We start from the raw sequence: 72089 nt of genomic DNA on the forward strand, positions 1-72089 counted from the left end.
CTAGAGTGGCACCCCTTGGGGGGTAAGACTCACAGCAAAGAGTCCAGGTGCTAGGTTCAAGGTGGTTAGAATATTTTCTGTCCCTGAAGCTCTGATCAGGAGGCCAGCTAACTAGCCCTTGGAGTCACTCTGGTGGTCCTGGGCTCAAGATGCAGTTGCAGTCCTTTTCACTCAGGCAGTAGGGCAGCAGAATAGCAGTCCTTCTTGCAGAGCAGCACAGCAGTTCTTCTGAGTTTTCTACAGGTCCAGAGGTGTACTGAAAAGCTTAGTCTAAGGACCCATTATTTATGACAGGTCCCCACTTGGAATGCGAGATGGCTTTGGAGGTTTCCACCCCCCTACGGTGCTTGACATTTTCCTCCTACCTGGCCTCGCTCCAGCTTGTCCGGGGTCACAAAAGACTAGTGTCAAACCCTTTGTGAGGGTATGCAGGCATAGCCTTTGTGATTTGCAATTGTGGTAGGTTACAGCTCCTCCCCCTCATCAAGTCAGAGATGATGGCCTACTAACACAAATCTCCTTTGTCTCAAAACCAACTGCCAGCTTCTCCTAGTCATGTGACCCACGATACAGCCTGCAGGTACCCATGGTTAGCAAAAAAAAGAACACTTTTTAAAAGAGGCATTTTCAGAGTTGTGACTTCAAATCAAATTTTACCATTAAAGAGAGTTTTAAATCACAATACTTTACACTCCAAATGCGACATTACCACTTATTAAATGTAATAAGGAAAACCAACGATATCCTTTGGGAGAGGTAGGCCCTGCAGTAGTGAAAAATAATTTTAGAGGTTTTCCCTACCAGGTCATGTAAAAGTTAAAAGGAGATGGACAACTTTTAAATGCACTGCTCCCTGCTCTACGGGTTAATTAGGGTCTATCCTAGGAGTGACATATATATTAAAGAGGAAAGTTATGGCCTGGCAAAAGGGTTAATTTGCCAGGAAGAAATGGCAGTTTAAAACTGCTTATACAGGCTTAAATGGCAGGCCTGAAACATGTTTTAAAAAGGCTACTTACATGGGTGGCACAACATGTGCTCCAGGACCACTAGTAGCATTTAATTTACTGTTCCTAGGTACATGTAGTACCACTGTGCTAGGGACTTACAAGTAAATTGAATGTGCCAATTTGGTCTAAGCAAATTTCACCATATTTAAAGGAGAGACCACAAGCAGTTTAGCACTGGTTTTCAGCAATAAAGTGTGCATAGTTCTAAAAGCCAAGAAAAACGGAATCAGAAAACAGGTGTGTAAAGTCAAAAAGTTTGAGGATGACCTTGGAGAAAAAGCTAAATCCCCAACACCCAGTGAGTCCGGTTTGCAGAGGTGAACATAGTTCCTGTTCAGCAGATAAGATAGTGCAGCAGACATAACATCTCATTTCAAAACATTTGATATGTGCAATACTTGAATGGATCAATATGGTATTACTGAGATCACTCCTGCCGAGGTCCCTAATATTGGCACCACTAATTTAGGAAACCAGTGCTGTCAGTGCCCAGGGAGGGCGTGGTGCACTATACAGGTGCATTTATTAATTCATACATTTAAAAAAATAATACATATTCAACAATTCACCAACGTTGATGAAGCTCCTGGCCAATGTTCTGTAACTATTTTGTTACTCTTTCTCCCACACCTTAAATGAAAAATAAATGCAACTTTGATTTATTTTTGGGAAATACTATTTGCTGGAAGCATAGCTTGGTTGGTTAATGCAATCACCTCAGATTAAGTTGGGTGTACCCGGACAGTCACTGATTTTAATCCAGGTCAGCACCTAAGTAAGTGATTCGTTTATAACATTCATTACACACAGTATAAGGAGTGCCACTGTAAGTATTTAATTCTGCATCCATGGAATCTTCAGCATAATTATGGATTTGCAGCATTTGCCACACAATTGATCTTCTGTTGTATAATCTGTAGACATTTACAAGTATACATTTTCTAGCTCAAACAGATCAAACGTTACTGAAATTGTGGCAGTCCATATTACCCTGCAGTGGAAGGCCCTACACAAGCGTTGCCTGGTCATCTCTCCATTGTGTATTATTGTATTTGGATGGTACACTGGTACTAGAGAGGTGCAACCTGTGCCTTTACTTTGTTAACATGTGAAATATTAACGCAATTATGAATTAATAGTGTCAAAAAAGAGATGAATTAGGACACATAATTTGTCTTTTCTTCCTGCATAATTTAGTCAACTTTGCCGCATAATTTGGTCCTCCCCTGCATCAAAAGTCCAAGGACCCTGATTATAATGTATGTTGGTTTCACAAAGGCGGTCGTAAAATGTGAAAAAATATTTGTAAAATGTTTTCAGTGCTTTCAAATTATTTTTTTATTTAATACTTAGAAAGTATCTAGATCAACCCTTTTTATAGGTTTCCTTTAAATGGACAAACGCCAGATTCTATCACTTAAAGCCAATACCGACTCCTAAGTAGCCTTTAGATTTGCAGATTGATTACTTGTACACATTTACATTTCTTTCGGGTAGCAGGCACCTTGTTTTTTCTTCAGTTGTGCATCCCTTCCATCACTTCATGATAAAGGAATCCCTTCTTCTCTTGCGGCCACGAGAACTGCTCTGATTAAAGGAATACAGTTTGGGAAGGTTATTGCCCCGCCCACCTGCCCACTTCGAACTCCGGGGAAAATAGGGCTGCTTAGTGCACCATCACACTTGGGCCCTCTGTGCAACATGTAGCGCAGCCAGACGATGACAAGCCTGCTCTGTATGTGCCATACACTCAGGGCTTTAAGTGGGCCAGGTCTTGCCAGTGCTCAGGACGGGTAGTTTTAAAAATGTGCTTCAGGACCACTAATATCATTTAATTTACTGTTCCTAGGTACATGTAGTACCACTGTGCTAGGGACTTACAAGTAAATTAAATTTGCCAATTTGGTCTAAGCAGTCTGTGTCTGTGGGAGTCACAGGTCTGCACCTTGGCGACATATATAGTCCAAAGACATACTTTCCTTTGCCTACTTATGTTTCCCTCACAGATTTTGTGATATGTTAAGCTTTACTCTTGCATTTTCAGTGCAATTAACCAGATCTTCCTCTGTCATGCTTTTTTCATTAACTGGCATTTTAAACAATTTGATTAAATCAGTTTTGTGCATTCATCAACCCTTCTGTGAAGAAGCAGGAGGTTTGCAGCATTTCTGGCTGTAGGTAGCTTTGTATACTCCTATCTTCTGTTGAAGGACAGAACAAGTTGTTTTTCTCCGAAGACGTTTTGAGTCACTGGATGGCATAGGATCACTCCAGCACTGATTTGTTAATATAGTTTATGAGTTAATTAAACCATAAACATGTACAAAGTGTGTATCTAACATGCTTATAAGATTAACAAGCATTGGCATAGCCAATAGGTCTCACCTTTGGAACATTATAAGTGTTTAGCCATGCAACAGTTGATGTTGCACCAAGGATATTGTGCTGAATAACTAAACACTTATAAGGTACCAAAAGTGAGACCTATTGGCTATGGCAATGCTTGTTTCAACTGATCCCACTTAAATCCCTGCATACACTGCATCATAAACACAACAAAACGAGGAAATAGAATAAGTATAACAAGAAATATAGCAGACAATGCACATTAAATCGATGACTTAGGCACAACCTCACTCCTGCAGATGTAGAAATGTTCATGGGCCCTTTGACATTGAGCAGCAGGCGGGAAGGGATTGGAAGAGCCACAGCCATAGACTCTTAATGGAGCAGCCAGTTTAACTTTGAGCAAGGGGGCTGAGGAGAGAGAACTTGGTAGTGGCGGTCATGGAACAGGAAGGGTTTAGTTTTTGTTGTGTACTCCTTTAGTATCAGGGTTTGCAGGGAGATCCTTCAGCAGGCCAGTCTAGCAGCGATTGGCCCCCGGCTGTTCTCTGAAGTCTATGTCCACAGCGGCGTAGCTAGGTGGAGGGGCATCCGCCCCAGGTGGCAATATTTTGGGGGCGGCCGTGCGGCACCTGTGGCCAGTTGCGGCGGCCTTTATAATTTATTTGGGGACACTCACTGACACTATTGTCAGTCAAGTAGTGTCAGTGTCTCCAAATAAATTATAAAGGCCGCCGCAACCAGTGTTGCCAGATTGGGCTATTTCCCGCACAAATGGGCCACATTATTCTCATTTGTGCTGGAAAAAAACCAAATTGCGGGCGGCTACTCTTTGGGTATTATTGGCCCGTTGTGCGCATTGTTATTGTTACAAGCTGGGGTGGTGCCTCAGCAGTATTGGAATCAACACAACACTAAATCTTCATTGGCAGCCAGCCTGAGTAGTGATTGGACAGAAAGTGATCTGCGCTGTGCAGCATAACTACGCTTTGATTGGTCAGTGTGTGTAAATGCTACTGTATTGCATGCACCACCTGAGCTTATTTTAAAAGTGTACTGTACCTTCATGTTTGGTTGTACCTCAGGCATCTGGCTGGGGCAGGTCGTGTGAGAGTAATACTTTTACTTTTGATTCCCCTTGTGGTGCGTGCAGATCGTTGGGAGATTCAAGCAACAGCAAGTACGTTTTTCCTCTAGTTTATTCACTGTTTTTTGGAGGTGATAAAATGCGCGTCATTCTGGGGGTATGGTTAGGGAAATGAGGACACCGCACCGAATAAATGTGCTTTCTGTGTCATGTGTGTAGAGAGAGAGAGAGTGTGTTGCAGGGACACGGGGACAAACCTTCACAGTAACAGGGGAAGTGTTTCAAATGGGCCTGCACATGTAAATATTCTTCTCTTCGGTAATGGAACATTATTTTGTAGTTCGTCACTCAGCTGGTTCTTGGAATCCCTGTGAACAGATTGTGAGCATACCACAGATACCACAGACTCCATGTGAGGGAGACCTGATGCGGGCTGTAGACAGTTGGTGAGTGTAAAGTGCACCTGGGTGTGTGGGCTCCCTTTCATAAAAGGCAACATTCGTAGGAGCATGGACAGACACTGGACACCGTGTACGGTTACGTGCAGTCCACCACGAGCCTTGGTTGCACCTTTATTACCTCTGGACCGAGCCTGGCCCAGAGGCTGTAAAATGCAACAAAGTGTTCTAGTGGTGGGTGGCTCACTACAGTGAGAGTGTCAGGGCCAGCGAGGGACGTCTCGAGGACTTCGTCCAGCACGTCTGGGGTGGCCGAGAACGTTCCCTGTGGCTTGGGTCAGGCGAGTGCGTATATCTGCTGCAGATGCACTGGATTCTAAAGAGAGGTGGAAAGGACCGGTACGCAATCAGCTGGCTGACTATGTCATGCCTTATTTATCTAAACTTCACAAGCAGTGCGGTATGCAAAACTGAAGAATTTTAAGCAAGCACCTTAGCAACCATTCCCAGCATCCCATTCACGCACACTCTTCACAGCACCCCCACACACCCTTCATAGCATCCCCTTCAAGGCACCCCTTCACAACATCCCCTTCACAGCATCCTCTGCACAGAATTCCTTTCACAGCATCCCCTTCACAGCATCCCCTTAGAAGCACCCCCTTCACAACATCCTCCTCACAGCATCCACTTCACAGTACCCCATTCACAGCATCCCGTTCACAGCACACCCTTAGTTGTGCTTAAAGTAGTAAAAAGTTCCTTATATATTGAGCAGTTTTGGGCAACAAGTCAAGTTAACTCTGGTGAATAATTTACCTGCTGGAGAAAGATGGAAGTTTCGTCTAGTGGCAGTTTTCACTTGTGTAAGGTAGCCCAAAAGGTTAATATCGTAGCTGCCACGTATTCGCATTGCTGATGTGACATTCCATGTTTGCAGTGACTTATGAGTGACATTCCACAGGAAATGTACTGTGTTAAAATAATGAATTGTATATTCATTGTGCTCTAAGTCATAAGCTTGGACATTGTAGCACTATAAATACAGAAGCCATTAACCACCACTCCTTACCTCCCTGTCAGCCAAAAATATGTTCCTTTACTGTCTGGTTACATTCATCTGCAGCCACAGAATGAATCTATAAGAGTTCATAATGCAAACGAATGCATTTCCTACTGATTACTTTAACTCGGATTTTTCTTTAAACATACAGTGTGCCTTCATTTTGAATGCTGTTACCTGAAGGTGAAGACAATCAAAAACTAGTGACTGAATAAACCTATGTTGTCCTCCAACCCTCTTCCCCCCGTCCGGCTTGCTACTGCCCGAGCTGCAGCACTCAAGTTAGTCTAGTGATCAGGTGCGCTGGACTCACCTGTATTATCCTGAAGATGCTGCTGGACAAAGCCTGCAGAGTGTGTGGTGAAACCCAGTGTGGTGGACTGGTCTACAGACATTGCTGAGGTTATCTACAGGCCTACGGCCTGCCCGGCAAGGCTACTTTTTGACCTTCTTAGTCAATGTCTCTTGCTGTTACACTAGGTGCTCCTGAATACTAGTTAGCAGTGCCTCCTTTAAACTGTGCCCACCACCGCCCACCCTGACGGTCTACAGGGACCCCTTCATGATTGAAGGCCAGGTACTGGTGATGGCTAAGTTGCTTGCTTTCTTTAGGCAAACTGTCCATAGGGCTGAATTGGGGATGTTCACAACAGAAAAATCCCCCCACACTCTTCCAGTGCCAGCTGCCTGCCAGCAGCAGGACCATAGAGAGCATGCTGTGAAAGTCTCACAATGCTGTTTGCGTGGTGAGCATGGTAACAGGAAAACAAACCAAAATTCATCCACTGGCTGGGATTATCGTTGCAAGCTTTCTTTTGATGGTACAGAAGTGCTGGATCCTGGCTGTGTTTATGTTCTGCAGTGACACCAGACAACCAGGTGGAGGACAGGGCCTGGTGCAAATGTATTTAAGCTGCAGGGCAGAAGTATAAGTGTGTTTTTAGAGAGGTTTTGACACTATAGGTCACAACGGTACTCCCTAACAGCCAAAGTGTAGTCAGTTGTAAGCTCCTGATTGCTGCTCTGGACAACCAGTAGCGCAGCAGGTGCTGGCAGTGGCTGCTTTTATCATAATATGAAGCGACGTTTTGTGAATCTTTCAGGAGCTAGAGTATGCATGACTAACAAATTTTAGTGCGGTGATGCGGACATTAGTACTAAAAAGCCTTAGTCCATCCCCTGATGCGTGGTACTTGGCAAGATTGTAATACGCCTGCTGCAAAAGACCGGTGCCATGCAAATCAAAGAATAATATTTTATGGGCACAGCTTAGTGGGTTACTGCCTTTGTTACAGAGATTCTGTTGTTACTGTGTCGTTCAGAAGATACACTCGTAATCTAGAACAGTGAGCTATGAACTGCTATCTAAGAGATGCATGGTACATGTTAGAAAGTGATGCGTTTTTCCCAGTCTTTCTATTTTGTTGTTGCTAAGAAAGATTTGTTTGGGTAGAAATAAATTTTTCTTAAAGTCAATCCTAAACACTGTGTTATGTTCTGAGTCTGTCTTTCTCTAGACCAAGCACTCTTAAAAAGTGCCTGCCAGCATGGGTGGCATATGAATCTTACACCTTTTGGTCTTCTTTGCCTTATGTAACATTTTCTATGCACTAATAGTATGATTCATTGTGTCTGGATGTGTGATTTTGAAAATGTGGAAAGGTTTTGCTTTAGGAGCAGGGATTAATTTTTAAATGTGGACTGTAACATTTGCAGTTGTAAAACAAGAATTCAAGCTTTTAGGCATTCTGGTTGTTAGATAATATGTTTGTTACTGATGAGGTATGTTTCACACAAGATTCTCAATTAGGCACACTATGTCATACCACCTTCAATTCTGATCTGCTTTTGAAGCACCATGTTTGTTGAGACTAAGTGTGGTGGGGCAGCACATGCAAATAAGGTGGGACTGTGTCTGACAAAGGGTAGGGTGTTGAAAATATACTGAAGAAAGTTAATTGTCATGCATTTCCAATGAATGCATGATGATGCATAAAGCACAATATTGTATGAGATTCCGAACACACTAGATGGCACCCCTGCTGTGAGAGAACCCGTGTAGAGATGTGCACCATATGCTGTGCACACACACACATGACCCCTATGATGTCCCACTATTTTTCCATCTTCTTTGTCACAGGGGAGTAGTAGTTAGGGATGTCTCTCAGCCTTGCCATTATCATTATTCCATACATACTAGATGGCACCTCTACCTTGACACACTTATTTAGAGGCATACTCCGATTCTGTGTGAACCTTCTTTCTCCAACGGCAGCAGCAGGCAGGAGTGTCTCAGAGCCTAGCCAGTAGCATTTTCCCATACACACTAAATGGTACCCTTGTTTTGAGAGATCTCATGTAGAACATGCTCCATAAGTAGCATGCACACAAGGTACTCTCTAGTGCTGACCCCAGTCTGTTTGCCCTGTCTTTCACCCAGTACAGTAGCAGGAAGTGAGCTTATCCAGTAGTATTCTTCCACATATACACAATAGAGATCACATGTAAAATATGCACCATAGGCAGTATGCAATGTTATACTTCCCAGTGCTGCCCCTATTCTGTTTCCGTGTGAACATGACATGGAGAACCCTATATGCCAACTAGAAGCAGGGTCCTGAGGGACTTATTTATGTTCTTATTATTATTAAATCTTTATTTCGACATGTATGTCATAAAAGCAACACGTTAAAAACAACATTAGAAATGATAGAACACTGATTACAGAATAGGGTCATTTAAAAAAGGAGGGGCTAAAATTGCAGATCAGTTAGTCCTTGGGCGCTATGCAACTAAAACCAGATCATTATTCCACTTTTTTCCTTCTTAGATTCCACATTGCCGCCAGGAATTTAGTAACCCCAAACACAATCCATGGCGACAGGTCAGTTTTTAGTATTCGGAACGAATCGAGGTGCTGCCTGATGCCCAAATTTCTGCAAATAGGGACAATCCAATTCTTCCTGGGAATCTTGTATAGAGGACAGAAAAAGACCATATGTATCTCGGACTCTAGATCAGCATTGCACCCAGGGCAGTTTGCAGGCATATCCTGCTTCCATCGTGCTGATAGGGCTCTGAGCGGTAAAGAGTTATATCTCCACTGAAGGTACAGCTTTCTGTGACTACTAGGATTGATGGCATCCAAGGCGGGCTCAGGTTTATAAATGTCCTTATGCTCCAAGAATGACAGTGTTAGCGACCCTATTTTGGGGTTAGATAGGTGTTCGGCCAGGTTTTTTTGGTAGTATGTTCTCACCAGTTCCTGCCGGGATATCCCACAGCATGCTTCTTCAGGGTTCCTCCATACTTGGGTCAGGCCCAGTCTGTCAAACTCCTGCCTGATGTATTTTAACCAAGGAATGTCCCAACTATTAGGTAGGTGTAAAAGTTCTGATAATTCATTCCTATAGCTAGACAATTCCGGAGTAGCCCGGAGTCGTCTCCAAAAAGTAAGAGGTTTCAGACCTAATTCCTCCTTAATAGGTCTCAGGCCCAAGTCCAGTCTAATAGGAAAAAGGGGCGAACTCGGCGGTAAAGATAAGAGCTGTCTGATGAACATATTTTCCAAGGTACTGAAATTTGATTGACAACTATGCGCCCATAACTCACCCCCGTAAAAGACTGCCCCCCGTGCCTGCAGCTTATAAATTTCAAGGGGAGGCGAGACAGGTTTGTAGATAGTCTGTTTTAACAATTTAAAAATCCCCCCAATTTTTTGTGAAAGCTTCAGTTGGGATTTGGTCTGGTGATGTGCCCAGGTCATGTCCTCGGTCAATGTTAGGCCCAGATAGTCAAAAGTTGACACTCTCTCTAGGGAAACACCCTCTATGGTAGGGTTGGGGCGAGACAGTCTGGGTGGATTGAATACCATATACTTAGTTTTGGATTTATTTATTTCCAGGCCCCTATCATTGCAGAAGGTAACAAAGGCATCCAGAACTCTCTGTATACCCATGGGTGACTTTGCGAGCAGCAAGGTATCATCCGCGAACATGATCGCGGAGATGCCGGTTCCCGCCAGCCTTGGGGCATCCCGGTTGGGGACCCCGTTAAGATGGTCAATCACCCCGTTTACAAAGAGGCAAAACAGGGTCGGTGCAAGCACACAACCCTGTCTTACCCCTCTGCAAACGGGGAAACTCGCCGACAGGATCCCATGTCTGCCGCATCTCACCCTCGCATAGTTCTGGGCGTGGAGACGGATGAGGATGTTTAGTAGGGGCAGGGGAATTCCTAGATCCCTCAATACTTTCCAGAGTTTGGCTCGTGGGACTAAATCAAAAGCCGCACGAAGGTCAACAAAAACAGTGTACAGCGAGCCCCCCTTAATTTTGACCGTTTTCCAGAATATCATACTCAATCTGAAGATTTGGTCCACTGTGGATACCTTCTTTCTGAACCCAGCCTGGTAGACACTCAGGATTTCCGACTCCTCCACCCAATCCAGAAGATGGTCCAGAATCAGCCTTGAAAAGAGTTTCTGTGAAACATCTATAAGGCTGATTGGCCTATAATTAAGCGGAAGAAGGGGGGAGCCCTTCTTGAATATGGGCACCAGCTCTGCCCCCAGCCAGGTGTTCGGAGGAGACATACCACCTAAGATTGCGTTAAAGATTTTTTGAAGGTAGGGGGCCCAGATCTCAGGTTCCTGTTTGTATACATCACCTGGTACTTGATCCAGGCCTGGCGCCTTGCCCAGTGGAAGATTTGCTATAGCTGTCCTTACTTCCATCAGGGTAAAGGTAAGCTCAAATCCATCCGAGTCCGTATTGTTTACGGTCGACGCGATGGGGTCAAGCAGGTCAATGGGTCCTTCCTTATAAAGGCTGCTGAAATGCTGTTCCCAGGCCTCAGGTGCTATATTGGGCATCACAGCTTGCTCATGGTCCGCCGAGCCTGTGCCTACAAGCTGCCAGAACTTGCGGGCGTCTTTGACCCCCAGGGTTGTAGTCATGTTGGCCCATTTTTCAACCTCCCATTCCTCCCTGGCGTAGCGTGTGAGATCCCTATATATCTGTCGCTTCATTTTTATTAAAGGCCTACTGGTATTTTGTTTGAGCGCCTCTAGGAGGTCTCTTTTTGCTTGCCTACATGCCTTATTGTACCAAGACGGCTTCCTTATTTGGCTAGGCTTTTTTCCGCCATTGGGGTTTAGGGTTCCTTTAATGGCAGTGACTAACGAGATATGTAGTTTGCCGAGCTGGTGGTGATAATCGCCTTGAGTGTGTTCTAGTGCAGCAACGCCCTCAAGTAGCGGTATTAGTAGGGTATACAGTTTGGCCAACTCTGTCGGATTTTTGGCCAGCTTGTCCCATCTTATCTTGCGTCTGTTACTAGACAAGGTACCGGCGTTAAAGTTGTCCTGCTCGGACAACCGGGCCTCTCTCGTACCCGGAATCCTGAGCCATATCGTCAAAGGGTCGTGGTCGCTCTCCCCCCTTTGTGTGATCTTGAAATCCACGATTATTTTCCATTCCCTGCATTCAATAAATACATAGTCCAAGCGTGCCCTCCTTCCTGCCTGGGAGAAGGTATAGGCGGGGGGCGTGTCTGACTTTGCTCGCCCGTTACATGCCCTAATCGAGTGAGTTAATGTCAGGGTGGTGATCTGCAGGGCCAGTAGAGACCAGACTCTTGCAGTGGGTCCGGCGACTGGGGGAATTTCCCAGACATCGTCCTCTTCCTGATCCGCTGCATCTAGCAAGCCAGCAAGGGGTTCGAACTGACAATTGAAGTCACCTCCCACCACGAACATGGCTTCCTCAGGGAAGTAAGTTAAGAAGGAGGATAGTTCCTCAATGGTTCTGGAAGTAGCTGAGACACTAACTGGCCTGGAATAGACATTTATAATGCCCAGACTGAACCCATTCGACCACTCTAACAGCAGACACTGAACATCTTCCGAGCTGGTGTCCAGAGTTTTTACACTACAACCCAGATGAGTTGCCACCCAGATAGTTAGCCCTCCCGATGGCCGACCCTTTCCAGCCCACTTAGCGGGAACTGAGTAAGAGGCAAAACCCAAATGGTTTTGTACCTCCCGGGCCCAGGTTTCCTGGAACATACATACGTCAGCGCAGTCAATATATGCTCCCCAATCTGGACAAGCTAATTTATTACAAAGACCCGCTATGTTCCAGGAAACAATATTTAGAACCCTGGAGTCATCTGGCGCTCCGCTCGGAGATAAAGGGCCTTGCTGCGGGGTACTAATCTTCTGGATACCAGGAGAGGGAATTGCTGGGTCGGGTTTAGTATGTTTTGCCAGTGCGGGTTCCAAGCTTAATGTGAAGTGGTCAGCCCCGGGGCCCCTCTCTTTGCCAGACTCTTGGTTCAGTCAGTCCACCTCTTCAAGACAGCTATACCTATTGTGATGCATGAAGTCCATTTGGGCAGGTAAGTGATGTCTAGGAGGCCTGTACCTTGACCCATCGATAGCAAATCCCCCCTTGGTCCATCCTTCTTCGCCCCCCGGGTTCCTATTGATTTTAACTCTGGGCGGATAGAAGAAGGAGAGTGGGAGCAGTTGTATGCTGGTAGTTCCCGAACCCCCCAACCAGTTAGTAATGAGTTGTACTATCTGGCAGTTTCTAAAGGTAACCAGTATACAATCCCCTTTAATCACCTTACTGATGTGTCCCACCCAGGAAACACGCCTAACCATTAGAATGTCCCCCCTCAGATTTGATGGTAGTTATGTTCTACTTCAATCTTATTTTAAAACAAATGTGTGTAGACTCAATTCTATTAGTCAGAAGAAACGTACAGGATGCCTTCTTATTTGAATAGAAGTTAATTTGTTGTCTAGGAACGACATAGCTCATGAATCGAAAAATAGAAAAGACACTCATGTAATGAAAGATGTAATGAAGATGAACTGTAAACATCTGCTTTGTTGACACGGTGTTCTGTGCTGTATATAGGAACTGCACTGCTGACATGGATTATCTTTATAGTTTTTTATGATCATTATTGAGAAAGGTGTATATATTTTCGTACACACTTTGAGCATTATTGAGATATTGATCCATGCTTTTGCCTTGAAATTTAAGGAGCTGATTATAGAGCGCTAGTGATCCAATGCAAAGTCTGTTTTAGGAGCTGCTTTGCTTAACCCTTTCCATGCTCATGACGAGCTCAGCTCGTCATGAGGCACAGTGGAGCTGTGCTGATGACGAGCTGAGCTCGTCATGAACAATGGGAATGCAGAATCTGAAGCACAGGGCAAAAATCCCTGCAGCAGCCATGTGGTTAAAGCCATGAGTGGCTGATAGGTTTAAAGGAGTTGCACAGACTGAGATTTCACTGATCAATGCTGATATGAGAGCCCAACAGTGTGTATGATGAAGAACTATAAGCGGTGATACTACGTGTCTCTCAGACCTCTTTCAAGTGCTCGCCGTCCTTTTTCTCTGAGGGATAGCCCTGGGCGCCACAAGCTCTAGCTACACCTCTGCATGTTCAGCCTATGCTGCTACGCTCCAAGCCCAGGCTGAGAGGGTGCTGCAACTGCAGCTGAACTGTGCCCCAGAATGGATCAGTGCCCGCTCTGAAGCGTGCAGCCAGTAGGGCCCTGGGCCTTCTTCGAGCCTGAAAAGTAGCCCACGAGCACATAATGTTGGTGACAAATGTTAGGCACATGTATGAATTTAAGGGTTATTTTCTCCAAAGGTCTATGAGATTCATAAAAAAGACCACCCCTCATGCCGAATCTGGCTGAAATTAACGCTAAAAATGTCCCTAAATAGATGACCCTAATTGCATAGCATCTCTACTTAGATTTTGAAAATCGCCCCTGCTCTTTCTGGAATAGTGCACATTTTAATAATTATAATAACAATGAAAAGGAGGAATTCCTCCCAGGCTAACGCCTTATTTCATGGATAATATCCTTGCACTATTCCTTTTTTCTGTTCAGATGGTCTCTGAAAAATCGAACTGCCCACACCAGCATTTCTCACCTTAAAAGACTCCCTCGGGCATTGCCCCCGAGGATGGTGCATCTGCAGAGCTGCATCCACCACAGCCAGGATGCAGGAGTGCAGCTGGTGATCCACAATTCAGCACTAGCTAGAGGGAAAGAACAGAGGCTCCCAGACGAGGGGCATGCCTGGCTCCCATGGGCGGATGGCCTGACAGAAAAGCATCGGGTAGCCAGGACCTAAGGTGGGGGGATGGCTGACCATGTAGAGACAAGTGGCCAGCGGAGGAAGCTGGGAGGAAGCATAATGGGCATGCAGGCTGGATAATAAGCCTTGTTTACTTATATTTTCTTATTACAACACCACATGCAGCAAAATGTGCACCAATATGTTGTTCTTGAAGAACTCCGGAGGGAGTCTTTGCCCCAACCAAGGCTCTGTTGACAGAACATCTATGTGTCTTTCTGTTGTTAATTGTTGGTGTGGAACAGTGGCCAGAGCTGCCGACTTGGGAGCTAGGGATCCGGGTTTGAGCCTGGCATAGGTGCAACATCCTCTGATTCTGTAATTCCCTTGCGGGTGATAGGCTGCTGCTATCTAAATCTACTAACTAATTGAAACACATTTGCTTTGCCACAGAGAAAGTTTGATATAATCATATTAGGGAATTGTTTTAACATAGTGGGTTTATATGTTTCAGAGGCTGAACTGTGAGTTGCCAATAAAAATATACATTTGCTCATCCGATGTTGATTGTGCAGTTCTTTTTTTCTTCCTATGGTGAAACTCATTATAAAGACCCTTGTTTTAGGGGGTGAGCCAGATCTTTTTGTATCTCTATTAGGGATGCTGCAAAAATCTCGGTCAATTTACTGCTTATGTTAGGTTTAAATTGTTTTCCCATTTTGCTCATTACTGCATCTATTTTTATTACTGGCGGCATTTATTGCAATTGATTTACTGTATTTTATGATCGATTTATTAAACTGAGCTATATTTTTGCAGTCTCTATTGTACCATAATATTTTAATAAATCTACAGGATTTTCCTAAATTTACTGATCTGGAACTCCCTTTCGGAGGCAGTCCTTCTTTTCTTATTGACTGCATTTTTGCAATGCTGTTTTGAATCTTATGTTTAAGATCATAGTGCCTCGTCTATTCTTGGAGTCAACGCCGTCCTCCACTTTTCAACTGGGTGCCACTATCATGTTGATTATGTAAGTGATGACGCCAGCATGCTCCCAATTGGTAGTTTACATACTACCAACATGGGGTTCAATCTTTATAAAGGTATAACGATTAGAGTGGCTAATGACAAATAGAGCCACATTCATCTGATTATTGGGTAGGAATAAATCCATAATATCAGGGTTTTCCATAACATGACCATTGACTATGACGTTTGAGACAGTGGGTCATAAGACATAATAAATATATTTGGACCAAGTTGACTTTTCAGTACATTCCTACTAGTGATATTACACTTAACAGTGTTGATATAGAAGGACATTTTGATTTCATCAGGTGCCTTACTAACCCATACCAATATGGGGGAATACGCCTCTCTCGACTAAGGAAACATTGTGTTTACACCCACACTAGTAAGGCACTTCTCACTGCTCCCCATAATTGGTTAAATGACCATTATGGTTTATGTAGTATCTTCACTATACGTTGTAACTTGATCTCGTGTAAAGCACACTCTCAATCTCTGAATCTAATCTGTCCTATAGAAAACTGCTAATAAATAAAGAATTGTTGTGCCTAGTCTCTGCCACATACACATATGTGCACTCACAAGCTGGATAAATCAATGATGCGCCCAGTCAAGGACCCAAGAAAGAGGTGCAATCATGCAGGTGGGTGACAGGAGATTTTGGTGCATGATTATTGCCTTTCCTTTGAGAAGTGCACAACACAAATATAGCTGCTCCCAATTTAATGGAAAGAGAGGTAGGCGTGCAAAGATTGAGAAAGTCCTTTTTTGTCTAAGCAGGCAATGCCATGTAAAGACATGGGCAAAGTCGGCAATAAACCCAGTGCCAAGGGGTCCCTTGGAAAAGTGGTCAGGACAATCAGAAAATTTACTCTCTCCTCTTACTTTTATTCCAACCTCTCTCTCTCTCTCTCTCTCTCGCGCTCTCTCTCTCTCATTGTCTACCTGCAACTCGTGTACTGCCTCTCTACCACTGTATCACCCTACCCTCTTTCTCTACCACAAATCCGTCTAAATATTTCACCTCTTTTCTCCTTATACTGCACCTCTCCTTCTACCCTGCAACTCCCTCTCTCTAACTTTTTCGTTGCCTCACTACTCTTTACCTAACTTGTTTTCCATACCTCTCTTATCAATTTGCCCCCTCTCTACTAACTGCTTTTTTGCGACCTTGCTTCTCTCTCATAACCGGAGGGGTAGATGATATTGACCGCAGGGATCAGAATTTATTAGGTGGGATGAATATTGTCTATTACAAATGTTCAACCTTGAAAAATAGGGCATGTGTTAATTTTGGTGCTTTCTGCACCATGAACTATATGTTTTGGTATTTACCACACCCTCTCCTGTTAAATTTTAGGAGGTTTCTCCTGCCAATGTTTAGTGGGCTGTAAAAGGCAAAGGTGTAGACTTCATTGCACCTAGCATTAGCCACCGCTGCATAAGCAGGTATTTGCAGTGGAACCATAAATTACTGAGACACTCTTGAACAAGGTCCAATGTATAGGGATGAGTCACACAAACGTCACTGGTCAGGCTGATCTAGGTAGCACCTGAGGCAGGATGATGGAGCAAGTTCCCATCAGAGTATTACTCATTTTGAGTTTCCCGTAAATACACTCAAGTTGCAAGGTGCCAAGGATGACTGATCACATGCAGATTTGTTCCAGTGTGCTGACCCTGGACAAGAAATATTCCCCATTGCAGCGTGTCTTCCACACATTTTATACTTTTCTCTGCAAATTATTAGTAGGAAACTGCTGAATTCTTGTAGGTACTTTTCTGTATTAGAAGTTCCATGCTTAGAAGAAATTATTGCAACTTTGGTCTGCAAATAACATCCTTGTTCAGAAAACTAGTGGCCTAGCACCAATGTCAATGTAGTATACTTCCTATTTTCGGGTTGCTGCATCACTTCAGACTGGCAAGCCAAGGCAGGGAGATCCATGTTTGTAAAGGTCACACTTCACTTCTAGGGAGTTGATACTTTTTAGTGGTTTACATCTATTCCTATTCTCCATCTCCCCTCCCTTCCTACAAGTAACATTTTGGGGATCAGTTGGGAAAGGGTATCTCTCTGTCCTGTGGAAAACTCATCAGAAGAATTCAAGAGAGAGTCATGGTCAGTTGTATAGTCTACCCTGACCAACTGGCTACAGAAATAAGTTCCACACTTGACGCTCTGTCAGTGGATAATCATCAATCAGATATATCAAGCCAATAATGGAGGAAAAGAGAGTATTTCAGGTGTGTTTGATTACCAGATTCGTCTCTGGAATTCGGTGCCTTTTCTTGGTCTCCAAAGTGAAAATCGACACTAGACCCGTGAATTTGTGGTAAAGGAACTTTCCAGATGATTCTATCAGCTTCCTTGAAGACAGGCAAATTTACGAACTACCTCCCTAAAAGTAACGCCTTGTGAAAAATGTGCTGAGGGTTGGGGAGCTGTAAGCACAATCCATGAACATCCATGTGCCATTTCTCCCCATGTTCTCTCTTAACAAGGACATACACAAGTAGAAAACAAGAGTGACCATTAAAGAGAAGGGAAGACTTAAGCGTATACAGTATAGAAGTGCAATGTTCATCTGGTAACAATGATTCACAAGAAATAATGTACAATCTGCACTCACTATCTCCATCTGTAGTAAAACCTTATTTACCTAGAATCTATCTCAGAAGCTCGTGACTGTTATGCTTGTCGCATAAGAATGAATGGCTGGCATAGCATCACATTGCGTTTACAGCCTCAAAAAAATTCTAAAATGTGAATAATGAGGGGAGATGACAGAGAGCTGTATAAGTTACTTCAGTTGGAAGTAATGTCCTCATATTTCTTACAGAAGTGGTGCCACACTTCAACGTCTGGCACAGGATCAAGATCATAGGCACAAATATGGTGACAATCACATAGAGATGCTGCAACATGCACCTCCAGACAACAAATGGCATCAGATTTCACGCAAAACATACAGACCAGGTCAGCCTTGGATTACTGCAATTTTTGTTCAATGTTCATTCATGCCTAATGCAATGTAAATTTTTTTGAAGCTCTACATAAGTTCTGTGTGATGTGCCCTCACACCCTCTTGGGTGCAGGTGCACTGTATAGAAAGAACTGTTACATAAATATTCGCACAGAGGTGCGTTTGATTGGTTGCCTCAGAAGGATGATGTACTCCAATGAATGAGGGCCAGAGTAGGTATTTAAACGGAGATCAGTATGCCATCATGAGGAATATGAGAGCTCTACTGATAATAAAGTGCTCCAAGGGGAGAGGGCTGAAGTAATTCTCCAAAGAGATACTGTGTTTTTAGCATCACTTGGCCTGAGAAGGTACAACAACTTGAATGATAGGTCAAATCTGGCTCTACTGATGATCTTAGTCCATTTTACATATTCCATGGGATTTATTCTTTGTTGTGCAACAGAGTGGTAAATTAATGAGTACCACTATTACACCTAGCAAACTTCTGTAAGAATGGAAACAAGTCTACATGGTTCCTCTGACAAAAAAAGTCTTCTTTTGGACTCTTTTGTATCCAGCAACTTTGGCCCAATCTTACTGCTACAGTTTTGTGTCACGATCGATGAAAGGTTTATTAATATGTACCTTTCAGAGCGCATTGTCATCAACTCCTTGTTGATTCATGTTGAATCTGGTTTCTGTCTTTTTTCTGTTAGGAAAGTCACACTTATTGCAGATCAACATGAGCTGCAAAGGGTCTTGGACCATGGAGGTGTGTTAGCTCTTATTCTTGATTTATCTGCCACTTTTAGTAGCATTGTCATCCTATTCAGAGAGACAGGTTAGCAACAGCTGACGTGAGAATGTTGGATTTTGACCGACTCTGTTCCTTCTTGTCAGGGTGGAGCCAGTCAGTCATCATGAATCCTTCTTGAGCTCTTCATCCAAGTTTTTATAGTCTACTATCACACAAGGATCATTTCTTAACTCCACTCTGTTCAACCTTCATGTGCCTCTCCTAGCAACATTAATTCAGGACCTTCATTAGTCCTACATGTGCTAAGCAGCCAACGCAAAGATTATTCTTAGATTGGAAGGTCGGAATGACATGGTCCGAGTCAACTTCTTAATGGGCTGGTGAAAGGCTGTGGCTGATTGGATGGCATCCAAATGCATGAAACTTAACTCCCTATTTGGTTAATGGTCTCTCTTCCTGGCACTCGCTGACTAGAACTCTTTGCTCATTATCAGCCATACTCTTTCAAATATCTAAAATAAAGGAAATCTGGCAGCGAGGCAAATCTTTTTGTTTCAATCTGCTGTCTCTTGGAACATTCTATATTTGCGTCTAAGACAGCAAACTTATGTTGTGAGTTTCAGGAAACTTCTTAAAATGTGGTTCTCTTTACAAAACTAGGTATTTGGTACAGTTGATAGCTCTCTGCTTGCTAGTGTTTTAATTCCAGTAGGACTCTGGGCATTCACACACTTTAGAAAATAAACTAGCAGCCCGTCCCGACGTTGTCCGGTTATGAATTGCGGCCGGCCAGTAGTATATTGTTTTGTAGGATTTAGTTTAGATAGCATTTCTCATCTGTGACAGGCCTGTGAAACGCTCCGATTCACAGTGCACTGCTGATGCACTTAAGAGTGCGCGTTCAGTGGTGTGTGAACTCGAGTTTCCCTACTTTATTTTTCCTTGCAATATTATATAGCGCGAACTCGACAACATAGCACGAGCACAATTTACATTACAGAGGAACACATTCATTTGTGGTAGGCACTGAGAGACAAAGCGATATCTTGGAATCACAGGATGGTGAGCTGATGCCGAGATTCGAACGTAGCTCCCCAGCTCTAAAGTTCGAAATTCTAGAACTTGTGGCGGGAGGTGTGTCTAAAAGTGTATGTCGGTGCTGGCCATCAATGAGAGAGACCTGTGCATTTTTTAAATGGGTGGTGAAAAAATTTGAGTATGTTGCTGGAGATGTGGGCCGCCGTGCCACCATTGTACTTACCGGGGGAAGGTAAACACCCATTATTCCGTAACTTTCTTTCTGCATACCATCACTCCGCATACTTTCATTACGAAAGTACCATGACTCCGCAATGCCATTATAACGCATGGCATTACATTTTATATGCTTTTACCACGCAAACATTTACAACGAAATTCGTTGTAAATGCATGAATGGTAAAAGCAAGGATTTTTTTTAATGTTTGGATAAGGTAAGTATGGATATAGGGGTATATGTTTTAAGGTACTGAGGTATATGTTTTGGGGTATTTTAAGGGTTCAGATATAGTTTTGGGTTATGGGGTACAGGGGTAGTTTTAGGGTTTAGGGATAGGTATGGGTTTTGGGGTACAGGGGTATTTTTAGGGTTCAGGGCTAGGTTTGGGTTTTGGGGTATAGGGGTATTTTTAGGGTTCAGGGTTAGGTTTGGGTTTTTGGGGCACAGGGGTATTTTAAGGGTTCCGGGCTAGGTTTGGGTTTTGGGGGACAGGGATATTTTTAGGGTTCAGTGTTAGGTTTTGGTTTTGGGGTACAGGGGTATTTTAGGGTTCAGGGGTAGGTTTGGATTTTGGGGTACAGGGTTATTTTTAGGGTTCAGGGCTAGGTTTGGGTTTTGGGGTACTGGGGTATTTTTAGGGTTTAGGCATAGGTTTGGGTTTTGGGGTACAGGATATATTTATAGGGTTAAGATGGGTTAGTGTTTAAGGGTGTTGGTGTATTTTAAGGAGTAAGGGTGGGTTATGATTATGGGGTGCAGGGGTATTTAAAGGGAGCAGGGTGGGATTAGCACACGATATGAGACATGGCATGAAGGGCAGAACGTACCACACGCCCCCAGCGTTTGGCACGAACCCAGCACACGCCCACAGCACAACGCAGACACGCCCACAAGGGACTACTTTGCTGGCACGTTTCTTTTACCTTTTAAATGTATATGGTGGGCGTCTGCATAGCCTATGTCCTTCTCGTGCAACTGCCCTTTCCAACGCTGTATTGGGTGTTGTGATTGGTGCTGTGGTTCCTGAGATTACCCGCCTCAAAGGTTGGGCTCTCTCTTTATTATATTAGTATGGATTAGTAAATACTTTCTCTACTCCCAGAGCAAGCCTTGGCCCGTCCTAATGGGCTGAGGGGCCATGCATACTCACCTTTTGGCTACTATAAAGAATGTCTGTCAGGCTGAGCAAAAGTCAGCATCACAGACACTATTTATTTTCAGGTCAGGCAGCCAGGAGCCAGACATGCGCTAAATGCACAGGCTCCTGGATACCTAAGCTGAACTTTGCAGGTGAAAAAGCACTAAGCCATTACTTCCAATTTAACTCTGGTCAATATACCTTTGTAGTAGTTAGAAGGGGGGAAAGGGGTTAACAACAATTTAAATCTTAAGGTACAGTGTGATCATTAGGATCATACAATATAAGTCTGAGTCAGTAACTTAAAGTTAAAAGGTTTATCACAAATTCAAAGCCAAACTATATCAATCTCAAGAACATAGTATAAAAGTACAAGATTACCAAAGTTTAAAGTGCAACAAAATGTTGCCCCATAACAGCAAAGAGCATAAAATAATTTCTGTAGCAGCATACAAAAAGTAAGGAAAAGTATTTGATAACAAAACGAATTATTTCAATCCTTGTCCCCATACGTGCAAAAGGTTTACAACATCTACTAACCCTACAATGAACTAAGGGTGGGGAAAACCCTATTAAATAAAGGAAGCAAGAAAGGTGACAGCATCTGAACCTCTATAGATGGTATGCAGGTAGGAATTTAAGTAGTGAATGAAGCCACACAATCAGAGATGGAAAGAGAGGTCTGTACCTCTTCAAGTCTAAAGGAAGTCTGACTAACCCCAATGTGGGCTCACTAATTACAATGCACTAAGAACATTTAGGAGATATGACCTCGTACACATCACAGTACTTTCCTATTTTTCAGAAAAAAACTTTGAGGCTTAAACACTACTCCCGTATTTACAGTCTTCACTTCCAAAGCATCCTTGGATTCCTCCCTTCGTCTGATAATATCAACTGGTAACACTCCTTTGTTATTTAACCTTGCCAGTTCTTCCTTGCCTCACTAACTCATAAATACAATGTGCTTTTCAAGAACTAATGAATGCCTTTGTCTTCACTAGCAAAGGAAAAAACATGCAGAAAATAACTTTTTCATTAAGATCAATGTCTTAACCGTAAGTTTAAGGCCCACAATCACGCTAACTTAAGAGTTTTCTTTAAATACATATTAAATATACAACCTACATATCATCCACTAAATGAAATCTTTAATAAAGGAGTCAAACTTTATTATACTGCACTCTTATATGAGGCACAATAAACTAACACCAGTAGTAAACAAAATCTACTGGTCATAATTCATAAAGAAAACATTGAACACACATATGATCCATTCTCACTAATACCTGGCGAATGCACTGAATTAAATACACTTTAGCGTACCACCATACAATCTGAACCTATAGAAGATTAATATCAGCAATCCAAATGTTTCTGAAAAGGAAAAACATTAATATGCACACACACATACATGTCAAAAACAACACACAATGAATGCACCTTTTATATCTTTGGTGCACCATATATCATTAGGTTTATTGCATCACACAACTACACAGGAAAAACTGTAACTATATGTGTGGTCTAACCAAATGTAAAAGGATGGAGCCAAAATGATGCTGCTCCACAGGGCTGATGAAGTCACAGCTGCTGTGGGTGTGACATCTTCAGACTGTTAAACCACCTCAAGGCCCTATCCCCTGTGATGAGGGGGAGGGTCACTGATTGCCCCGAAACTGGACACTTTAATCTTAAGTCATGAAGTGCCCTGGGCTGTGTGCCAATCTCTGATACCTCATCATACAGTGGGCTGGGATCAGCTGTCTCGCGACGACTGAGAGATTCTGCGGTCGGATGTTTATTCTTTGCCGGCACTTGCTGCCTAGCGGCGATTTGCTCCGGTGCTCGTCCCTTTCCGACCGCGCGTCCTGCTTCTGGGACTCTGCGTGGTCGAATGTTTGTTCATTACCGGCGTTTGCTGCCTAGCAGTGAGTTACTACGGTACACGCCCTTTTCCGACAGCGCGTCCTGCTTCTGGGTCTCTGCGCGGTCGGGTGTTTGTTCTCTTGCCGGTGCTCGGTCTCTTACCTGGGTTATTGTATCTAGGCAGGGACGGTGTGTGGAGATTCCTTGATGGGGTTTTTTCCGGTCTGGAGCCTCATTAGCCGTGGCTGGCGATTCTTCCTGTTTTTTGTACTTCCTTAGGGGGCGTGTCTATGGGCGTGTCTTTGGTTGCTTGGCGACCTGCTGGCTATTTTAGGGGATCAGGTGTTTTCTATCCCTTGCTATCAGTTCTTTGTTCGTGGCTGGTATCACGGAAGGTGGTTCTTCTGATTTGTCTGTTCCTGACTCCTTGGAGGCTTCTGGTTCTGGGATGTCTGTTCCTTCTATGGATTTGTTGCATAAAATGATAAATTCTGCGGTTGCTGCTGCATTACATGACAGGGTTCCTGTTCCTCCTGACAAAAGAGCGCGAGTTGATGATGTTCCAGCTGTTGACTCTGATGCTGAGGAGGAGGTTAATGTCAAAGGTCGTTTTGTGCAGGGTGCCGGCCTTTACGAAGGTCCTATGTCACATACGCAAGAACTTGGTTTTCCCTGAATCTGTGGTTCCTATGGAGGATGAATTATTTTCGCAGTATCAGCGTCCTGAGTCTGATTCGTTGCCCCTTCATTCTTCAGTGTTGAAGGTGTTGGAAACTGAATGGAAGGATGTGGACAAGGATTCCTTTCCTCGTTTCCTGAATAAACGGTATCCTCTGCAAGACTTTTTGGTCAAGTTTCCTTCCTCTGTCAAGGCGGATTCCTTGATGGCCAGTATGACGTGCCATGGGTCTTTGGTCTCTGAAGATTCCTCCCCTGCTGACCCTGTGGATCGGAAGGTGGATGGTGCGGTGAAGCGCACTTTTGCGGCTGCTAACTTTTCCATTAGAGCGGCGGCCTATTCTTCTTTTGCCATCCAGTCCTTGCTGAAGGATTTTCAGTCGCTGTCGGAATTGTTGGACCAGGGGGAGGATGTTTCTTCTACCATGGCGATGATGGAGCACCAGGTTCGCCGGCTTTCGGATGTTTCCTTTGATTATTTGGGGGCGGCAGCTTCTGCGGCTGGGTCTTCTGTGGCTGCGAGGCGTCAATTGTGGCTTTTTTTTTCCTGGAAGGCTGATGCTACGCAGAAGGGTCTGCTGATGCTACGCAGAAGGTTCTCCTGATGAAGATTCCCTTTTCTGGAGCTAAACTTTTTGGTTCACCTTTGGATGAGATGGTGAAAAGACGGCTGAGGACCGTAAACTCCTTGCTCCTCAGCGGGCTGGTCGCTTCCGTACCTTTGGATCTCACAGGGCCTTTGGTCCTTCTAGGAGGGGTCGGGCTGGTTAGCTCCTTCCTTTGATAAATCCCGGTTCTCCGGTGCTTCGGCCTCCTCCACTCCTGCTTCCAAATCGTGACTGGATCGCTCCTGGTGCAGGTCCGGTTGGGGGTCGCCTCAATTGCTTCCTGGACTCTTGGCGAGAGACTGTGTCAGACCAGTGGGTGCTTCAGGTGGTTTCAGAGGGTTTGCATCTTGGATTTACCCAGATCCCCCAGACTGTTTCAAGGCCACTCATTGTCCCTCTTGACGAGAGACTGTGTCAGACCAGTGGGCGCTTCAGGTGGTTTCAGAGGGTTTGCATCTTGGGTTTACCCAGACTCCCCCAGACTGTTTCAAGGCCACTCCTTGTCCCTTTTAAGACGGTTGGCACTTTTGGAAGGCATCGATTCCTTTGTGGTCAAGAATGCTGTGATTCTTGTGCCCAGCAATCAGTTGGGGTTGGGGATGTATTCCATCCTCTTCCTGGTATCCAAGCGCACCGGGGATCTTCGGCCTGTGATGGACCTGAAGTGGGTCAATACTTTCATCCCTCACCAACGGTTCAAAATGGTTTCATTTCAGTTGATCCTTCCTCTGGTGTCTCAGGGCGATTTCCGTGCGTCAATAGACTTGAGGGATGCTTATCTGCATGTTCCTATTCATCCAGACTCTCAGAAGTTTCTCCGGTTTTGCGTGCTGGATCGTCATTACCAGTTCCAGGTATTACCTTTTGGGCTCTGCTCTGCTCCCAGGGTCTTTACTAAGATTCTGGCTCCTCTTGTTGGACATTTGCATGGGGAGGGCAATAGTGTTTTTCCTTATCTGGACGACATTTTAATTCTGCTTCTTCTCTTCCTAAGGCGGAGTTGCATGTCCAGAGGGTTTGCCATGTCCTGGAGCCTCACAGGTTCCTAGTGTATGTGCCGAAGTCCACCCTGGTTCCTGCGCAGGAATTGACTTTCATTGGGGCTCTATTCAAGACTCGGTTGGGGATGGTGTTCCTGACCCCTCCCCGGATTCTGTCCCTGATGTCTGCAGTTTGTGCCCTGTTGTTGGGGCCTTCTCATCCTGTGAGCCTATGGTTGAGGGTTCAGGGTCTGATGTCGGCATCCTTGTTGACGGTGCCGTGGGCTCGCCTCCAAATGTACCCTGTGGTGTCACACATTTTGTTGCATTGGGACCCCTGTTCTCTCGATATGAATGTTTTGGTTCCTATGTCGGTGGATGTTCGGGTAGTCCTGGGTAGGTGGTTGGACGAGGGTCATCTGTCCAAGGGCCGCCCCTTTCTGGTTGTCCCCACCCGGGTGGTCACTACCGATGCCAGCCTGCTAGGGAGGGGTGCTACTCTGGGGGATTCGACGACTCAGGGGGTTTGGCCTCAGTCGGTGTTGTCTTGTTCCTCCAACTACAAGGAGCTGAAGGCCATCCTTCTGGGTCTGTTGGATTTCTCGGATCTTATTCGGGATCACCATGTGCAAGTCCGGACGGACAATCAGGTGGGGATGTCTTATGTGAACCATCAAGGGGGATGCAGGGTTCGTTCCCTCAGTTGCCTCAACCGTCGGATTTGTGGTTGGGCGGAGGTGAACCTAGCGTCCCTATCTGCCATTTACCTGCCTGGTGCGGAGAACGCAGTGGGTGATTGTCTGAGCCGGGTGTTTCCTTCCATAGGGTCCCTGTCCCTCACACGGTTGATGTTCAGGAGGTTGAAGGAGATGTTTGGCTATCCGATTGTTGACCTGTTTGCCTCCCAGTACAATGCCCAGATCCAATGCTTTTGCACGATTATGCCTTGCCGGGATACATGGAAGGTGGCGCTCTTTCGTTCCTTTAGCCGGAGGGTCTATTGTATGCGTTTCCCCCGGTTCCCCTGATTCCGGCTTCTTTCAGAAAATCAAGAGGGAAGGATCCTTTGTACTTCTGATTGCTCCATGTTGGAAGCGTCGCCCTTGGTATCCCCTGCTGTTGGAATTGGCTGTGTCTCCGGGATGGGCCTTGCCATTCGGGCCTTATCCTCTGGTGGGTCCTCTTCTTCCTCTACCTGTGTTCCGTTCCCTGGGTCTACGGGCCTGGCTCTTGAGAGGGATTCTTTGATGCAGGAAGGTTGTTCTGTGACTGTGGCTGGGGTCATTCAGCAGTCTCGTCGACCTTCTACTCTGAAGTCCTACGCAAAGCACTGGGATAATTTTGCTTCTTGGTGTGTGGGTAGCGACCTGTCGGTGGCTTCTTTGGACCTGGCTCGCGTTCTGGATTTTTTTAATGATGGATTTGGGTTGGGCTTGGCCATTTCGACTCTTCGAGCTCAGTGGGCCGCCATTCGGGCAATTCATGTCCTCCCTTTGGTTTCGATTTCACCATTTGTTGCTAGACTTTTTAAGTCTCTTTCCAACGCCCCCATCCTATCATGTGTCCTCCTCCTTGGGGCCTTCCTTTGGTTTTGCGTTCCTTACAGTTGTCTCAATTCGAGCCGTTGGAGTCGGTGGACTTGAAGTATTTAACGCTCAAGGTGGTGTTTCTTGTGGAGATTCCTTCTGCCAGGCGTATGGGTGAGTTGGGTGCTTTCCTTCGTTCTGCCCCATTTTTGTTGGTTTTGTCGGACCATGTGGTCTTACGCCCTCATCCTACTTTTATACCTAAGGTGGTGTAACGACTGGATTTTCGGACCAGATAGGATTAGCTCACCAAGACACCACCAACCCGGCCGAAACGTAACCACCTCCCTCCTCAGGACCTACTTACCTTGGTACCTAGATACCTTCCCTGGGGATGGGGAATTAGCAATATACAAGCTTATACTATTAACAACACCCCTGAATCCATAGGGATTACTAGAATCAATCACTAATGGCTACGGAATTCCAAATTCTACATCACACTCATACCTTATAGTCTTGCTGCAACTCAGGCCCAGACTATGCTACCTTCCTCCTCATAGTGAAGGGGGCAGTTCTGATCACTTACCATTACACACCGACCTCAATCAGTGCTTATGCAAGCCGCAATCCTGCGGGTATATACATCGTTTCCTCCTGATGCTCTCATTATTGCCACAATCAGGTGGCGTTAAACACCGTATCCTCCCGGTGCTCGCGCTGCTGCCACAATCATGTGACGATAAACACTGTATCCCTCCGGTGCTCTCACTAACGCCGCTACACAACGGCGATCACTGTCCTATTGATACCTTCAACTTTCTCTCTCTCTCTGTTGGGAAGTTTCTCTATATATCTAATATCTACTGGGGATGTCTCATACACAATATTATCCCTTATGTGGCAGATAGGCAGTCCAATCCTCTCACACAAGAATGGCCAAATTACAACAAGCAAAGGTTATTCTCTGATTTAGGCGCTCCTTCTTCCCTTTATTTGGTTACCACTTACCCAGACGGGAAACGCATCCGTCCTTATAGCAGCATCCGGCTAGAAGAAAGGTTAGTCTTATCATGAAAAACAACACCTCCACAGTGGTTCACTAAGAACTGGGGTCCCTTTATTACAATGACAAAATGACAAGGATCTAAATGACTAATGCTCTATATAGCGCAATGATAGAATTCAATCATCAACACATATACATTTATATAAAGAACTGAAAAGTAAAGATGGTTAATCATGGCATACAAATAGATAGCTGAAATAAAAGTGATTAATTGTGAACAGATATAATAGAAACATTTTAAGAACACCTCACCCTATTAAGAAGGGTCCAACTCTCTGTCCCTCTCTGGTGGAATTAGGACTCTCTCCATCACCATGGCACCACCACCAACTGACCAACATCTGCTGTCTGTTCCTTTCTCTCTGGTGGAATCAGGACTCTCTCTCTCCTGCACCATCACCAACATGCTAACTTCCCTCCACTGGTTCAACTGCTCCAAAAGCTCCAGCTGACAGTTCCAACTCCAAAGATCATCTCTGACTGCTTCAGCTCCAAAGACCAACTGACTGCTCTCTTCAGCTCAAAAAAACATCTGACTTCTACCATTCCAAGATCCATCTGACAGCTCTGCCTCTCTGCACTTCGATAATATAGAGTACTCTCTACTCATGGATATTTCCAACAGAAACTACCTCCCACTGAATTCCTGTGCCAGCTCCAAGGCTCTCCGCGCAACCGCAGTGGCCATCTGCATGTTACGTCTAGACCCCCAAGAGACAAACACATTTCTTCGATAAGAACCAGTCTTCGCTGGATTTTCTCTAGCGCAGGCTTAACTATAAACATTACCTTTACCCTGCAAGCTCCTCAGTCAGCAGAGGCAAGACAAAGATGGCTGCTCTCCAGTTTAGGCCTCTAGGCCCGAAAAGAGGGAAAGAAGGCACAGAATCATGCCAAGGCCAATAGGCAAACCCTACAAATTGGCTGAAATAAAGGACTCATAGCAATATACTGAGATGGCAGTGGACTACTAGTCATCACTAATCCAAATAGGGCAAATTATCCTGTCGCTACAGGTGGATTCTTATTTTCACCGGTCTGCTGAAGTGGTTCTTCCGGTTCTTTGTCCTGTTCCTTCTTCGGCTGAGGAATCTGTTTTGCACCTCTTGGATGTTCGTCGTGCCTTATTGATTTATTTGTCACGCACGGCTTCCTTTTGAAAGGTGGACAACTTGTTTGTCAATTTTGGTTTGTCGCGTCAGGGCCTGAAACCCTCCCTCTCCACGATCAGTCATTGGATTAAGGAGGCCATTATGTTGGCATATGCTTCGGTTTCTGAGGTCCCCTCCCTTCCTGTTCAGGGTTGTTCCACCCGTTCTGTTGCTGTGTCGTGGGCTTCCTTCAAAGGGGTGTCCATGGAGGATGTTTGCAGGGCTGCTACTTGGTCTTCCCCTCATACCTTAATGTGCCATTACCGCCTTCAGGTTGGGGGTGGGGGTTCTGTTTCTTTTGCCTCTTCTGTTCTTTCTGCAGGAGTTCCTTGAGAGGTTGTCTTTTTGATTTCTTTGCCTCTGTATATTAAAATATGTTTTTCGCTGTACTGTTAGTGTGGTCTATTTCCTTACATGAAGCGGCTTACTTTGGTATCGGCTCATATGTGATTACTGTGGCGAGGAAGACGGACGAGGAGGTAATGTCCTGGTTACTTACCGGTAATCTTCATTACTCCGAGTCCTTGTCTTCCTCGCCACAGTATGGTTTCCCTTCCCTCCCGGCCCTGTTGGTGGCTTCATACTTGGTTTTCAGGTTGTGTTGCTGTCTGTGTATCCCTTTATGGGATTGGATGGAGCCAATGGGGGGCATCTTGGAGGAAGGAGGGGAGACTAGAGCGCTGTTTTTTATGCTTAGAGTTCTGTGTGGAGCCGGAGGCTCATATGTGATTACTGTGGCGAGGAAGACAAGGACTCGGAGTAATGAAGATTACCGGTAAGTAACCGGGGCATTACCACACTACAGGACTTACTACTGACTGGAGTGAGTAGTCTTGACTTTCTTGTCTCTCGATTATGGTCGTGTTCACTTTCCCTCCCTTTCCCCCTTTACTCTCTACCTTCTCCTTCCATTCCCCCCACTGCCCTTCTCCATTCTCCCTCTCTTTTTTCCACGATCTATTTGCTCTCTGTGTCGTTCGCTCTAGTAGCAGCAGCAGCATTGTAACTAACTTCTTTCTGTTCAGGCCTAGTATAATCCTCATAAGTGTCATGGGAAGATATATCCCAAAATGTACGTGTGCATTCATTTTTTGCTAAAAACCCATTAGGTCTGCTAAGCGCTTTTCATTTACACGTTTTGGAAACTTTGGAATAACTTTTAAAACGTAGCAATCCAAAACATTTGCAGCACTTAAATGCAATTGCCAAGTATAACGGAACATGATTTCCAGCGTTTGCAGTGGAAAACTGATACTCTGATACTCTTCAGCAGCACAAATTACATTCTTCAAGATAGGCTGCCTTGTATAATGCGTGTGTTATATGACTAAGGGCCTTATTTAGAGCTTGGGGGACAGGATACTGGATTACACATCAATGGTATTTACAGTCTGTACAACATTCAAATGTTGTATTAATCATATTTCCTTGAAATAATCATAAACAAAACAATTTTTCTCAATTGCCATTTGTTAACACTGAATATAGCTTCCTGTTGTATGCTCTCTTAGAAAAGCAGCCTTTTATTATTTGCCGTTTTTCTTTAATTGCAAGTAGAATACCAATCATTTTGAACAGGATTTTACAAAATGGGAGGAAGTCTAATGTTTTAAAATTCTTCAACAACGTTATAAATAATCACACATGGCTAAAAGTATCCCAGGGGGCAAAACCGAGATGCACAGCTCAGAGGTAGAGTACATGGGCAGTTAAAAACCCGAGACAGCAGTTTTTTGTTTGGAGCATTTAGGCATTTGCAGAATAATCCTCCTAAATTATTCCTGGACGAAAATGCTTCTTAAAGTAATTAATCACAGCATACTTTCTGTGTCTACAACATTTCTAGACATAGAATACATATTTTCTGAGATGTAAATTAACCTGTACGGACATATGACATATGTTTGATGTCTAGAAAACAAGCTTCCAATTTAATTGAACAACTTTCTTTTTAGACACAGAAGTATGTGCTAGATCAGAAACATGGATCTTGTTTGCTTTTGAGTGAGGCAGTATTTAGAAATCTGCCTGCTAATGTGATCTGCACTGTGCGCTGTCCCGAAAGCCAAAGAACTGGATGGCAATGTAGTCAACAGCTTTTTGAGCCACTGAAAATCATACATAATAGGTTTTTGTGCAACTAGTATTTTGAGCTCACATTTGAAAGTGCTTTCATGCATGATAGTAAAGAAAATGGAGTTGTGGTGAAATAAAATATTTGCCTTAGATCACACAATTTAAGTGGGGAAGCTGTGATTTCTCGGGATTTTATGGTTTCACTTTGTACAAACCAGCACTAATAGGTATCTGTTGTTCTTTCAATATGTTAAGCCTTTATTTCGAACCTCTTTGTACAGTTTTTTTTATAGCTCAAACTCCACCCAAAGGCGTTGAAACACTTTACATGAGCACCAACTACATTAAACAAGGTCTCATTTATTTTTATAGGTACATGGGAGAGAGATTAACAGGTAGATTCATCATTGAAAAATTGGCTCGCAAAGGGCCAGATTCTGAGAATCTGGCCCTTTGCGAGCGCAATTTTTGCATTTGGGATTCATCATCCCAAATGCAAAAATCGGTAATTGCGAATTCGCTAAACTGCGAGGAATTACATTTAGGGAATCTCTATTTGAGATTCCTTAAATGCAATTCATTTACCATTTTTAAATTGCGAAATCGCAATTTCGGGCCGCTATTTACCACGAGGTCAAACCTCGTGGTAAATAGCGAAAACTTAGAAAAATGCTTTTAAATGCATTTTTCTAAGTTGCATGTTGCACACACACATGTCCTTTGGACATGTGTGTGCGCAACACCAATTTAAATTACATTTCAGGGGTGCTACAGGGTGTCCTTTGGATACCCCTAGCACCCTTGAAATCGCATCCTTATTTGCGATTAGCAAATTGCTAGCAATTTGCTAATCGCAAATAAGGAATGTGTAGGAATCGCAATTTATTTTGCGATTCCTACATGAATCCCGTTTTGCGAGTCTGTAATAGCGATTCCTTATTATTCGCTATTACAGACTCGCAAAACATGCCGATGATGAATCGGGCTGTAAGTGACTTGCCAGAATCACAGGATATTTAGCCAAAGCCAAGAACAGAACCTGGTTCCCCAGTTCCAAAATCAGCCGCTTTGACCTTAACACAACATTGTGTCACAGAAATAGTGCTGAAAGTTGCACCAAAATACACCGATTTTTAAACAGTTCCTATGGGGTTGGGGGGCGAACCCCTCATAAACATCAGGCTCTCTTGCTTCGCTCGCACTATGATTCATCTGTTGCTCTTACACCTCATCACTTTCAGATTCCACCACCCGCCACTAGTGGGAGTGAGTATTGTGAATGGATGCATGTGTGCGTGTGCATGTGCAAATGCATAAGTGTGTGTGTGTTTGTGTGCATTTGTGCCCAGACAGCCCACCTCCCTGTTAAAAGTACAGGCCGCTGATGCTCAGAGCGATATTCCTCTACAGGTGATTTCCATGTTTGTTGTCTTCTCCTAGAGTGATGTACTACTACTACGAGTAAGGTTTCACCTTCAGATAGGAATTTCTGTAGGTGGGGCCTGAAGCCACTGTCTCCCATGAAAGCGATGTGCTCCTGCAGGCGAAGGCTGGAGTGATTGTCTTCTAATCTCGGAATGGAAGGCTTGCCCGTAGGTGAGGAGGGGAACAAGTGCTTCCTGTCAGAAGCTTCAGGAGATGGTTTGTGTATTTGAAGTCTCTTTCAGGTGCACTGGTGGCATAAAGGTGTCTCTAATTCAGAGCACGCAGAGATGCTCTGCGCACGTGGGCGCTTTGTCCATGTAATAAGGATGATGAGCTGTCTGACCGACATCTCTATTTACACCGGAGTCCCATTCCACCCGGCCCTGTCCGTCTGAAGGCACGAGGTATCGTTTCTGGTGGTGTCAATGCCACAGGACTGGGGAGTAGGGGGAGGAAAGAAGAAAACCATTAACTGTAGCCACAGCTGCCTATTTTTCAATTGTCAGCAGCACACACAGAAAAGGCGCTGCCGCATCCCTAGATCCGTCAGTGACAGGGCTCTGGCCTTATCTGTCTTTAAACATGTGTAAACAGCAGCGGCGCTGCCGGGAGCGTACCTTCTCAAGGGCGTGCTGTCAGAATGAGAGAAAGAAAAACTAGAGCACATCATCGCTCAAGTCTTCATGAAGGCGAGTCCAGGGTACCAAAGAGAGAATCTCAGAGAGTGGGGGGCTTTGTGTTCCAGCATCCATAGCATTGACTCCTCGGCCAGGCCTGTCAGCGCCGCCTTGGTCCTTGCTTGTACGAGGAGTAGGTACATCGGAAGCAAGTGCCGACAGCCCCGGCCTTTCACGACAATAAGGAAATGCGTTCTGTGAAGTCAGCATGCGCTCGGGCAGGGTGCTTACCTCTGGATAACAAACAGCATTGCTACCCCTAGCCCTTTGTGGCTGTGAGGACCCCTGAAAATTACAACGATGATACAATGCATGTGACATAATAAATGACAGTGACACTCTTTGTGGATAGGATATGTCGCAAGATTATTGATTTACGGGTGATCGAGGTGTCTACAGTGAGTTCCTTGAACAGCTGAAACACTTAAATTCTTTACAGTTTATTCACTTAAAGTGGGATGCCACCCTCCTCTTTAATTTTGTGTCTCGCTCCTGACAAGTCAGAGTGAGACCCCGGCCAATCTACACAGTTGCTCAGGATTTCAACTTTCCCTTGAGGGATTAAGGAGCACTGATGCTCCATCCCAGGCCCCACAGTTATGACCCCTAGTGGCAGGGGGATTTGTATTTTGGGTCCAAGATCCATTATATGGGGCCATTTTAGTTTTTGAAAGCTTTAGGATCGCCCTGTAACTCCGCCTTGTGGTGATGACTGAAACCTCTGCAATACATTTTTCATCTTTTCTTTCGTGGAAAAAGCTGGGAGGATGGATGGTTAACACTGATCACCAAAGAGAGCTGGACCTTCAAGACAATCCCTTATAAGACCCCTTGGCCTTACTCCTCCCCTTCTGATGCCCAGTGCAATAATACGGAGGGATAAGCAGCCCTCTTCACCTACAGTGGCCCCATGTGCTAAACTTCTATCCTAGCAGGGGAATAACTTTGGGACGCTGGCCCCTCCATGCCACACTGCATGGGAAGTGGCCAGCTGTAATGGTGGTTGAACTGAAGCTCAGTACTGGAATTGCAAAGAATCTGTTTCATGAAGCATAAATGAAGATGGCACCAACAGCATGCTGATCTTGCGAACTATGCTGCTGACTGGTCACCTGGTAAGAGAGCCCAAGCTCTAATTTTTATTTAATTCCTGATGAGGGAAAATGTCATTAAAACAATCATTGGCAAATCAAATAAGCCTCACCTATGCAGGAGCTATTGGCTTTGCCAATGTGTTTTTTGCAATGTTGTACACCAGCGTGGCTTCTATTCATCATGGCTAAAGGTTAGTGGTAAAGAGGAGAGTGGCATGGAGTGAAGTGGGTTGTCATACAGTTTCGCAGAGTGGAGTTGAGTGGAGTATCAAGGAGTGGGGTAGAGTATTGTGGAGTGGCAAAGAGTGAATTGGAGTGTCTAATGGTGGAATGGATGGGTGTACAGTGTAATGGAGTGTCACAGAGAGGAGCTGAGAGAGGGTCTTAAAGTGTCATAGAGTGGAGTAGTGTTGTAGGGTGAGGTGGCATAAGGTGTGGTAGAGTAAAATGGCATATAGTGGAGTAGAGTATCAAAGAGTAGAGTGGAGCGGCCTAGAGTGGATTAAAGTGCAGTAGAAGGAGATGCCTAGTGTGGAGTAGAGTGTCCATAGAGTGGAGTGTCCATGGGTGGAGTAGAGTGTCCTAGAATGGAGTGGAGTAGAGTGTTGTGGAGGGTCAAGGAGGGAGTAGTGTGTTGTGCAGTGGAGGAGCATAGAGAGGAGCTGAGTGTTTTAAAGTGGGATGGAATACAGTGTCATAGATTGGAATGGCATAGAGTGGCGAAGAGTGGAGCAGAGAGGCATAGAGTAAAGTAAAGTGGCATGGAGTGATGTAGAGGGAGTTGTGCAAAGTGGGTCAGAGTGTTGTAGAGTATTGTGGAGTGACAAAGAGTGGAGTAGAGTGGAATGGCATTGAGTGGAGTAGAGTGTCGTAGAGTGAAGCTTCAGAGTAGAGTGGCATACAGTGGAGGGCACTGAATGGAGTACAGAGATGTAGACTGTAGCCGAGTGTTGGAGTTTAGTAGTGTAGAGCGGAGTACAGTATCATAGAGTGTTGTAGAGCAGAATGACAAAGTATGTCTTAGAGCAGAATGGCATAGAGTGAAGTGGAGTGGAGTAGTATGTTATAGAGTAGAGTGGAATAAAGTAACATGGAGTGGCATAGAGGTAGTTGTGTAGAGTAGAGTGTTGTAGAGAGGCATGGAGTGGAGTAGATTGTCACAGAGTGGAGTGGCACAGAGTGTAGTAGAGTGTTGTAAAGTGGAGTGTCCTAGAGTGTTGTAGAGTGGAGTGGAGTGGCGCAGAGTTGAATGGCATTGCAGGCATGGCATAGAGCAGAGTTTGGTGTCGCAGAGTGCTAAGTGGAGTTATGTAGAGTGGTGTGGAGTAGGGTAGGGTAGAGTGGCATGGAGCAGAGCTGCATTGGGTGAAGTGGCATAGAGCGGAGGGCACAGAGTGGAGTAGAGTGTGGTAGAGTGAAGCAGAGTGTCACAGTGGAGTAGAGTGTCACAGAGTGTCATAGAGTGTAAGAGTAGAGTGGCCCAAAGTGGCATGAGTGGAGTAGTATGTTCTAGAGTATAGTGAAATAAAGTGGAGTAAAGTGGCATAGAGGGAGTTGCAGATAGTGGAGACTGGAGAAGAGTGTTGTAAAGGGGTATAGAGTGTAGTAGAGTGGCATAGGGTGGAGTTGCACAGAGTGGAGTAGAGTGTTGAAGAGTTGAAGGGTGTAGAGTGTTGTATAGGGGAGTAGAGTGTCAGAGTGAAGTGTCATAGAGTGGAGTAGAGTGTTTTAAAGTGGAGTATCATAGAGTGTTGTAGAGTGGAGTGGCATAGAGAGGAGTGGCATAGAATGGAGGGGTGAAGAGTGGAGGGGCAAAGAGTGGAGGAGTGTATAGTGGATGGGCATTCAGTGGAGTGGTGTGGCAGACATGTCATAGAGTGGAGTGGTGTGTCGTAGAATGTTGTAAGGTGTAGTGGCATAGATTGAAGTGACATAGAGTGGAGTGGCCTTCGGTGGAGTGATGTAGAGTGGAGTGGCATAGAGTGGAGTGGAATGGAGAGTAGTGCCATGAAGCAGCGTGGAGTGGAGTGTTGTAAAGTGGATTGTCTTGAAGTGGAGTGTCTTAGAGTGACGAATCTTAGGTGGAGTGTCTTAGAGTGAAGTGTCTTAGTGCGGAGTGGCTTGTTATAGAGTGGAGTAGTTTAGAGAAGAGAGGCGTAGAGATGTAGAGTGGCATAGAGTTGAGTAGAGTGTTGTGGAGAGGAGTGGCGTACTGTGGAGTATGCATGACAAACAACACATTTTCAATTAAAATGATCATTACATATGCACAAAAATACTGTTTTACTGTTGCAAATATATAGCACACATGATCATATTCAAATATTTCTTTACACTACACTTCAGAATTTACAAAAAGTGCTACATTTGTGCTTTCCGAATTTTTATATATTCTGAAATACTTACACAGTTCATTTACAGACATTTAAAGTTTGTTGTGTGCTAGAAAAAAGCCTTTTCTTTCACAACCCCAGTAGCCAATAAGATTGTCACATATATCCTCTCTTTTTGAATTCAGAGAAAGAAAAGTAAACACCAAACCTTCTTGAAAGACAGAGCCTGACATTTCATGGCTTTCTTTGAAGGCAAAACCAATGTGACAAGTGAAGAACAACATTTAAAGCCCTGTTCATAGAAAACGAGCATTTGTGGAAGAATAGAAGGAACTAGTCAGAGAGATGGTAAACAGGCTACGGTTCCCTGAGAGAGACAAATAGTTGCCTAAAACAAAGAAAGCCAGAAATTAGAAATCAGGCAACTGTGAATTACAAAACACAAAGCCAATGATAAGAAATGGATGAAATGCATTCCAATGGAAGGTTTCAGAATGTCTCCAAGAAGTCTATAGCAAACCAGACAGCTTCACTGTCTGGTAGGCTTTGACCTAAAAATGTGCTCGGGAGCACCATATGCCTGCATGCAAGCAAATGTACATTCTTTATGGGTGGTCTTCGCTATCAACACACTCTTTGCAAGTGGTCCCCAAAACAATTTTCACACAAGTACTAAGATCGAATACAACCAATGTGCTTGGTCCTGGTATTCTGAATTATACAAAATTACCGCCGCAGGCACATTTTGCTAGGTGAAATATTTGTGGCAAAAGAGTCTGATCCAGTGGTAATTTCACTGTAATTTCTCAATTCAAAACATCATTTACCTCAAGTTTACCGCTTTAAAGGTGAAGAAACTTTGCTTCTGTATATCGACTTTACATAAACATGAAAAATCAAAATGCAAATAATATTTAAGCCAATGAAGAGAGTTGTGAGTATTTTTAAAGGGTTTTATTTTCTAGTTAAAAGTTAAGGTTCTCTGGCCCTTTATTAATTAGTCAAATACCAATCAGGTTACAGAATTGAAAATAGGAAAAATAGAATTATTACAGAACATATTACAGATTGAATACAAGTCATTCCATAAAGGAAGGGAATGAGGCATCAAATGTTAGTCAGAATTATTTAAAGAGTTCAGGAAAATATATTTCAAGAGTGAGTTTTGCTAGGCTAATCAATAATTAATATTTGGCAAAAATCTCCCATAAAGAGAGGTAAATGCATAGAACAAATACATCTGTTCAAGATTAGTTAGTTAGTCAAAGCATAAACTTAGAGTTTTAGCATCTACATTTAAACCTGTTCTATCAGCTGCTCTCTCTGCCATGGTCTGTTCATCTGTCTCTCTCCCTCACTATGTCTGACAGAGGCTGCTCCTTAAAAATGCCCTCCCTTCACAAGACCACAGAAGAATGTAATCTGTCTTGCCAAAAATATGATGTGCAATGCTAGCCTACGCCACTCTGAAACAAGGGCCCCTCCTCCCTCTGTGTCTCCTCGGACGTAATCTCCTCCCAGGCTGCACCCGCTGTGTTCACGTACCTAACTCAAATGATGTCTGGTCAGATCTGCTCCCTCTCCTCATCTCTCCTCCTGATGCGCCCCCTGAAGGGTCATTATTTATACCCTAATTCTTGTCTGACTATACTAACAATATTGCAGTTTCAGTAGAAACTCGCACTGTGATTGGTTGGCACAGGTGACATAGGGATCTTAGCCTCCTGTTCTCATCACAAGTCCAACCCATACCTGCTGTACATAGGTGCTTAATACTAAGAACAATATACATAACATGTATCAGTAAGAACATTTATTGCGACAAAATGTATCAATCAATTTACGTCTCGTATTCACATCGCACACAGGGATGACACTCTCCTACAAACACTGGTACATTGGCACAGTGACAAGATTGGGCAGATCACTGTGGCCTTGACCCATGTGTCTTCACTTGAGACACTTGGCAGTCCATGTAGCTGGTTCTGCACATGCGTCTCTCATTCAGCACACTGCTCACAATTCTGAGCCATGCTGGATTCATAGGCAGCCATTTTATTGTGGGCACAAAATCTATACTACAGTAAAACAAACACAAAAGAATATTAATTTATGAAGTAAAACCCATTATGTTCACCTTCAAGCATTCTAATACCCTATATTAATTATTATCTAGCGAAAGCTATTAATTAAAGCAGCGTTTCTATTATTCGTGTACAACATAGCATAAACATGTACTAGTGCAATTTTCAAAGTGCAAACAGATAATACATGCCCATAGCAACATGCTCTAATGTTTTAGATAGCGTTTTATGCTAAATGTGTTTGCCCCACATGTAGTGTTAGTGCATGGTTGATTAATTAATACATATTATAAGAAAGATGTGTGCTTTGCACTTTTCACTCCATTTTATTAAATGAAGCAAGCTTTGTTTAAACAAAACTGTAACTGATTAAAGCTTGCTATATGCCTTCATGAAGGGACGAAAACAGATGAATAAAGGTCTTTTCGATTTTAAGGAGAAGGGAAGAACCAGAGAGCAAACATTCCTCTGTTATCTCCAAGGCTAAAAGCCACTGAGCTGTGTATTACAACCTTTTTTACACCATAAAATGTGTGTTAATTCAGCACAAGCATAACTCTTTGAAAGTTCAAAGCACATTTTCTAAATTAGATATACATTCTATAGTGAGGGTAAATACAAATTTTAAAAAACACAATTAAACATCCATGATTAATTAATTAAGCATGGTTTTACATGATTTCATTTGCAGGCCTCTTTCATGTTTTTCACTTTGCATGCACCAAAAATTCAACTTTTAAAAACCATTTTACTATGCCTCATTTATTGTCTCATACTTTTTTACTTGCACCAAGCCTTGCTTGAATGTAGGTGAAATCTGAGCTACATCAAATCAAAGACGAAAAAGAACTGTACACTTAATTGACCTTTAACAAGATGTAAGGCTTAATTTACCTCTCCATTGTCTGCAGTTCAATATGGAGAGCAATGCCCATAGAGAGGTATCAACCTTTCCGAAATGTATTACCTTTCCTTAAGGCCCTGTACGTAGTTTGATACTAGCAATGCAAAAATGTATGAAATGTTTCCAACATGTTTTTTTTATGTAGTACTCATTTTTTAGCACTGTAAATAATATCTGGGTGCCTAGTCAGGGGTAGTAAGTGCTATATAAATATAATTCCAATAATTTATGAGTAATCAATGTGTCCACTTCTTTATGAGGAAATCCTGAGTAGGCCTTTTGTTTGATTCACTCCTGTGAAATGGGTATTATTACACTCAACTTGATTCTCCTATTTGGGATCCAACCTTCCCAGTGGATGTTTTGTAACTGGTAGGCCCCTTTAAGATGAACAGTGCTGTCTACAAACTACACCAACAAACCTCAATCAGAAACAAGGTACAATCAGCAACCTTTCACTGAGGAATACCCACTTTTTAGAGTGAATGATTTTAGGCAAAATCTTGTAACAATGGGATAACATGAAAGAAGAGACTTTGTCGGTCGAAAGGTAACAAGTCTCAAAGATTTTCAACATTTATAGAAAAATTCCCCCGTTTGGGGCTCATCAGTGACATCCTTTGAAATTGATGAGACTCCAGGAATGGATACTAAAAAGTAATTCAGGATGCTGTTATTATTTCAAGAACTCTCCCTTATCACTGTGAAAGTGCAACGCATGAGAATATTTTTGTTTTGTTTTGATCACATGGAGAAAAATATCGAAAGAGATGGTGATTCGTATGAAGTCAGCGGCAAACCTATCTTTGATTTGTCACATCAACATTTTAGCCAGAGAGGGACATTAATATTAGATGTCCAAAATTCCGCACCTGTGTGTTCCATGAAGCCTACAAACTCTGTTAATAGGTCTGGTACCAGCCAAGAGCATAGAGTGTATGAATAGTGTTCTTTATGTCAGAAGATAGTAAAAAATGATAATTTTATACTCCATGATACATTTATGTCCTAATACACCTGCGGTGCTATAATCCAACAAAACATAATTTGCATGGTGCAATTGCAAGAGCTGAAAACGAAAGATTCACTCAGTTGTCCGTAAGTAGAAAAATTATTGGTTAATTTTTTCACCGAAAAAAAAAACAGTTTGAGGTGGATTAAAAAATAACAAATATTATGAATTTTGTGCTTACACTTAATTACTTTCAGCGGGTGGAAGGAACATTTCGTACCCATGTTTTTCTGTATGCGTTTTGTACCCAGATATCCCTTTTTTCCATGAGAATTTTGTGTGACATCTTTGAGTTGAGTTTAAATTCCATATGGGTGTTCTTTGGAGAACCATACCTTAAAATAGCCCAACACTGATATATGTTTTGCTCATTAATAGCACACACAAAAAAAACACAAACATAAAATGACGACCCTGCTCCTACATAATGTGACCCACGCTCCGTCGTAGTGCGGCATACATGACATTTTTCACGCACTCCAGAGTCACCAGGGTGCCCTTTTCCATCGTTATGGAAAAAAATGTCACCTATAAATTTATAGGTCGCATTCCGGCTCCAGCTAGTGCTCGAGCTCTTTGCAATAGTTCAGGGAAGCGTAATGGAATGCGTCTTGCCAATCAGACAAGCCGCAATAAAGCACCAGCATGAAATATTGCGGCCCCGTCGGCGCTGTGCCAGAGAGACCCGGGTAAATGCATTATTCAGAGAGACAACAAAATTGCCAGACATACATCTATATCAATATCGAGACAATGTGATTTCCGGCTTCTATTAAGAGCCCCAGATGCTGCGGACGCAGAGCAGGCTGTGATATATGATTCAGACTCGACAAAACGTAACCTTGGCGCTGACTATATTCTGAGCAAACACCATTTGGTGAAATGGTGCACATTACAAGCTGCTGACTCCTGGTTTGTGTGGAAAAGGCCGCTTTATTGAAACAGGTGGGTATCACATAAACTTCCTCAGCCTAAGGACTTGCAGAACTAAAACCTCACTATACATTCAATAACCTACATCCCTTGCCCCCATTCCCAAAACCCATCCACCCTATACATATCCTTCAGACTTTGACATCATGGCCTAATGGACTTCTCTGATAGTCTCACTATAAACTTGCTCTTCTGCTTAGCAGTGAACCAATTAACCTGTGCTCACCTTGATATGCCTATGATGTAACACTTTAATTCCAGTACTTTCAGTGTGGGCTTGCTGATACCCTCTCTTACTGCCTGCTTAGCCTATATTAACCAAAATAACCTTAAGTGAAGCCCTGCAAACTTATGGGCCATCCTCCTAATCCTTGCACTTGTCTCAAAGCGACAACCAATCATGGCACTACCCACTAAAAGACAGCACTGGTCGGCATTTTATGTCTGTTTACAAGTGAACCAGCATATATTGTACTCCACCATTAAAAGTCACAGTGATGCAATTATATAAGTGCACCTAGCATTATATCAACTGTGTGCCTTAAATTGTATTAACATGAGTGAAACATTTTAACACATTACTGCATTGCATTCACTGAATAAAATTTTGATTTATATACGTGTGTAAAATAACATTTCGTTTAAACATGAATCATCAGGCGTGCCCAAGATGGCGGTGTAATAGGATGTGCTTTCTCGTCTCTCTGCTCTCGCCCAGCTAGGCCTCACGTTACAGTGACAGTTCGGGGGGCCATCAAGGACAGATCTCCCCAGAAAATCTACCCTTAATGCTGGAGGAGAGGTTTCGGCGACACAGACACCCGGATTGAGGGCATGGACTGAGTGAGCCACCATAGAAGGCAGTGAGAACGAGCACCCTGTGGTTGGAAGGTGGCAGCCATCCAGAGCCGGAGGGTGGCAAGAGAACCTCACAGCGGCCCACAGTGAGATGCCAGAGTGGCCTTGGTGACATGAGGCGAGGCAGACCAGAGAAAAGCGGCAATCCCAGAGGTTCGTGGAGCAGCTGCGACAAGCAGGAAGACGTCTGGCAAAGGCTTGAGTAAACCACACAAGCGGAGCTTGACGGCCCACATGCAGAAGCCACAAAGTCTGACCCGCAGTGGGGCTGGAGTAACCTGCGGTTCCCTTGCCTGGCGGAGAACAAGAGTGGAGCTCGGGAAAGCAGGCGGAGCAGCACCTCACCCCTGACAAGTGGCAGACCGGGCGAGATCAGAGGCCTGCTGTCAGAGTACAGTGAGGGTAGTGCGCGGGGACCTGCCAGCACTCGAGACGTGACGTCGCTTGGTAGGGGGGCAGCCAGTGATCGGCAATACCATAACAGGAGTCTACACCAGCTGACACACCCTACGCATGGCACAAGAAAGAGGTTGCACGGGTGCCAGGTCGCGGTGGTGTGGTGGTGACTTGCAAACAGGCAGAGAGTGAGTGGAAATGCCAGGAACCGCCAATGCTTGAGAGGTGACAGCACACGGAAGGGCCTCAGCCAGCAAATGAGTGGAGGCCGGAGGCTGTAGCGGTGGATGCACCCCCTGGAGGTGCCTGTCCAGAGGACAACGGTGGAACTTGGTGAGGCCTTGACCAGATCCCTGGGGGTGCCACAGGGGCCCCAACCCGAAGTCTCCAACGTAACGTGGTGAGGAGCAGCAACGGCAGATGGCCACAACTGTGCCCAGAGCACATGGCAAGGTCCTGAGGCCTAAGACGCTCCAGCGAGGGTTGTTTTCCCCCACTGAAGAGGTTCCCTCAGGCAATCACGAAGACTAATAATGCAAGAGGAATAGGGGAGCAGTGATTTGGTGACAGGGTGTGGAGGTGACCCAGGTGATTGGACAGTGCTCTCAAGGCCTGTGAAAGATACAGGACAAACCAAGATAGTAAACAGGAACTCCCCCCCCCACTAACGACTACTCTGGCCGGCACCCGGGAAAGGACCGGGCCCCTTGCATCTCCCCATTTCCACTCCTTGTCTCCCGAGGCAAACCTACTCAATTTAAGGAACACCAAGGCAACCAACGACCTAGATGACTGTGCTGCCCTTCCGCCCTGCACACAACAGGTGGAGGTGAATTACTGCAGGCAGCAGGGAGTACTGTCCCGGACATGGCTTGAGGCAGAGGGAAGAAAGATAGGTCAGTAAAGCACATTCTCCTCAAGACGCCCAACTCGCATACCGATAATCTGGCTCCTCAGAAGCCCACAATAGTTGCAGAGGGGGCTGAGGAAGTGGAGGACACTGTCAGCCGCTCCTTCCTGGCGTCGCTCTTCACCTCCATCCGAGAGGATCTCACCTCCATGAAGCGTGACTTATCGGCAGATCTCAGAGAGGTCCGCAGGTATCTGGACTCACTGGGGGAGAAGGTCAATACCATGGAGGACCACAAGTCAAGGAGGGGTGAGGTGTTAGAAGGCCTCCAACAAGAGGTCATCTGCCCTCGCAAACTGAACCTCGACCTCCAAGTGCACATGCAAGACCTCGAAAATTGGTCCAAGCGCAATTACATATGCATTTGGGGGATTACTCCCAGGACGGTGGACACAAGTATTAGGGTCATTGTTGCCGATCTATTCCGTGCAATCTTGGGGGAGCCAGCAGACTTCTGCAACGTACTTGATCACACACATAGAGTGGGGCCTCGGAGGGCTTCTATGGCCCCGCCGGCAGATATCTTAACCTGTGTGCATGGCTTTCAGCTTAAAGAGTGGATCCTATGTGCAGCTAGAGACGACCCTGCATCAAATACAAGGACCAGAAACCCACACTCTATCAAGATCTAGCTGCATCAACACTACTGAATGCAAAGCATTTCGACACGTCACCACACGTCTAAGATCTGCTGGCATCTCATAGTCCTGGCTTCACCCATTCAGATTAATCTTCCCCTACAATGGTGAACTTCGGCAAATACATTCAGTATCTAAGGCCTGTAACCTCCTGGGTATCGAGGTCCCCTCTGTGGTAGAACCGCAGCAAAGTAAGACAAACAGAAACTGTCGGAGGAGCCATGGGTGGACGACAATAATACCCTCAGCTTACAAACTGCGTGCTGACCCAGACACCATGGCCAAGGAACGGCAACCGGACCTAGCAACCCTTAATGGGCATTCCCCTGGTGAAGAGACGCCGTAACAAACGGAAGGAAATTGCGGCCGCTTTGCAGACCCACCTCTTGGTTCTCTCATCTTGACTGCTAGGGTCTGATCCTGGCCGTGTGTGGGGAGATACTGGCCATTGGTAACCCTGCCTTGTCTTTTTTGGAGGGTAACGCTAGTTCTCCACATGATGTTGGTTCACTGATTTATGGGTTTACTTGTTATTTTTTTGACTTTTGCCTTCTCTCCCGGGCTTTGTGAATCTTTGGCCTCAAATTCAGGAACTGCTTTCTGCAGGGTACATTTCCTTAGCTCCTTGGGTACGCTCGCAAGGGGGGGGGGGTTCTTCGGGGAAGCACTCACGCCACACTAAGCTCACGCCCCCAGTCCATAAACACATGGTAGCAAACACTAAAATCTTTGTGCTCAACGTGATGGGGCTGAATAATCCGATCAGACGAACGGCCTATTTTATCCAACTTAGAGCAGTCAGGCGCACACATATGGCTGTTACAGGAAACCCACCTCCTTTCCAGAGACATGCACAGACTCCAATCAAGGGCTTTCCAGCACCAATACTTTTCATCACACACAACCAAAACAGCCGGAGTCACTATACTAATTTCCTGCGTCTTTGGAGGAAAGGTAGGCCTGAAACTGGTTGAAATTAACAGGTGGCTTCTGACTCTCTTAGTCACCATCAATGCACACTCTTTTACCCTTGGCTCTATATATGCACCTAATGAGTGGCAAGAGGCATTTCTTCGACGGGCAGTGATGGACTTAACAACCTCACCAGATAGGCAACTCATACTAGGGGGAGACATAAACACAGTTTTTGATATTCAACTAGACCGTTTGGCTCAGCGGCATGGCCAGGCAGGGGTCCTTTCATGGAGAGGGAGGGAATGGTTGCAGGACCTAGAACTGGTAGACATCTGGCATGCCTTGAACCCACAAACCACTTGCACTTAAAACATACGCTAGAAATGACTACTTCATCGGGTTCTGATCACTGCATCCGCTTACGCTTTCCTTGGAGATTGAACCACGCTCTCATTCCGTCCATGCCACACTGACGCTCACGCTGGTGATCCCTGTAGGAGAGTAGGGTCTGCTTCCTATGGTTACCCCACTTTTTGCTGTGTTTCACTGGTTTTTCGATTTTAGTCTGGCTGTGGCCCTGCTAATCAGGACCACAGCCTAGCTGTTCTCTCTCTAAATTGATACCATTAACTTTAGGTACATCCCAGATTGGTTACTGAGTTACCTTGTGAGCCCCTAATATATAGTACCTTAGGTACCAAGGGAATAGGTACCCCAGAGGCCTACCAGAGGCTGAAGCATGTATTATGCCACCCCTGGTAAGCCTTCCAAAATGGCACCACAGGTCTGTACTTGCAGCCTGGGTAAGGTGGTGTAAATACCCCTTACTGAGTTATAGTATACCTATAACTACCTATACATATAGACACATATTAACCTATAAGTCACTCCTATGGCAGGCCTTGACAATCCTGAAGGCAGAGTGCTTAGTTTTGTGTGAGAGGGTGCCATAGCCTGAGCTGAGCCCCTCTGCAGCTTTCGGAAATCCTTTCTTATAGCTTTTCTATGATATAGCCATACCATATACTCTTAAATGCATTATAATCCTCGCGGTTTATGCTAACTTTGGTTTGGCTTTATCAAAACATGTCGTGTTTGGTGTCAAACACTTTGGAATACTACCCCCCGCAAGTTGTGGCGGCGGGGGCAGCATTCCACCCTTCTAGAGGGAGACAAAATGTACATACTGGTATACCCGGTTAAAGTATAAAAGAGCCTCAACATCACAAAATGGATGCAGCTGCCACAGACACGAGTCTGACCTCCTGCTGCTGGACGAAACTCCGGCAGGGGAGGCCTGGACAATAGGTTTCCTGTCCAGGGAGGTGACAGTACCTCCCCAGACAGATTTTAGTGTATTGGGGCAGGGTGGGTTGCATTCAGTGAATGCTTTTCAGACACTGCCTGGGGCACACAAGGTGCTCCATGCATTCCCCAATTCAAACCAGTTGCTGGGGCACTCAGCTCTGGTGTGAAACTGGACAAAGGGGAAGGGGTGTACCACCCCCTCCCCAGGTCCTCCCATAGGTGGGCCCTTAGAGTTAGTCAATCCCCTAAACTTAGTGTAAGTATTGGAACCCAGTCCCTAGGACTTTAGATTACCCTGGACGAAACTCTGAAGATGAAATCCTGGACCTTCGACGTTCCATATTGACTGGAAGACAAAATAAATCTCCCTTGTGGTCAAGGAGTTACTCCCCTGTTCAAACAGGCACCTAAGAGCATCTTGCGGTCTGCATTTTTGAGGCTCCCGCCGGATCCTGGAGAATCTGCGAAACAGGACATGACACACGAGGCTGACACAAGTCCCCAGTAGAGCAGAGACCTGTAGCTGACACGAGAGACGTGGGAATAAAACTCCTGGACATCCTGCAAGTTTGCAGCTGCACTTACTTCCCGAAGTTTCCCGAAGTTGTGCGTTGGGCTATCTGTTACCCTTGGCCCATGCACCTTTTGCACTGAAGCTGAGAGTCCAGGGCTCCACAAGTGTTACTTGAGTCCCCTTTCTTCCCGCATCTCAAGGCTCCTTTGCAATTTCAAATCCATTGGCTAGTGGGTCCCCACGAAATACAATCCTTTGTTTCATGGGATTTTCTGGTTGCTCCAGACGTGCCCTGACTCCCCTTCAAAGGGTGTGTCCCTCAGACCTTGCTGGTTTGCACCGAAGCCAATCTTGTCTTCTTGCGTGGGTTGCTGTTGCCAGGGCTTGTTGGGTCCAATCTGGATTCTGACACTGCAGCACTCGACATCCATCATGGGACAGCTGGAATCCAGCTCCTCGTTGTCGTCAATACCTCCTGATCCTTGTGGCTTAAGTGTCAAGCTTCACCTACTTCACTTGAAAGCACCCGACATCGGCTGGCATCTTCCTGTCGCCATCCTGGTGACTGGCTAGTGACCCAGAGTCTGTCCCCTCTGCTTTCAGGTTCTTTAGGTCTCCAATCCACCCTTGGATCCACCCGGACACTTTTCCTCTGGTCGTCTGAAACACTTCTTCGTAGCTCTTCACTGGAATTGACGACGAAACCCGACACCAAAAAAAAACATATGCACCTGGGTGAGGTAATATGAGTACTCCGGTGCTCCTGTGGGTCTTGACTCTCGAAGTGTCTAAGTCTGAAAGGGTTCCATCGTAGTTCACTCCCAAGTGTCCTTAATCTTTAAAATTGTAACTTGTTTTTCCTCCATAGAAGTCAATGGTGATTTGCAGCTGTGTTTAGACACTACACGTATCCCCCGTGGGTCTCCTGCATCCCTACCTTGGGTGGTTCCTGGTTGCCCCAGTGGATCTACAGGCCCTAGGCCTTACTTCTATTCCTCATGTGGTTCTTATACCACTATTTTAGTATATTGTTTGTGAGGCCCCTAGAGCATAACGTATACTGTGTTATTTACTGTGTGACATTTAAAGTCCTTGTATTGTACTTTTGCCTTTAGCCTCATAAAGAGACTAGAGGGGTTGTGTTTATAATAAATACATATATATATTGATATATACCTTGTGTGGTGTACTTTTATTTGATTATTCAAGAGATTGTAGACTGGTAAAACAAACTGCTTTGCATTCCTTCAAGACTTAGCCTGAAGGCTGCTCTCCACAGCTACCACTAGGATAGCTTTCTATAAAGGTTGTCTTAAACCTACCATCAATAAGGGTCGTTTGCACTGGTGCAAGATGCCCACTAGAATAGTGGACATCATATGCCAGGCCAACTTCTCATAATCCCCCCTCAAGACAGGCAAACATACAGCTGGAGGTTGCGACGACACACTTTTACACCAACTGGCAGTGATACAACATAACTAAGGCATTAAAGGAATTGCTAGGTTTCAATAATACCCCTGACACTTCAATCACTACTTTCTGGGAAACACTCAAATTAGTTGCAAAGTGGGGTACTTATTGCCACCTCCGCAGCGGATAACATAATCCGATGGGATAAAAGAGAGTTAGAGCGCATCCAAATATGGACTGGGCCCCCGGGTCTGGCGACAACTAGAGGCAGCACTCTCGCAACTCACCGGCCTAGACTTGAATAAAGCGGATACGCCGCCCTCAGGTTGCGACACTCATTTTACGTGAGGGGAGACCATTGTGGGCACCTTCTGGCTAATAGAATACGTGCCCAATGCCAGGCGGCCACCATCCACACAGTCTTTGATGCGTTCGGCATTGAATGCTGGCTAGACACAGACATAAAACACGTGTTCTGAGATTTTTAAGCGAAACTATATACAGCCAAATTCCTCTCAGAGCAAGCCTCCCTTAATTACCTATATGGGACAACCCACACTAGACTAAACCTGGAACAGGCAGCCAGGCTTGATAGCCCTATTCGTAAACGAGGATGTAATAATGGTTATAGCCCGCCTCAAGCTTCTTAAATCTTCGGGTCCGGATGGGTTCTCCACTATTTTTATAAGACTTTTTGCACCACCATAGCCCCTATATTAACTAGACTTTTTAACTCGATAGGCAATCCCTCTGACATTCCCCCCACAATGATCCTGGCCTCGGTTGTTGTACTCCCAATGCCTGGTAAGGACGGTTGACACTGTGCTTTTTACCGACTAATATCTCTTCTAAATATTGACCGAAACTTTTCACGGGGATCATGGCAGCTAGACTCAGACCGATGATGCCGGGATTGGTGGATCTGGACCAATCTGGCTTTGTGATGTTATGTTATGTTATGTTAGAGATTCTTGTATCGCGTGTGAATCACCCAGGGGCATCTCAGCGCTTTACCTGAAGGAGGAACCTCAATGGGGAAGAGAAGACCGGCGTTGTACGGAGTTTTAGAACAACCAAGTCTTTAGTTGTTTCCTAAAGGACATGTAGTTTGTGGATTCCCGCAGTGTCAATGGAATCGAGTTCCAGTATTTTGGCGCTACGAACGAAAATGCTCTGCCACCTGTGCGGATGAGTCAAATCCTGGGGACATTCAGAAGGGCTAGGGAATTGGATCTAAGGTTGCGTTCATTTGAGTGCTTAGTGAGTTTATTTCTAAGGTAGGCTGGGCCCTCACCTCTGAGCGCTTTGAAGGTCAGACAGCAGATTTTAAATACGGAGCGCATTTGGATTGGTAGCCAATGTAGCTGTTTAAGAAGAGGAAGAGATGGAGTGCCGGGGGGGCTGTCCAAGACCATTCTGGCGGGCCTGTGTTCTGTATTACTTGTAATTTGGAAAGGGCTGTGTTTCCAACCTCTAACAGCAGGGCATTGCCATAATCTAACCACCTTCCTATCATCGCCTGCACTACAGTTCTCCGGTGTTCCAGGGGTAAGTAGGGAACAATTCTACCCAGTAGCCGTAGGTTATAATAGCATGAGCCTGTAGTGTTCTTTATGTTGTCCTCCATGTTTAGCTTGGCGTCTAATTGAATTCCCAGGCTTTTTACAGAGGTGGATGGTATTGGTGCTTCACCCAGTTTTGAAGGCCATCAATCGGCAGTCCAAAGGTGTGCAGATTTCCCTAAGAGCATTAGCTCTGTTTTTCCCGGGTTAAGTTGTAGGCACTGTTCCCTCATCCAATACGCGACCGCCAGCATACCGTCCGTGAAACGCTGTTTCTCATCCGGGAAGTTGGTACCAATTGGAAACAGCAGCTGCGTGTCGTCGGCATAGGAAATTGTTTCAAAGCCGAAGGATTGGTTGAGTTTAGCCAAGGGGGACAGATAAACATTAAACAAGGTGGGACTGAGGCACGATCCCTGAGGCACCCCTTTATCTAGCAAGAATTTGTTTTTAGACGTAAATGGTCCGAGCGTGGTGGTTTGCCATCTGTCCCTTAGGAAGTTTTTCAACCATTGTAGGGCGGTGCCTCCGATGCCACATTCACCTAGTCTCTCCGCTAGCCTTCGATGAGATATCGTATCGAAGGCCGCGGAGAGATCTAGGAGAACCAGGATTGCTGAGCCCCCGGAGTCGAGGGTGCATCTTAAGGAGTCAGTAACGGCCAGCGTCGCATTTTCGGTACTAATCCCTGGGCAGAAGCCCGACTGGGAAGGGTCCAGCAGATCATTTGCTTCCAGATATTGACTAAGCTGGGTATTTATATTAGATTCCAGCAATTTCCCCAGTAGGGGGAGCAGGGATATTGGCCGGTAGTTACTCAACTGCAATGGGTCTGCGGTAGGCTTCTTCAGAATAGGCCGGACGGACGCCTCTGATCACTAGGCAATGCAGCGACAATATGCGGAGGCTACTACATCTCCTTGATAAGGCTCAACATCAGAAGGTGGAGCGAGTGATGTTGTCAGTTGATGCTGAAAAAGCATTCAACCTGGTACACTGGAAGTTCTGGAGGCACTCTAGAACAGCTTGAGATGGGAGACTGCTTCTGCAAATGGGGTATTTAGTAACTATAGCCATAGTGGAGAAGTGTGGCTCACCGGTTAGAGGAGGCAGACCCAGAAGCAGAGGTCGGCCCGGGACCAGGGTTCAATTCCCGACGCGGCAGGGTTTGGAGCCCAAATGTCCACGGACCTGATAATTCTCGCTTCGGTGCCTACTTGAATCAGGGGTTCACGCTCTGCAACTCTGGGCAATAGCTTGCTCAATCTCCACTACGGCCCCCGCGGCGGGATGCCTGGCTTTCACCTTGGGGGTGCCCAGCTGGGCTATCCCACAGGGAAAAACCAGGAGGGGTTCCCAAAGCAAGCGCCGAGATACCCTTTGTGGTGATACGTGCGCTATATAAGAAACTCCATTTTTTTTTACCCCACAGCCACGATACGGGTGAACAGCCACTCCTCGGAGTACTTTCTGATCGCACAAGGCACAAGACTTGGGTGCCCATTCTCCCTGCTATTCTTCGCCCCATACATGGAGCCTATGGCCCAGAGAGTGCGGAGAGCCCAATGATCCCCGGGTCCGACACATGGGGAATACCACACCATTAGCCACTGTACGTATTATGTCACCACACTGGAGGATCCCCAGACCTCTATTCCTGTGTTTTTCACCAGGCTCGAGGGCTTTGCAGAGGCCTCATGCTTCCAGGTAAATATTTCAAAATCGCAAGCCCTTGGCGCCTTCCTTCAGTCCTACACTGGGTAGGCCATTAATCCACTAGCCCCGATTCAATGGGAGACAGAATCAATTCCGCACCTAGGTTTCAGGCTGACGATGTCGAAACAGTTTACGGCCGCCTTGGACTACAAATACTCCCTTTCCCAGGTTCGAAGAGATCTGCACCACTGAAGGCCTTTCGACCTCTCTTGGCTCGGTCATGTGGCGGCGCTCAAAATGAACCACCCCCCCAGCGTTATCAAATCGCTCCATCAGGAATTTCTCCTATTTGGGTGAATAAGACACCTAGGATGAAGAAGGAGCTAAGCTACAGGCCCCCTGGGAAGGTAGGTCTGGGAGTACCCAATATAACCTGTTACTATCAAATCGCCCAACTTTGCGTTCTAATGAAATGGTACCATAGTGAATCAGAAAAGCACTGGCTCTGTATAGTAGAGCAATCCCTGGTCAATCATTCTGGGGGATCCCCTTTCTTCCCAAGGAGTAGAGCCCTGTAGGGATATATGGCTCACCAGTCACTTGCATAACATTAAAAGTCTGGGACTCCACAGCGATAAGGTATGGCCTAACCACTTTCCTATCACCCATCAAACCTATAGTAAATAATGCAGAATTTACCCCAGGCCTAGACCAGAAAGTTTTCCAACATTGGGATATAGATGGGTGAATGTCAATAGGACACCTTTTTGACAGGGCAGGCCCACTGACCTTTGAAGATCTTCACTCCGACCTGGCTCTGGCAGATTCCAAACTGTATTACTTTCACCAGGTACGACAATGGATCCTGCACCCCTCAGTGCTCTCAGGGGCCCAAAGACCACTCACCACATATAATAAATGCTGCACACCAAAACAGCTAGTACAAACCTTATCATTGAACTCTATCATTTACTGTGCCCCCCAGAACAGCAATTCTCTCAGCAGGGCAGCGGCGCTGGGAAGCAGAATTGGGGCGTACACTCTCACAGAAGGAATGGGGTGACATCTTCTACCAGGCACATCACCCCACGTGGAAAGTTTCTAGCATGGAAACAGCAACTAAGTTACTCACTTATTGGTACCTTATGCCCACCCAAACTACACAGATACAATCCATCCGCACATCACATTGTTGGAGGAACTGCAGATCAGAAGGCACAATGACACACTTGCTATGGGACTGCTCTGTCCTTTCCTCATATTGCGAACAGATCCTAAATGATATAGATAAACACTTCCATACACAGATACTGCGCTTTCCAGCGTATGCTGTCTTGGGCCTGCCCAAAGCGCTCACTTTTCCACTTAGATCGCGCAAAAGCAAACAAATGGGAATAGCTTGAGGAGTGGCATTGCAAAACATACTATCTCACTGGGGCACAGACTGGACACTCACATATCAGGGGTGGATATACAAAATATGGCATGTTCTGGGTATGGAACGTATATCTCTCTCACTGTAGGGAGATAGTGCTTCCTTCGCAGACCTCTGGCATCCATTCCTCACCCTACTCAGCACCGAAATGCAGGAACTTGCCTTCCCCAAATACCTCGCACAAGAATCCATGCCACCGGCACCACTGGGAACTATAATCTAAAAGCCCCAATTTGGCTCCCCTGACACTGCATCAAACTGGCCAGGGAGCGATCAAGATAGGAGATGGGTTCGAGGGCCCTGGGGTGGGACCCGGGAGGGAAGGGAGTAGGGAAGGGAAGGAATTTGGATTTTGTTATGTGCCCTGCTGAATACGTGTGCTCTACATGCCTTACTGTTGAAGGCACAGTTTGATGCATAAACCAAAATTATGAATAAAAGAATCAATCCTAAACATGAATCAGATATTCTTTATTACGTTTTGCACTTACACTGCAAATAACATCCCATATGTAGGGCCTGATCTTTATGTCCGTACTCAGGGGGGAGTGATCGGCCCAAGTGCAGACACAAAAACTAAATGCCCTTTGTGAATTCCCAAAGTTTTAAATGTAAACATTTAGTTTAGAACCAACGTCCAAGATGACCTCTGTGAATTGGGCACGTATTCCTTTCTCATCTTTTGCAGTTCATTTAAAGTTACACAGGTGCATGTATAATCCTGTATTCAAAATGCTCATTTAAGTTAGTCTGAGGATAGGCCTCAGTTGAAATACTTTTGTTTTGCCAGAATGTTTTCCTTTTTCCCTTGCACGTTCATTATCATGATTTACATTAGTAGTGAAAGTTTTATTAGTTGTTGTTAGATATAGGTATGCCCCTTTGTCCAAGGTGCTTCTAGGCAGGGTCAGGGGGATACACAATTTAGGTAACCCCTGCTTACCCCCTATGTAGCTTTTCGGAACTATTGTGAATTTTCCGGTATCCTGCTTGATCTCTGTATTTGCCAGAGGTGTGGGGTGAAACGTTCAATCCGTTGTCCTTTAAATCCAGGTCTTTCAGTTTTTCTAACTATGGACTATTAGTCACCCGATTCCTGGGTCCTATTCTGGAGAGGACCTATGGTTCCCATCAGGAACTACTTTATTTTTGGACTCTCTAATATGCCATCTCGGGTCCCGATTGCGAGGACTCTGATTTTATATTTTCCTGACTGAGTGACACGGCTGCTCCATTAAAACTGGTCCAAGCCTTCAGTTCACTCGTCATTTACCTAAAACTGGCGTTTTTGTTGATATCGTTCTAGTTTTTTCCAGGCGCGTCCTCCCCTGTTTTGTACCATTGCGCCTTGAAGAAGGTGAGTCCCATATTTGGGTCACACACCGAAATGAGCATGGGCACTGGAGTGTTTCCTGTTAATCTGTTATATGTTCTGTCTTTCTCCCCCCCTCCAATTATGTATATGCTAAGCAAACAAGTGGTTTCCAGCATTAAATGTACCATCAATTGATTGTGTAATTATGTGCACATTTAGCAATTGACCTTATTTGTTCCACCTCAGTGTGATGATTTCACAGAACTAGCAATTGTCTGGGGAGTTTCACTGTTAATGTTTATATTGTTATTTTGTATATATTGAACCCTTATTCTTTAGGACATATGAGTATGCATGGGTATGTTTCTGTTTGGTTTTAACGAATGTGTGTGTGTGATGTAGGATGCACTTGAACTATTGTGGTGTAATATTCGTTGTGCTTTTATATAACAAACAAAATTATATCTATTGAATAAAGTCAATATTATTCGTATTCAATGTTTCTGTGCACTATATTCTGGAAGGCTAGTGTTTCATGTTTACGGTATTCATATTAATGACTATTAGTATGTTGTGACTTTGTACACAGGCAGAGAAATATTCTCTTCATTGTAGTTCTTATTTCCCCTGTTTCCTCTGCCTGTTATCTGCTTCAGGGGCCCCCTTCTTTGTGATTGGGGGCTCTGGAGTGGGACCCGGAGGTTAGGAGTTGGGTTTTTTTTATGTGCCCTGCTGTATACATATGCTCTACATGGCTTATTGTTGACGGCACTGTTTGCCTAAACCAAAATTATGAATAAAAGATTTAATCCTAAAAATGAATCATACATTCTTTATTACGTTTTGCACTTACACTGCAAATTACATTGCATATGTAAAAATGTAGGGCCTGATCTTTATGGTTGCACTCGGGGGGAGTGATGGGCCATAGTACAGACACAAAGACTAAATGCCCTTTGTGAATTCCCAAAGTTGTAAATGGAGACATTTGTTCTAAGTTTAGACACAACGTCTAAGATTACCTCTGTCATTTGCTCATGTTTTGCAGTTTATTTAAAGTTACACAGGTGCATGTATAATCCTGTATTCGAAATGCACTTTAAATGCTCATTTAAGTTAGTCTTAATATAGGCCTCTGTTGAAATACTTTTGCTTTGCCAGAATGTTTTCCATTTTTCCTTGCATGTTCATTATCATGATTCACGTTAGTAGTGAAAGATTTATTAGTTGTTGTTAGATATGGGTAGTCTCTCGTTGGCTGAGGTATGAACCTTTTTTCAAGTTACTTCTAGTCAGGGTAAGGGGGATACACAATTTAGGTAACACCTGCTCACCCCCTTGATAGCTTGGCACTAGCAGACAGGCTTATCCCAAAGGCAATGTGTAAAGTATTTGGATTCAAAACACACACTAAGATGGGCAAAACACCACAAATGGACACCACACCAGTTTAGAAAAATAAAGTATCTTTATCTAAACCAAACAAGACCAAAACGACAAAGATCCAACATACATGTACCAATATATGACTTTTAGAAAAGTTATCTCAAACATAGCACTTGTAGGAACAAATAGCTCTATTATGACGTAGTGACAGGCAAAAATCCAAAGTACGGCACAAACAGCGAGGTGCGCAGCATCAGGCACGGAGTCACACGGACCCCCCAAACAACATTACCTTGGAAAATGAAGTCTATGGACTATGCATGGCATCGTGGATGTGAGGCGTTGGAGACCGAGGTCGAGGCTGGTTGCCTGGTTGCCACTGGGGAGGGACGGGCCATGTCCGCGAGCAGGCAATGTGCTGAGTCGAGTCCAGGACAGGGGAAAGTAGGTGGCGACAGCGGTGAGGTGTTGATTTCAGTGAGGCGATGCAAAGTCGTATAGTTTATGAAGTAACCCTTGTTGGTTTTCGGCTCCACGATAATCGGATGCAGGTGCTGGCATCTGGGAGGCCGATGACTGCAGGTGTCAGCAGGCGTCGAAGGGCGTAGGCGCTGTGTTGCAGGTGGGGCCATGAGTTGTACACTTCACAAGCTTTGCCTTTGGTGCAGGTTGCGGGATCACGGCGGGGGTGCAGACGGAATCAGAGTTGTTTTCCTTGCTTTCTTTAGGTTTCTTCCTGCTCCCAACAGCAGTAACAACCTCCAGAGGCCCAGAACTGGAATAGGCACTGCCTGACTGGTCAGAGCTCCCAGCAGTGGAGTAAAAGAGAGCAGGTAGTGAAGTCTTTGTTTCTCTCAGACTTCAGTATAGGAGGCCAGCACAGACAAGCCTTTGGAGACTCTTCTTCAAGCAGGCTCACTGCAAATTACCAGTCTTTGTCCTCTTCCTTTGCAGAAGCCAAAACTGCAGGCCAACCTAGCACCGCACACATAAAAGGGCCAGTACTCCTTCTTACACCTCTCCAGCTCTTCTCCTTGGCAAAAGGTTCCTCTTTAGTCCAGAAGTGATCTAAACTCTCAGTGGTTTAAGGTCCAATACCCCATTTTGTATTTATTTTCTTTGAATCCACTGTCGTTAATTCCAGTCCAAACCAGTTTTGTCTTCTTTGGTGCAGCATGACCACAGGAGGTAGAGACAGCAATGTGCAAAGGCGGCACAGCCTATTCAGGTGCAAGTGAAACTCCTCCTGTTATAACTGGCTATTTCTGCCTGCTAGGGCTGACGCCAAAGCCAGGCAGAAACCACCATTCTAGTCAGGGTAAGGGAGTCACACGCCAAGATAACCCCTGCTTACCCCCTTGGTAGCTTGGCACAAGCAGACAGGCTTATCCCGGAGGCAATGTGTAAAGCATTTGCGCACTCAACTAAGCAACAACATCCTAGGCACACCACAAAAGGAACTTCACACAAGGTTATATAAAAATAACTTTTGTATTGTCAAAACACATCAGATAGTGATCACACATGTACATTGTGCCAACTGGCACGGGCAATATCCACAAGGGCTTATTTACAGGACAGGGCCACATGGGCCACTGTCAGAATCAGCACTTAGTAGAAATAGCACTTCTAGAACATAGAATATAGGATATAAAATCACTGTAGCACAAATTAGCAAGTATAGAACACAACCAGTAACTACTGGTCACAATTAAGTACCACCTACACAACCCTAACCACCTTAGGAGAATGTCACGCAGGGACCCAGGACCTCACTAGGACCACCTGTACTAGAAAGAACAACCACCTAAGTATCACAATACAATTAGGGGTATAAGCAAGAACACATTACACATGATGCATCACAACATTCAGAGGTATAGGGAAGGAAGAAACATGATGCATAAAACATACATTCAGCGGTGTCAGAACAAGGCACATGATGCATCAAAATCACATTCAGAGGTGCAGGGAAGGAAAAACACATGATGCATAAACTAACGCATTCAGAGGTGTAAAATCAAGCAAGGCACATGATGCATAAAAACATTCAGAGGTGCCAGAACATAACTCAATAGCGCAAAAACACATGATGCCCACAAATGTAAATGTAAATGTAAATGTACATGTATTTATATAGCGCAAATCGCCCACATCGCAGGCATCTATGCGCTTGCTTAGGGAACCCGTCCTGGTATTCCCCTGTGAGATAGCCCCAGCAGGGTATCCACAAGGTGAAAGCCAGGCATCCCGCCGCGAGGGGCCGTTGTGGAGATTAAGCAAGCTATTGCCCAGAGTCACAGAGTGTGAACCCGTGAGTCGAGTAGGCACCGGAGCGAGAATTATCGAGTCCGTGGAATTATTGAGCCCAACCCCCGTCGAGGCGGGGAATTGAACCCTGGTCCAGGGCCGATCTCAGCTTCCGGGTCTGCCGCCTCTAACCCCTGAGCCACACTTCTCCACTTCTCCACAAACATTCAGAGGTGTAAGATCAAGGTGCATAATCATATTAAATGCATTACATTTCCTAGCACCACATCACATTGCGCAAAAACTCACATTAGCCACTACCTGTGGCAGTCCCTAGGCCAACTGGCCTTGTTGGGCTAGGACGCCCTGTGTCCCAATAGTCAGGGTCCTAAACGGTGCAGCTGCCCACTAATTGCTGGGCAACTGGGAATCAATAATGATGGGGCCATGTGGGAGCCACGCAAGCTCTGAACAACTGGTCGCCCCTGGGCTCGGAATATCAAATATGCCCCTGAGCCTCTCTAGGCTTGAGCAAACAACAATGGGGGCTGTGAGCCTCTCGGGCTCTCTAACAAATGCTGGTTCCCCCGGTGGAGCCCCCCCATCTGGGGGACTCAAAAGAACAAATGCCCCCGGAGCCCTCTCAGGGCTCTAAACAATCTTGCGGGCAGGGAGCCTCTCTGGGCTCTAAAGCAACCATGTGGGCAGGGAGCCTCGGGCTCTACAACAAAGAATGCCCCTAGAGCCTCTCCGTGCTCTGCAACAAAATGTGGCGTCGTTGGAGTCCCACACGGGGACTCGAGAAGAACCAACTGCCCCTGGAGCCTCAACAGGCTCTCCACACTGGAGGGGAGAGGCGGGCACGGCAATGTGCCCCAACGCCCTTCTCCCCGATACAGAACTACGGGCCTCACTCACCGGGTGCTCCTCTGTGATCTCGCCGGTCTTCTGTGCGGCAGGGGCAGGCTCGGCGGCATCTGAGGAGCTCCCGCTCCTCACGGACTCTGCCTCCAGCGGGGCTCCCTTTCACGCCATCGCCGGGCTCTCCCCTCTGCATGGGAGCCCCGCAGTCAGCTCACCGGCACTTCCTCAACCGGGCTGTTTCCCACAAGCGCTGGGCTTCACAAACGCCGGACCAAGCCCAGCGCAGGACTAACAACGAGCCTCCGACCACGTGACTTTTCCCTTGGCCGAGCCCCAATCGGTGCGCGGCTCCTCTGTTGAGCCCTCGGCGTTGCACCAATCACAGCGCGGCTCGCTGAGGGGGGGCTCATCTCTCTGAGCCAATCAGGGCTCAGCTCCTTCAGTTTCTTCTCTCCGCGGCCCCGGCAAGGAACTACGAGAATGGGCAGCAGAAACGAGGGGTCGACACCCTCGAGGCGGGCATAAAAAGCGCCATAAGGGGTAGGCTCCCTCTATTTAAAGCACAAAAACATCGGCCATCATTGGGGATACACAAGGGCAGGAGCGCTTCCCCACGAGGGAAAACCACAGCGCTATGCCCAACAATAAAGTGCCCCAGACGCTAAATGTACCCAGGCCCTGAAATAAAAAGGAAAGCACTCCCATGGTGCTAAAAAGGATGCTGCAAAGTCCTGGGGCAAAGAGTTGGAGAAACCAGCCCACCAGCAAAGAAAAGTCCTCCAATCCCCCAGGAATTCCATCAGGTATCCAGGGGCTGGGCAGGGCTCAGGGAGGCAAGCCTTCCCCTGAGCCCAAGCAGCAGGACTCCCCTGGCAGGATTCAAGTCAGAAACAAGACACGGCCCCTTTTTATACAGTGAATTCCTTTGTCTAGCAGGGTGCAGTCAGTGTGAGAACCAGCAACAACTGGTTATAGGGAACTCCTTTCACAGGCCAGGCTAGGGACATCAGACCCACCACAGTGGGTGGAGCCAGCATTGTGTGGGGAAAACCAGCCCCATTCACTCCCAGGTGCTATCTCCTCCCACCACTCTAGTTGCAGATGCAGTCATTCAACCAAGGGCTGACTCAGACAACCACCTTGGGGATCCCCAGCCCCTGTCACACTCAAACCAGACAGTCAATCCACAAGCAGGCCCAGGAACCCTCCTGGAGCCAGGCTCCAGCCAATCACACACCAGGCACGAATTACACAAATATGCTCACTTCTAGAAGTGGCACTTCTACACTAGACACAAGCATGCCACATATATCATTGCACAGCATTCAATCTCACGAGTTCGCACATACCAAACTCGACCCTGCACTCCCCACACATCAGGAACTACCAGGGGCATACATATTTCCCATTCATTCCTATGGGAGGGCAGGTCACTCACCACACATACACAGAGAGTTCATGCACTTTACACTGTACCACAGTGAAAAAGTGCGCAGAGGCCTAAAATCACAAACACCAGGTCACAGAAACAGGCTAGGAAAATTCAAAAAGTCTCGGGGTGAAACTGCCAAAAGGGCGGTGGTCCAACACCTCCTAATACTCTAAGTGCAGCCAAGGTCTAATCAGCCCAGCTCTGAGTCAACCAGGAAAGGCAGGACATATGTCAACTCTCCTTGTGCCTGTCTACAGTGAATGCACATCCTCAGGTCCTGTCACTCAAAAAAAGACCGTCAAAAAACAAAACAGTCGAGGCACACAGAATGGTTAAACAAGAACATGCCTACTTTCTAAAAGTAAAGACAAAAGTTGATGGACAGAATGGAGAACAATATCATACATTCACTCCAGTACAGAGATCTGGGCCTATATCCATCGTTTTTCTGCTCACCATGTCTTTCCAGTTTGAAACCAGCCATATGCAAATCAGTCTTGACCCTGTGCCCCATGAGAACAGTCCAGCCCGAACTGCCAGGCCAGGTCCTCCCTGGACTAAAAACAAGCATCCTAGGACCAGTTTCGGGCTTTCAGCCCATATCAGCCAGGATAGCTTGATTCCAGTGGCATGAAGAGCACGGGACTCACATCTGAGCATACCTGTCCCACTTGGTGTGACAAATGCAAAAACAAAAGTTGATGGACAGAATGCAGAACAATGTCATACATTCACCCCAGTACAGATATCTGGGCCTAAATCCATAATTTTTTTGCTCACCGTGTCTTTCCAGTTTGAACCCAGCCATATGCAAACCAGTCTTGACCCTGTGCCCCATGGGAACAGTCCAGACCGAACTGCCAGGCCAGGTCCTCCCTGGACTAAAAACAAGCATCCTAGGACCAGTTTCGGGCTTTTAGCCCATATCAGCCAGGATAGCTTGATTCCAGTGGCATGGAGAGCATGGGACTCACATCTGAGCATACCTGTCCCACTCGGGGTGACAAATGTAAAAACAAATTTAATGGACAGAATGCAGAACAACATTCACACCAGAACATACATTAACCCCAGCACAGAGATCTGGGCCTAAATCCATCGTTTTTTTGCTTACCATCCCTTTCCAGTTTGAACCTAGCCATATGCAAATCAGTCTTGACCCTGTGCCCCATGGGAACAGTCCAGCCCGAACTGCCAAGCCAGGTCCTCCCTGGACTGGAAACAAGCATCCTAGGACCGGATTTGGGCTTTCAGCCCTCATCAGCCAGGACAGCTTGATTCCAGTGGCATGGAGAGCACGGCACTTACGTCTGAGCATACCCATCCCACTCGGGGGGACAAATGTAAAAACAAACGTTGAACGACAGAATGCAGGACAGTGTCATACATTCACCCCAGTACAGAGATCTGAGCATAAATCCATCAATGTTTTGCTCACCAGGCCTTTCCAGTTTGAACCCAGCCATATGCAAATCAGTCTTGACCCTGTGCCCCATGGGAATAGTCCAGCCCGAACTGTCAAGCCAGGTCCTCCCTGGACTGGAAACAAGCATCCTAGGACCGGTTTCGGGCTTTCAGCCCTCATCAGCCAGGATAGCTTGATTCCAGTGGCATTGAGAGCACGGGACTCAAGTATGAGCATACCCCTCCCACTCGGGGTGACAAATGCAAAAACAAAAGTTGATGGACAGAATGCAGAACAATGTCATGCATTCACCGATCTGGGCCTAAATCCATCGTTTTTTTGCTCACCATGCCTTCCAAGTTTGAACCCACCCATATGCAAATCAGTCTTGACCCTGTGGATCATGGGAACAGTCCAGCCCGAACTGCCTATCCAGGTCCTCCTGGACTGAAAACACGGATTCTAGGACCGGTTTCGGGCTTTCAGCCTTCTTCAGCCAGGATAGCTTGATTCCAGTGGCATGGAGAGCAGAGGACTCACATCTGAGCATACCCGTCCCACTCGGGGTGACAAATGCAAAAACAAAAGTTGATGGACAGAATGCAGGACAGTGTCATACATTCACCCCAGTACAGAGATCTGGGGCTAAATCCATCAATTTATTGCTCACCATGCCTTTCCAGTATGAACCCAGCCATATGCAAATCAGTCTTGTCCCTGTGCCCCATGGGAACAATCCAGCCTGAACTGCCAAGCAAGGTCCTCCCTTAACTAGAAACAAGCATCCTAGGACCGGTTTCGGCTTTTCAGCTCTCCTCAGCTGGGATACCTTGATTTCAGTGCCATAGAGAGCACGGGACTCACGTCTGAGCATAGACGTCCCACTTGGGGTGACAAATGCAAAACTAAAGTTGATAGACAGAATGCAGAACAATGTCATACATTCACCCCATTACAGAGATCTGGGCCTAAATCCATCAATTTTTTCCTCACCATGCCTTTCCAGTTTGAACCCAGCCATACGCAAATCAGTCTTGACCCTGTGCCCCATGGGAACAGTCCAGCCCGAACTGCCAAGCCAGGTCCTCCCAGGACTGGAAACAAGTATCCTAGGACCGGTTTCGGGCTTTCAGCCCTCATCAGCCAGGATAGCTTGATTCCAGTGGCATTGAGAGCACAGGACTCACGTATGAGCATACCCGTCCCACTCAGGGTGACAAATTCAAAAACAAAAGTTGATGGACAGAATGCAGAACAATGTCATACATTCACCGATCTGGGCCTAAATCCATAGTTTTTTTGTTCACCATGCCTTTCCAGTTTGAAACCACCCATATGCAAATCAGTCTTGACCCTGTGCCCATGGGAACAGTCCAGCCCGAACTGCCAAGCCAGGTCCTCCCTGGACTGGAAACAAGCATCCTAGGACCGGTTTCAGGTTTTCAGCCCTCATCAGCCAGGATAGCTTGAATCCAGTGGCATGGAGAGCACAGGACTAACGTCTGAGCATACCCGTCCCACTCGGGTGACAAATGCAAAAACAAAAGTGGATGGACAGAATGCAGAACAATGTCATACATTCACTGATCTGGGCCTAAATCCATCATTTTTTTTGCTCACCATGCCTTTCCGGTTTGAACCCACCCATATGCAAATCAGTCTTGACCCTGTGCCCTATGGGAACAGTCCAGCCCGAACTGCCAAGCCAGGTCCTCCCAGGACTGGAAACAAGTATCCTAGGACCGGTTTCGGGCTTTCAGCCCTCATCAGCCAGGATAGCTTGATTCCAGTGGCATTGAGAGCACGGGACTCACGTATGAGCATACCCGTCCCACTCAGGGTGACAAATTCAAAAACAAAAGTTGATGGACAGAATGCAGAACAATGTCATACATTCACCGATCTGGGCCTAAATCCATAGTTTTTTTGTTCACCATGCCTTTCCAGTTTGAACCCACCCATATGCAAATCAGTCTTGACCCTGTGCCCATGGGAACAGTCCAGCCCGAACTGCCAAGCCAGGTCCTCCCTGGACTGGAAACAAGCATCCTAGGACCGGTTTCCGGTTTTCAGCCCTCATCAGCCAGGATAGCTTGATTCCAGCGGCATGGAGAGCACAGGACTAACGTCTGAGCATACCCGTCCCACTCGGGGTGACAAATCAAAAACGAAAGTGGATGGACAGAATGCAGAACAATGTCATACATTCACTGATCTGGGCCTAAATCCATCGTTTTTTTTGCTCACCATGCCTTTCCAGTTTGAACCCACCCATATGCAAATCAGTCTTGACCCTGTGCCCTATGGGAACAGTCCAGCCCGAACTGCCAAGCCAGGTCCTCCCTGGACTGGAAACAAGCATCCTAGGACCGGTTTCGGGCTTTCAGCCCTCATCAGCCAGGATAGCTTGATTCCATTGGCATTGAGAGCTTGGGACTCACGTATGAGCATACCAGTCCCACTCGGGGTGACAAATGCAAAAACAAAAATTGATGGACAGAATGCAGAACAAAGTCATAATTTCATCGATCTGGGCCTATATCCATCGTTTTTTTGCTCACCATGCCTATCCAGTTTGAACCCAGCCATATGCAAATCAGTCTTGACCCTGTGCCCCATGGGAACAGTCCAGCCTGAACTGCCAAGCCAGGTCCTCCCTGGACTGGAAATAAGCATCCATGGACCGGTTTTGGGCTTTCAGCCATCATCAGACAGGATAGCTTGATTCCAGTGGCATGGAGAGCACAGGACTCACGTCTGAGCATAGACGTCCCACTCGGGGTGACAAATGCAAAAACAAAAGTTGATGGACTGAATGCAGAACAATGTCATACAGTCACCCCAGTACAGAGATCTGGGCCTAAATCCATCTTTTTTTTGGTCACCATGCCTTTTCAGTTTGAACCCAGCCATATGCAAATCAGTCTTGACCCTGCGCCCCATCGGAACAGTCCAGCCCGAACTGCCAAGCCAGGTCCTTCTTGGGCTGGAAATAAGCATCCATTGACCAGTTTCGGGCTTTCAGCCCTCATCAGCCAGGATAGCTTGATTCCAGTGGCATTGAGAGCACGGAATTCACGTATGAGCATACCCGTTCCACCCGGGGTGACAAATGCAAAAACAAAAGTTGATGGACAGAATGCAGGACAGTGTCATACATTCACCCCAGTACAGAGATCTGGAGCTAAATCCATCAATTTATTTCTCACCATGCCTTTCCAGTATGAACCCAGCCATATGCAAATCAGTCTTGTCCCTGTGCCCCACGGGAACAATCCAGCCTGAACTGCCAAGCAAGGTCCTCCCTTAACTAGAAACAAGCATCCTAGGACCGGTTTCTGCCTTTCAGCTCTCATCAGCTGGGATACCTTGATTCCAGTGCCATAGAGAGCACGGGACTCACGTCTGAGCATAGACGTCCCACTCGGGGTGACAAATGCAAAACTAAAGTTGATGGACAGAATGCAGAAAAATGTCATGCATTCACCCCAGTACAGAGATCTGGGCCTAAATCCATCAATTTTTTCCACCCCCATGCCTTTCCAGTTTTAACCCAGCCATATGCAAATCAGTCTTAGCCCTAAGCCCCATGGGAACAGTCAAATCCGACCTGCCAAGCCAGGTCCTCTTTGGACTGGAAACAAGCATCCTAAGACCGGTTTCGGGCTTTCAGCCCTCATCAGCCAGGATAGCTTGATTCCAGTGGCATTGAGAGCACGGGACTCACGTGTGAGCATACCCGTTCCACTCGGGGTGACAAATGCAAAAACAAAAGTTGATGGACAGAATGCACAACAATGTCATACATTCACTGATTTGGGCCTAAATCCATTGTTTTTTTTGCTCACCATGCCTTTCCAGTTTGAACCCACCCATATGCAAATTAGTCCTGACCCTGTGCCCCATGGGAACAGTCCAGCCCAAACTGCCTAGCCAGGTCCTCCCTGGACTGGAAACACTCATCTTAGGACCGGTTTCGGGCTTTCAGCCCTCATCAGCCAGGATAGCTTGAATTCAGTGGCATTGAGATCACGGGACTCACGTATGAGCATACCTGTCCCACTCTTGGAGACAAATGCAAAAACAAAAGTTGATGGACAGAATGCTGAACAATGTCATACATTCACCGATCTGGGCCTAAATCCATCGTTTTTGTTTTGCTCACCATGCCTTTCCAGTTTAAACCCACCCATATGCAAATCAGTCTTGACCCTGTGCCCCATGGGAACAGTCCAGCCCAAACTGCCAAGCCAGGTCCTCCCTGGACTGGAAACAAACATCTTAGGACCGGTTTCGGGCTTTCAGCCCTCATCAGCCAGGATAGCTTGATTCCAGTGGCATGGAGCGCATGGGACTCACGTCTGAGCATACCTGTCCCACTCGGGGTGACAAATGAAAAAACAAAAGTTGATGGACAGAATGCAGAACAACGTCATACATTCACCCCAGTACAGAGATCTGGGCTTAAATCCATTGTTAGCCAGAAACCAGTCCTAGGATGCTTGATTCCGGTCCAGAGAAGACATGGCTTAGCAGTTCATGCTGGACTGTTCCGATGAGGCACAGGGTCAAGACTGATTTGCATATGGCCATGTCTGAACTGTGGTGTGGTGAGCAAAATAACGATGGATTAAACCCAGATCTGTGACTGGGGGTGAATGTTTTGCCATTGTGCAACATTCCGTCCAGCAATTGTTGTTTTTGCATACTTTCTAAAAGTGGCATTATCAAACACACAATATAAAAATCATCTTTCTAAAAAGAAGTGTTGTTAATTTCTGAGAGTCTAAACTTTATTTCCCTATCTTGTCGCAATGCAAAGTTATACTTGTAAGATGTTTAAAGCAACTCCCATGTTAGCCTATGAGACAGATAGCCTTACAATAGTCACAGACGAAATACGCAGTATTTCACTATCAGGGCATGTCACATACAACACTGCATGTCCAACCGTTTATATACTCTGCACCCCTCCAATGGGGGTATCTTGGCCCTACCTAAGGGGAGCCTTACATGTAAGAAAAGGAACATTAGGGCTTGGCAAGTTGGTGCACTTGCCATGTTGGCATGGTAGTTTAAAACTTCATGCAAAGACACTGCAGTGTCAGTCCGGAGATACATGTACAGGGGTACTTCTGAGGGTGGCACAACTTCTACTGCAGGCTCACTAGTAGTATTTGTTTAACAAGCCCTTTCTAGGGGCTTACCAGTAATTCAAATATACCAATCAAGAACAACAAAATCATTGTAACAATCTACACAGGAGGCACTTGAAGTTTGACACTGATCAGCAGTTGGCCAAAGCAGTTAAGCCAGCAAAAATTAAATTCAGCACAGCATCAAAAATACAGGCGGTAGAGGCAAATCGTCAGCGGAAACCCTGCCAAGGATATCAAGTCACCTGTCCCCTCCAGTTGAAAGTGAGGAGAACTACCCAGCCTCTTTGGAGTTCTCATCACTAAGGCGGAAGAATCTGGCCAGACCATCAGCACTGGCGTGTTCTGTACCAGGGCGGTTTTTCCCAGTAAAGTCCATTCCCTGTAGAGAGATGGGCTACCTCAACAGTTTTGGGTTCTCACCCCTCATCTGCATTAACCATCTGAATGGCCTGTGGTCTGTCCGTACCCGGAAGTTAGTCTCAGACAAGTAGGGCCTTAGCTTCTTCAGTGCCCAGACCACAGAAAACGCTTCTTGCTTAATTACAAACCACCTCTGTTCCTTGGGAAGTAGCATCTTACTAATGGAAGCCACAGATTGGTTCAAGCCCTCGTTGTTCAATTGTGAGAGAAATGCACCTACACCATGCTCTTAAGGATCTGTCTACACAACTAATTCTTTGGTGAAATTGGGTGCTTTGAGCATGGGCGCTGTGCACAGGACAGATTTCAAGGCATCAAAATCGGTCTGACAGGAATGAGTCCAGATCACTTTCCTTTTCTGCTTCCTTGAAGTCAGCTCAGTCAAGGGGGCAACAATCGTGCCATACCCCTTGACAAATGATCTGCAGTAGCTGGTGAGACCTAAGAAGGCCCTCACTTCTGTCTGGCAGAGAATGGAAACCTTTTTCTGATTGGTTGGGAATTCAGAGCTATGTTGCAGAAACACACTTCTCTGATTGGTTATTGATTGTGTGAATAGAGATAAAGCATTTGAATGCCATGTCTTCTTTTATATTGGTGTTCTCACAGCTTTGAGTTAGTTCCGTAGGAGTTAGGATTTAGGAGAGACCCCTCTAAACTTTGATAGGTTACGACCTCTTTTCTTGTAAGTCTTTAGCTTTATGCTAGACACATTTCCTTTTCTTTTAAACTTCTAATGAAATCATACTGGCACCTACCTATTATTTTGCTCTTGAAATAAAAACCTTTGATAGATGATTCTATATTTGACCCATGTTGGAGGAGAGAAGGTTATGTTCTTTATGGAACACCTGTACACTTTTATTTTCTATTATATGCTTGTGGCTGTCATAATTCTGTATCTCATTTTATTGTGTCTCAAACACTGCCCTGTAATTCAGACCTAGTGCAGTATATTGATTGGTTGCATCAGATACTGAGGAAGCTTGTAATGGAGACACCATTGCACTGCTGAACCATTTGACTAAGAATGGACACAAAGTATCCCCGAGTGAGTTGCAGTACTGTCAAAAATATTTTCTGTATATCGGATATCAAATTGAGAACGGAGCGAGGAAGGTGTTGCAAGAAAGAATTTCAGCAGTTCTGAAAATGAATCCACCACCTACCCAGAAAAAAGTCAGGATGTGTTTAGCAATGGTGAGTAACTGTTGTGAGTGGCGTCCAACTTTTCTTTAGTGGCCAAGCCTTTACACAGGCTGACGCACAAGGATGTGTCTAATCAGGTACCCTAGGATAATGATTGCTTGATTGCATTCCTAGAGCTGACATAAAAGTTGGAATGCTTGATCATTGCAAAGCTTTTGATTTTTTGCTGCAGTGAGAGGAAGGGATTCAGAAAAGGGGGTGGTGATGAACAGAGTGTCTGAATTAAGCAGACCACTCTTACCCAGTCCAAAGATCAGGGCTTGATACATCACCGTTATTTAGCTCACTGCACCATCCCACCTCAGAACCTGGCTATATGCAAATTAGTCTGTCCCTGGCCCAGTGCATCATGGGAACAGGGCAGACCAAACTACCAAGCCAATTCTTCACCAGAAAGGAGACAAGCTCCGGGGACCAGTTTCTGGCATTTCAGCCGTCGTCGGCCCGGCTTGCTTGAATCCTGATGGTGCAGTGAGCAAGGGACTCATGTCTGAGTATACCCTGCCACACCTATAGTGGCCAAAAACGATTCAGAAAAGGGGGTGGTGATGAACAGAGTGTCTGAATTAAGCAGACCACTCTTACCCAGTCCAAAGATCAGGGCTTGATCCATCACCGTTATTTAGCTCACTGCACCATCCCAGCTCAGAACCTGGCTATATGCAAATTAGTCTGTCCCTGGCCCAGCGCATCATAGGAACAGGGCAGACCAAACTACCAAGCCAATTCTTCACCAGAAAGGAGACAAGCTTCCAGGGACCGGTTTCTGGCATTTCAGCCGTCGTCGGCCCGGCTTGCTTGAATCCTGATGGTGCAGTGAGCAAGGGACTCATGTCTGAGTATACCCTGCCACACCTATAGTGGCCAAAAACGATTCAGAAAAGGGGGGTGAGAGGAAGGGCTGTGCTCTCTCAATGCTTACAGAATTGCATCTAAACGCACGAAGACCAGTGACCTATTTCTTAGCCACCCTTGATCCCAGAGCTGCAGGGCTGCCTGGATGCATGAAAGCAGTGGGAGCTATACGTGTCAGCATTGAGCTATGTGAAAGTATTGTCATGGGCCATCCCCTTATTGTATTTGTACCCCATTCAGTAGAGATATTGTTGACAAATGCACACACTCATTACCTGACCAATATTCAATTTAGTAAGTTTGAACAGATTATTTTCAAAGCTGAGAATGTATCCCTCAAAAGGTGCCCTACTTTGAAATCTGCTACTCTTTTGCCCCTACCTATAATAGAAGTGCCAGACTTAAAGCTGGGTAAGTTCAAGTTGTGTCAAAAGAGATGAGGACATTTGGATTTTAATAGATGGAAGACAAGGATTGCCAGATAGCCTGCTGTCTCCAATAGCTATATATTATCATGGTCCCACACATGTTGGGAGGGATGCAATGGGCAGATTATTTTGACAAACTTAGTTCAATCCCTGATTCAGGTTGATGGCTAACGTAGAGAAAAGAAATACAAAGACACTGAGCCACATAGGAAGATCATGTGGTTCATTCAACAGGATACAGTAGGACTTCATAGAAATGCTGGTGTGCAATGTGCTGTGATTGGTTGTATCTTTTTGCATTGGGTTGAAGCTTACCAGACTCGGAGAAATGAAATTCTCACAGTAGCTAAATTGTTGTTGACAGAGATCATACCGACTACAATGGAGTCAGACCTAGGGACTCATTTTATTAATGAGATCCTGAAAATGTTCTGTGTAGCATTACAAGTGGAGCAAAGACTACATTGCAGTTACAGACCTGAGGCTTCAAGTATCATGGAGCAGGTCAACAGTTCTATGACATCATTTCTATTTACTATTATATTCTGTGGCTGTCATAATTCTGTATCTCATTTTATTCCATCTCAACCAAGATATTTAACTTTTCCAATTGTACTAATGTACTTATTGAATCTGCATATAGCTCGCGTATTGTCTGGATTGATTGGCAATCCCAATCAAACCCTTTAATCATATTAATGAATTCCTGGTCTTCATTGAGGAGTTGCATAGAATTCATGTGTTAAACTGCATTGCTGATGTTTTCTCGCTTTCAATGCTTCATGTCAGCTACAAAGGTTCATTGAATTTACTGAGTACAGTCTTTGATGGCTTGATTGAGAGATCACGTTTGTAAGGTTACAGAATGCTCAAGCACAAGGATGCATGTTGCAGGGGTTCGGGTTGGGGGATTGGAGAATGACAACATTTTTGAAGGATGTACTCTAAAAGTAACTTGTTTTGAAACAATAAATCAATATTAAGTATTTGGTCCAAGTACATGTGTGGTGGCAGCTAGTGTGGGTGGTGGCAGCTCCCATTACTGTTTTAAAATACTTTTTCACTAATTTACTCTGTGCCTAGAATCGCGCTGCTGCGCTTGCCTAATTTTTAATCGGATTACTCCCTACAGCCTAGTTTACTTTTGGGGTGATTCACTTACCTGGGCTGCTGCTTGGCCGGTGAGGTGTGCCTTTCCTGCTCTACCGCGGCTATTGTCCCGATTGAGTGGAGGGCGGGCGGCCATCTTGCAGGTAGTCCTGGACCCCGGCAGAACCAGTGGAAGCGTTCTAGCTGGGGGAGGGAGCTGCAGGCATAAATTGAACATGCTCTTTCGAGCGCGCAGCAGTCGCGCGCAGCAGGTGTGCCACAGACGCGCCGAAGATAAGACAAAGGTATGTCCGTCTGCGCCCGTCCGCGCCTCGGCAGCGCACAGCGCCAGGTACGTGGGCTCTATCAAGACTGTGGAGAAGCCTGCAAGTACCCGTTATACCTGGGAGGCTTTGCTGGAGCTGGATACTAACCGGTGTAATAGTGATAGACACTGGGAAGTTCTCCAGTGTATGACAAGGTCTTGCCCCCTCTGCCAATTTCATTTTCAAACATCTTTCCCTATCGCCCCTCCCCTCCTGGCTTGTAACGCTAACATTCGCGCAGCTCTTATCAATGCTCGGTCACTGGTAAAGCATGCCGCGGATGTACATGAGCTGATCGTGGATGAACAATTGGATCTTCATTTCAATATGGAGACTTGGTTGAATTCCTCCTGTGCTCCGGTGGTCAAATTAGCTATACCACGGGGCTACAAGATCTGCCGGTCAGATCGCATGGTGGGAAGAGGCGGTGGCACGGCCGTAATCTTCAGAGAAGGGTGGACGCTCTCTATGGAGTCCACAGCGGAAATCTTTGAAGGCGAGGTCTTGGAATTCTCATTGGCCATCTCCCCACACTTTACTTTGGGTGGGGCCTTGGTTTATCGCACCCCCTGGCCCACCGGGCACTTTTATTAAATCCCTCGAGGAGGTTATAACCTCGCGAGCAATTAGGTTTCCCAAATTCCTGATGTTAGGCGATTTTAACATACATGTGGAGAACCCGCTGGCCCCAGGGACCAGGGACCTGCTAGACCTTTGCACTCTGACCCACTTGGTGCAGCAGGTTCCTGAAACCACTC

This window comes from Lissotriton vulgaris, chromosome 2_2 (genome assembly GCF_964263255.1).
Source record: "Lissotriton vulgaris chromosome 2_2, aLisVul1.2, whole genome shotgun sequence".
Lineage (NCBI taxonomy): Eukaryota > Metazoa > Chordata > Amphibia > Caudata > Salamandridae > Lissotriton > Lissotriton vulgaris.